Here is a 61,850-nt window from a genome sequence, read left to right on the forward strand (position 1 = left end):
TTCATCCTCTGTTGTCCCCTTCTCCTCCCACTTAAATCGTTCCCAGCATCAGGGTCTTTTCCAATGAGTCAGCTCTTCGCATCAGGTGGCCAAAGTATTGGAGTTTCAGCTTCAACATCAGTCCTTCCAATGAACACCCAGGACTGATCTCCTTTAGGATGGACTGGTTGGATCTCCCTGCAGTCCAAGGGACTCTCAAGAGTCTTCTCCAACACCACAGTTCAAAACCATCAATTCTTCGGTGCTCAGATTTCTTTATAGTCCAACTCTCACATCTATACATGACCACTGTAAAAACCATAGCCTTGACTAGACGGACCTTTGTTGGCAAAGTAATGTCTCTGCTTTTTAATATGCTGTCTAGGTTGGTCATAACTTTCCTTCCAAGGAGCAAGCATCTTTTAATTTCATGGCTGCAGTCACCATCTGCTGTGATATTGGAGCCCAGAAAAATAAAGTCAGCCACTGTTTCCACATCTATTTGCCATGAAGTAATGGGACTGGATGCCATGATCTCAGTTTTCTGAATGTTGAGCTTTAAGCCAACATTTTCACTCTCCTCTTTCACTTTCATCAAGAGGCTTTTTAGTTTCTCTTCACTTTCTGCCATAAGGGTGGTGTCATCTGCATATCTGAGGTTATTGATATTTCTCCCAGCAATCTTGATTCCAGCTTGTGCTTCCTCCAGCCCAGCGTTTCTCCTGTACTCTGCATATACGTTAAATAAGCAGGGTGACAATATACAGCCTTGACGAACTCCTTTTCCTATTTGGAACCAGTCTGTTGGTCCATGTCCAGTTCTAACTGTTGCTTCCTGACCTGCATACAGATTTCTCAAGAGGCAGGTCAGGTGGTCTGGTATTCCCATCTCTTGAAGAATTTCCCACAGTTTATTGTGATCCACAGAGTCAAAGGATTTAGCATAGTCAATAAAGCAGAAATAGATGTTTTTCTGGAACTCTCTTGCTTTTTCGATGATCCAGCAGATGTTGGCAATTTGATCTCTGGTTCCTCTGCTTTTTCTAAATATTCAGCATTATATGGAATTTAACTTTTGGTTGTGAATTTACTATAGAAGGAGGGTTAGGGAGATTTGAAATGACCATCAGAGTAACAAAGCTCTCATGTTGTGAATTGTCTACACTTGAATACAGAAGCCTGGCACATCTATATAAAAATCTATTCATTTATTCATCTATTTAATAACAGAAACCCTGAGTTTTAGCTGGACATATACTATTCATCTAATGATATTTCTCAGGTAAACATGTGGCTGGATATGGTGATATGATGAAATTCTTCCCCGTGAAAAAATGGCAGAAGTGGTGTAAAAGTGCTTTAAAAAGGAATTTTGCGCTCTCCATTTCCTCTCTTTGCCCATCCCTGCAGGCTGCAACATAGATGTAACCCTGGTGGGTGTGCTTTGTCCATGAGAATGAAGACAACTCACTCATTAGGAGCTGTGGGGACAGTGCTGAGCGAACCCAGGCTCATGAAGAACCTCAGCGGGCCAGAACCACCCTGCCGACACTTCACAGCTCACTTCTGAGTCTCTGCCTTACATCTCAGGGCCTTTTTTGTGTAGGAGTTTGGCCTGTACCCTCACATGAAAGGCAAGCCGGAAGCTTAGGAAATAGCCTGCAGTCCTTCCTTTCTCAGAGTCCTTTCATACTTCCTTTCTCAGCTCCCTCACCTCTAAACATACAAATACAGATCCAGCTCAGTCTCTCGTATGCCTGACCCTTCCTCATCAAGCCCACAATTGCGCTAGGAGACAGTCGCGAGCAGTCCTGAAGAGAGATCTTAGTTCCCTGCCCAGGAATTCAATCTGGGTTGGGTGTGTGGGCTTTGCTCAGCAATTGCAAGGACTGGCTCCACTATCCATGGAATTTTCCAGGCAATAATACTGGAGTAGGTTGCCATTTTCTACTCCAGGGGATCTTCTCAACCCAGGGATCGAACCCTTGTTTCTTGTGTCTCCTGCATTAGCAGGCAGATTCTTCACCACTGCGCCACCTGGGAAGCCTGGATGCAAATGAGGAATCCTAGCCACCAGATGACTAGAGGCTAGAAGCTAGAAGCAATGTGGCCCTGGCTCTTTACCCCATTTGCAAATAAGAATGTTTCAAGGAGGCAAAAACTGTAATAGGTACAAAGTTTATTATTAGAGACAGCATAACATCTGGGAGAGTACACAGAGAAATAGTTTATTTAAGACAGAAGCTAGGAAGAAATACACACCCAGAGAGAAAAGGTATGGGCATCCTCTCTAACGAGGAGGAGCACAGCAAGCCAGAAAGTAAGGAGAGATATACACCTGGAGAGGAACGCAGGCATCCTGAGTGAGAAGGAACAGAGTCATTCAGAAACCAGGCAGAGATACAAGCCCAGAGAGGAGTGCGGAGTCCTGAACCAAGACTGCAGTAGTCAGAAGGCAACTTCCCTCACTTATGTGGGACAGTTCTTCCGGGTCTTTGTTTACATTTGGCCAATTATCTAGTTTCTTTCTCCGTACCTCACTTATCCTTGGACCCTACCCAAGATGCATGAGCAACTGTTTGCTAAGATGGATAGTGGGTACCTGTGCACACTTGTTATGGAGTGGGGCTCTCTCCCTTTTCAACCCCCAAGGAGCCTTTCTGCACATGTGCAGGTAGGGAAGTTTTCCTTGATCTCGGAGTGGGCACTTTCTCTCTCTACTTCAGCAGTGCTCAGCTCTTGCCACTAGCTTTGTCCTTGGAGTGTCTGCGTGAGAATGAAGCTTGACTTTTACTCCACTTGACAAACACCGGCTGTCTGGCCCAGGAGCCCATCCATCTCCTACCTCAGTCTCGCAGTCTGGACTCCACCTGCCTTCCTTTAACTGGTCTCGCCCCTCTGCCTTGCACTGTCAACACCTCCAGGAGAGGATTCTTGACAAAACAGATTCGACTGTCAAGTCTCTACTTAAAAATTCTCAGCCCTCCAATGCAGGGGGCGCAGGTTCAATCACTTTTTGGGGAGCTAAGACCCCACATGCCTTGAGGCCCCAAACCCAAAAATGTCAAACAGAGACAATATTGTGACAAATTCAATAAAGACTTTAAAAATGGTCCACATAAAAAAAAAATCTTTAAAAACCCTCAAAACTATAGGGTCTCTGTTGAACAAACCATACACAGATCCCTAAAGTATAAAGTGAGAGGAAAACATGGCCCCATGATACCTTCTCTGTACAAGGAAAGCCAGAAGGATACTGAGACTAGATCAGGCTGTGCCTTGAAGTGACAGCCACTGCTATTTGCTAATTTCCCCAGAATTAAGGGACAGTTTGCCACCTCTCCCCACCCCCAGGGTTGTTAAAGAAAACTCTTAAGAGTCCCTTGGACTGCAAGGAGATCAAACCAGTCCATCCTAAAAGAAACCAGTCCTGAATATTCATTGGAAGGACTCATGCTGAAGCTGAAACTCCAGTACTTTGTGGCCACCTGATGGGAAGAACTGACTCATTTGAAAAGACCCTGACGCTGGGCAAGATTGAAGGCAGGAGGAGAAGGGGGTAATAGAGAATGAGATGGTTGGATGGCATCACCGACTCAATGGACACGAGTTTGAGCAAGCTCTGGGAGTTGGTGATGGACAGGGAGGCCTGGCGTTCTGCAGTCCTTGGGGTCTCAAAGAGTCGGACACAACTGAGTGACTGAACTGAAGATATAGTGGTTTGAGCAGCTAAAATTGCTTTGGAAAATGTAAAAGGTTCATTCTGTCATAGAGAGGTGATTGCTCACAGGGTAGAACACTTTCTGAGAAAATATGCCTCAGAAAAGGAGGGGAATGGTCTGCAACAATACTGTTCCCTACACCCTGTGTCTTGGACAGTGTTGAGTTCACAAGGTTAAATAAGTGAGAACAGGAGCTGGTAGAACGGACCTCGGTGACAAAACGGTCCAGGTTAAGGAGGGAGCACACAACAATCCTTTGGCCACCTGATGCGAAGAACTGACTCATTTGAAAAAGACTCTGATGCTGGGAGGGATTGGGGGCAGGAGGAGAAGGGGATGACAGAGGATGAAATGTTGGATGGCATCACCAACTCAATGGACATGAGTTTGGGTAAACCCTGGGAGTTGGTGATGGACAGGGAGGCCTGGCGTGCTGCAGCCCGTGGGGTTGCTAAGAGTCGGACCACTGAGGGACTGAACTGAACTGAACTAACACAATGTATTGTCTATCTGGTACTGGAAGACTTGGCAGCTTCTGTGAACACTGTATCTTGTTTCGCTTTGTTAAAATTTTTTGTTTGTATACATTTATCAATCTCTATGGTTCTAAAACAGTTTATCAATAAATGCTCTTAGAATTGCTGCTGCTGCTAAGTCGCTTCAGTCGTGTCCGACTCTGTGCGACCCCAGAGACGGCAGCCCACCAGGCTCCGCCGTCCCTGGGATTCTCCAGGCAAGAACCCTGGAGGGGGTTGCCATTTCCTTCTCCAATGCATGAAAGTGAAAAGTGAAAGTGAAGTCGCTCAGTCTTAGCCATATTTTATATAAACAATTTTGTTTCCTACACGTTCCTGCTCTATTCTTTTAATATTATGATGAAAAGATGCTGACACTCTTAAGCACATATTGGAGAGATCAAATGAGAGGACTGAGTAAAGTAGAACAACTAAGAAGCAAGCGATAGATGTTAGGATTTCAAAGACAAGTTAACTTTCAAGTTTAGGGGACTGACATAGAACTGCAAACTTTTTATATTTCCAATTCATGAACATTAAAAAAAAATCAATTAAATACTTTTAGTTTACAACTTACCCATTGTTTGGGCTTTCTTGGTGGCTCAGAGGTTAAAGTATCTGCCCGCAATGCGGGAGACCGGGGTTTGATCCCTGGGTCGGGAAGATCCCCTGGAGAAGGCAATGGCACCCCACTCCAGTATTTTTGCCTGGAGAATCCCATGGACAGAGGAGCCTGGTGGGCTACAGTCCATGGGGCCGCAGAGTCGGACACAACTGAGCGACTTCACTTTGCCCATTGTTTTATCTATTTTCCTCATTTCAGCACAAATTGGTGAAAATGACATCAGGCAAAATACTGGTTTCTAGTTTAATGAGCAGTGAATAGCAAATTTGTATTTTTAAATGATACCTTAAATAAATTCCTTATGGGTAGACGCCCTTTCCAAGCACCTGTTTACCTGGTCATCGTGAGATAAAGAACTCTTGTAATTTAGATACCTAATAAACAGCTGTGATATCAAGTTTGAAATACCTGCAACTTATAATTTACTTTGAAGCCTAATATATATACAGCCTTCCTGGACAATAATCCCTGGACTGCCTTGGTGGCTCAGATGGTAAAGTGTCTGCCTACAATGAGGGAGACTTGGCTTTGATCCCTGGGTTGGGAAGATCCCTTGGAGAAGGAAATGGCAACCCACTGCAGTATTCTTGCCTGGAAAATCCCACAGACGGAGGAGCCTGGTAGGCTACAGTCCATGGGGTCTCAAAGAGACTTCACTTTCTTTCACTTTAGACAATAATCATATCACATGTCAAAGGTTTCATATACATTAGCTCATCTGACCCATTTCTTTAAGCCACTTACATTTAGTTACTTCACTCACTGTTCTCAGGCATAACATCATGAGGAAATTTGAAATTCACCAAGTGTCAATTTTGTCTTTGTTCTGATACTCAGATCCCTTTCAGGTGGAAAATGCATATGATTTCTTTAAGCTCTATTTTAATAATGCCCTTCCCCCCTCACAAACATTTGAGCAATATGTCTCTTGCAAAATGCTAATTCCTTTTTTGTAGAAGTGTTCTTGGGACTGTTACAGTGTTCTTACCCTGGGTGTGCAAATGAACTGCAGAAATGTCTAACACCTTTGAAATTATGAAAACATAAACATGTACATTTTTCTAGGGAATGGGTCAAAAGATTTCATCAGATTATCAGTAAGATCCAGGTATGAAACAGGCTAAAAAAAAAAAAAAGCACACACACACACACACCACTGCTCAACTAGAGGATATAGAAGGAAATTATAATTTAACTGTAATCCTAAACCCAAATTGTTCACTAAATTAGTCCCTTTTTTGTCCTTTTGAAAATACCAATGCTAACCATTTGAATATTTAAATTATTTGAAATAATTTGGGTTCTCTGAGTTTTTCAGACTACAGGCAGATAGATACAAAAAATAAGTAAGATCATTCTTAAGTTTTACACACAGTAATCCTGCAAATGACATTATATTAAGCATTTGCTAAAATCTGTGTCGATTAATTGTGAAACTGAGACAAAGGAGCTTTCCTGTGATGAAGGGATTTCAACACTGCTCTGCTGCTTGTGTCACTATGTAAGCAAGGGTTTTGTACATTTAGCACAAACTCAATCAAGAGGTCAGAAGGCCTGGGGTTCTAGTGCCAGTTTTATTTGTAACTAACCATGTACAAATCACTTTCTATTAAAAAAAAAAAAGTTAACATCTATCCTTAATTCACAAACATATTAAGAAACCAAAATCCTTTCTAAGAAAAGCTCTTTGTAAACCAATATTTTACTACTAATTAGCTTATACCTAACTCAGAGGATGAGAATGACACATGAGAGAATGTCTCTTATCAACTGGTTGCACAGCTTAATTCTGTAGATGGATAACGTGGTTGTGAACAGCTTGTTTCTATTTCAATCTTAGAGAACAAAAAACTATCAACAAGAAGTTACTGGTGAAGAAAAGTGGGCCAAAAAATACAATTAAGATAGAGCTTTCCACGTTAGGAGCAGTGCTTGTTGACGTCCCTCTATGGAACAAAAACTAGCACCGTTTGCTGTTTTGAAGGAACATACGCTGCTGGAGTAAGAATCTTATTTCACTAAATAATATTAGACAGGAACCTCCTGCAGATTCTTCCAGTGGCCCATCGAAATGGCTAAGAAAACATTATTTGTGTGTTTGGCTTTTTTAAACCATTTTCTCTCTCCCTCCCTTTGCTTAGTTTCAAAATTCTGTTCTCCAGAATACACTCCTCAGTACTCTGCCTGGGTAAAAAGAAATGTCAGCACTTGGTCACTAGAGAATAAGTATAGACGAGGAATTAGTATGTTGCTGAACAACGATTCAAGATGATAAACTAAGTGAGTATAAAAAAATGTATAGACCACAAGCATTTGTACATATACACTATTTATCATGTTTATGTATTGTGACAACCGTATGTATTAACAGACCCTCAAAAAGTAAGTACCTATATGTTCTCGTATTTAACAGTATCAAATTTGTGCAACTTAAGTCTCTATTTCTACATCTTCCCTTATTATGGTGATATAAAACAAAAAAAACAAAAATCAGACTGGAGCATGGTTCACAGAGAAATATAGGAGAGAAACAAATAAATAAAATAACCAGGTACACCACTGCTTAGGGAAGTATTTTAGAGGAAACATATTCTCACTTTTGGCCCCAAATGTCATCATCCACTTATGTTATTTGTCAACTTTTAATATAAAAATAACTTCAAGCTGATAATCATTTACAGTGACTTACAAAACTGACAGAAAATTTCAATGCTACATAAAACAATTTTATACACAGCTTAAAATTTTAAAGTTCTCTCTGGCACTTGATTTTAGAGTTGATAGACACAATAACTACTACTGATCTCAATAAAATACTGTTTTTAGCTTATACACATCTTCAAAGCCATATCACCTCACAAAAATCACTTCCTGCCAAAGAATTCTCTAAGACAAACACCAAAACTATACAGCCAAAATGTTGTAGGAAAGCATATAAACGTTTTAAGACAAGGCATGACCAATGGATTAAAACTTTACATTACCCAATCACAGTCCAGTGAAAAAACAACTGCTCCTCTGATTCAGTGTAACATGTATCAGGTATAAATGAAAAAATACGGCAAGTTATCTATTGTTTTTGGTTTAGAAGGGTCTAAATAGTGGTACTACTAGAATGGATGCTTTTTAAGACAGAAAAATGGTCACATTTAGCAAGTACACATTTTATATTCCAAAAATAAAAAGGAAAATTTTTTGTAAGACAGTGGAATCCTGATTTTTTTTCCCTTACTTTTTGTGAGTGCTTAAGACCATTCTGTCCATTATCAAAATGAAATCACTCTTTGATAACCTTAATTATATGTCCAATTGTTTTTCTTTGCAGAAGAGAAGAAAACCAAACCAAATTTTAACAAACTATATTAAACTTAGAATACTAAAAACTATGTGAGAATTTGGGAAATCTACTACTTTCATTATTCAGAGGGAAGATATAAATCTTCGAAACCTGCCAACAATTTCTAGTCCAATTTTCTACACAAAAATGAAAAAGCTAACTTCCCCCCACAACACTAAACAGAATTTTAAAATGAACAGAAGACTAAATTAGATAATCAAAATATAAACCATGTAATTAATGAAAACAATTCACTAGTGCAACAAATTCTTGAACACGGAAAAAAACCAGCAAGCATTCTCATCAATTACATGGTTCATTTTTTTTTTGCATATTTTAATCTCCACTTTCAGCACAGTAAATTATTATATAGCTTATTTCATGGACTGTTTACATTTTGTAACATTACATTAGCAATTCAAACATTACCCTTTCTAAACCAAATATGCAATCCTAATCAAAGTTTTCTTTTTTCCCCAGAAAAGGAAAGGACATCTTTTTAAGATATATTCATAGCAATAGAAACATCTTAGTATTTCAAAATATTTACAAAGAACCCTGCTGATCCTGTGCATTTCGCTGAGGGGCTACCTGTACCCAGACTTCATCATCAGAAAAAGAACTTGAACTTCCTGACTCAGAGTCCAGTTCACTGAACCCATCTAAGTCCCATTCAGTACTAGACTCACTCCGTGCATCATCTTCCTCAGTGATGAAACTCTGACCAGGTTCAAGGCAGGAAGGATAAACACGAGCACAGAGGCAAATAAAGCCAGAGTCAAACTGCAGAAGCCCTAACATGGTCCCTATATTAATCCACTGGTCTTCCCTTGTATCATATTCATACACAGTTACCCGGTTTTTTTTCCATTGAGGGGTTGTGGAAGTGATGAGGAGCAACTTTTGGCCATGATTGACAATCTGGTAGTTGTGGGTCTCTGAGTCCAGGGGAATATTACTAATACGCCTCCATTCTCCCCTGGCTGGGTTATACACCTTCATGACTGGGATGTCACAGATGCAATAGATCTCATCATTGAAGACACAGGCTTCCTGAAAGTCACTCCGTTTAAGTGAAGCACAGTTCAGCCACATATTATGGCTAGGATCATAGCAGAGCATGCGCTTACTGTTCACAGCATAAAGATAGTTCTGAACCACTATGAGTTCAAAGGAATAGAAGGAATGTGGTACAGGAGCCACTAAGGCCCACTGGTTCCTCTGAACACTGTAGCACTCCACTTCCTTTAATTTCACTCCAGTAATGGGGTCACGCCCACCCAGGATGTAGATGTAGCCATTGAGATATGCCACATCCATGCCCTCCCGGCAGAGCAGGCGGTCAGCAAGTTGCTGCCAACTATTCTGGGCTGGTTTATACACCCAAAGATCCTTCCTGGGCTGGGCGGCTAGATAGATGTCATGGTCTGGAGAGACACAGACAGCTGAAGAGGTGACAGTCTTAGTGTGGGCCAAACTGGTCAAAGGCGATGGCATTGTGTAAATGTCCCCCGAGTACGGGTCATAGCACAGAAAGGGATCTCTGGGATGGCCAAAGAAGATCACCATCTCCTTGGCACACATACCCAGCCTCTGGGGTGGATTTTCTGCTATGGACACAACAGAGCTACTGCTGCTGCTCTCTGGCTTGGGCACCAGAGACTTGCTCAACATGTCACCATACCGCATCTGCAGGGCCCCTTCAACAAGGTCCAGACAGTACTTCTTCACAATGGGCTTGGTCAGCAGTTCTTCCAGGTAGCCCCGATCTTCGTCAGTGAAGTGGGTCCAGCGGACACACTTGAAGACTTCTGCAGCGCTGGGACCCCGCTCCTTGGGAGCCGCCTCCAACCACTGCACCGCCACGTGACACACAGTCCGCTCACTCTCGATGTCTAGACTGTCCAAGCGCAGGACAGCTAGCAGCTGGGCCAGGGTCAGATCTGCCAGGGACTCTTCCCGAATCGAACCCATTCGGCTGAGCTGCTTGAAGTTGTGGGCTATAAAGGACTGGGCCTGTGATCGCAGCTTGTGATGGTCGAAGGCGTCGGCGAACTTGAGGATGGCCGTGCAGTTGGTCAGGTCAAGGCGGCGGGCTAGGAAGGAGGCACAGGCTTCCCGCACGTACTCCAGCTGCAGCATGTCGGAGGCCGCGTAAAGGCGCTGCACGTTGGCCTCACTTAATGACACGCGACCGGTGTAGCAGTAATCGACCAGCACCTCGAAGGACTCGGCGTCCACGTCGTGCATGGTCACGTTCGTCTGATGGCTCTCGTACATGCCGCCGGTGAACATACTCTTGAAGTAGGGACACGCGGCCGCCAGCACGTTACGGTTGCAGGAAAAAAGGCGGCCCGTGCCGGGCCCGCTGCCGGGGGTGACCACCTCGATGGTCACATCGCAGAGCAGCCGCGCGTCGTAAAAGGACTTGAGCTGGGCCAGCAGGGCTGCAGAATGGCCCGTGTCCTTCAGCTCCTCCGGGCCCGTGAAAAAAGCCGAAACTGAGGGCTTGGAAATCCTCTTGGGACGCCTCCCGCCGCGGGGACTGGCGAGGCGGCGAGAGCGCGGAGCTTCTTCCCGGGACTGCATGGTGGAGAGGGCGGCGGGGAGCGAAGGACGAGAACCAGGCTCTGGCGCCTCCTCGCTCTCTTTTCGCTGACGCCGAGACCGCTGTGTCCCTGAAAAGACTGCCGCGCTGATTTAAGTCAGCCCTGCTCCGCGGTGCCGCCTCCCTTTATCGCGTAGACAGTGCCTGACTCACCCGGTTCCAGTTCCACGCCCTTTCTCCGCCTCAGCTCGCCCTCACAGGACCTACAAACTGGAACCAAGCGATCCGCCACCGCCGCGCTGGCAATACCGGTAGGTGCCCAGGAGAACTACGACTCCCAGGTTGCCTTTCGCGCCTCGAGGCATGCCGGGACCCCGCGGACTCTGCGGCTTAGGCTGCCTCACAGGAGCCGCTGTGCATGTTGGGATCAGTAGTTCCAGTAATATCGCGAGGCTTCTGGGGGTCTACTGGTTTAACTAACAGAATCAGCAAGCGTTTATTCCAGGTTTGATGGTTTAGAGCTGTGGGTTCGAAGTCTAGAGTGGAAGTCCCGTTTTAATATTCATTAGTCGTGCAACTTTTCTGTCAGAACTTTTCCCTGTCTGGAAATTGGGGATAATAGCATTTCATTGGATTCTGGGAGAATGGAATGATCTAAATTTCATAGGACATAGGATGCTTCAATAAATACTTGTTGATTAGATCAATAATTGTTTACACTGTGACTAAAACACAAATATTGAGTAACTGTTGGCTTTTCATTTAGAATTTATGAAAAATGAGGCATCCACTTATTCGAAACCATGAGCAGTTTCTACAAAGAAAACTTGCAGTGTTTACTGTGGCTTCTTTTCCAAGGTTCTGAAGAGTATTACAGTATTTTCAGTACTAAATGATATGTAGGTTGAGCAGGATATCTTAGACAAAGATGAGGTCCTGCTGCTGCTAAGTCGCTCCAGTCGTGTCCAACTCTGTGCAACCCCATAGACGGCAGCTAGAGAACAGCATTTCCGATGGTCTTACATGGGCAAATCAGGCACATTCACAGATACATTGACCTCTCACCTAATCAACACTTCATCAACTAGGGAGCAAAATTATTTTCATAACTTCTTAATAAGAGGGTTACTCATATTTCTTCTTTTGCATCTTTTCCAAAAATCAATGAAAGATTCTATAATTGTCTTTACTAAGAAGTTACAAAGAAGAGTTCTAAATTAAAATATTTAAACAAACATACCTTGTATTGTACAAAACCCCAAGATCCTCAAAACATGGTATTCATACATGCTTACACATTCCTTGAAATAATATGGTAGTTTATGCTGTACCAAAGTGTTCATATATGACAGATCAACATTTAAATATTCAAAATCAAGTGCTTAGATTTTTTTAAAGTTAAGTTAGGGGTTAAGGTTAGAGAACTTTTATTTAAAAACCAGTCTGCTCCTGCTGCTAGTTTGCCTGCCATGTGTTACCATAACCTAGTGAATTAAATCTTTAGTATTAGTACACAAATCAGTGAATAACACACAAAAGAATAACTCTTAGTCAAACTGTCTTTCTTTTCTGATTAACCGATGAGGGCCTAATGGAAGTACTCCAGGATAGAGACCTTAAACTAAGTGGGGCTCTGGGCCCCAATATCTCTTCTGTACCTTCCTTGTGTGTCTTTCAGGTACACCAGAGAGAACTAAGTTATTAGTAACCATGATTGCTTTCTCTCCTGCACTAACACCAGCTGGGAAAAAAAAACAATTAAAAAAAATTTTAATGTCTATAAAACATACTTTACATAAAGGTTACCATTTTAACAATTTTTAAATTTTTAATTGCTTTGGCATTAAGTATATTCACCTTGTTTTGCCACCATCACTACCATCCAACTGTTTATATCTTGCAAAACTGCAACTTTGTACCCATTCATAATGTCTCTGTCTTCCTTCCTAAAATCCCTGGTAACTACCATTCTACTTCAGGTCTCCGAATTTGACTACTCTGTGTGCTCAATAAGTAAAAATAAAATGGTTTTTTTTGGTAAAAACAACAACAACAACAAGATTACAGCTTTGCCCATCAAAAAGCAGTGAAAAACAAAATAAAAATGCAAGTCAGAGACTAGGAAAAACTATCTGTAATATATATTATATTCAATAAACATATGAAAAGCTGTTCAACCTTCAGTGTTGTTCATCATCAGATGAATGCAAATTAAAGTCAGAATGAGAAAACATTGCACACCCACTAGAATGACTAAACTTAAGATCAATAATATTAAAAATAAGGATCAACAATACTAACCAACAAAAACATTGTATGTAGGGCAATTATCCTTCAATTAAAAAATTTTTAAAAAATGTCGACAATTTAAATGTTGGTGATAATAGGGAGCCTTTGGAACCCTCATATATTACTACTATGACTATAAATTGATATATCCACTTTTAAAACCTGTTCAGTAGTTTCTTTGAATGTTAAATGCCCAACAATTTCACACCTATGCATCTGCCTAAGAGATATTAAAACACATCTACAGAGACTTGTGCAGGGGTTCCCCGGTGGCTCAGTGGTAAAGAATCCACCTGCCAGTGTGGGAGACATGAGTTCGATCCCTGCACATGCAGCAAAGCTACTAAGCCCGTGCGCCACAACTACCGAGCCTGTGCTCTAGAGTCCAGGAGCCGCAGCTACTCAAGTCCAAGTGCCCGAGAGCCCGCACTCTGCAGCAAGAGAAGTCTGAGCACCGCAGCTAGAGAGCGGCTTCCACTTGCTGAAACTAGAAAAGCCCACTCAGCACAAAGACCCAGCACAGCCAAAAAGAAATAAATGAAGTTATTTTTTTTAAAAAAAGACTTGTCCAAGGATGTTCATAGAAGCGTTATCCGTAATAGTCAAAACTTGGAATAATCCAAATATGCATCAATAGAATGAAAGAAATGAATTGTGCTATATTCATACAGTGCAATACTACTCAGAAATAAAAAGAAACAGTCTTTGATACCTGCAATTGTAAATTGAATATCAAAAATTTTGAACAGAAGAAACTAGATATACAGGGAGTATATGCTCTATGACCATTTATGTGAAGTTCCAGAACAGTGAAAATAAGTTCTGATGAATCAAAATCATGAAAGAGGCAGCCACTGTTGGGGGAGTGGGTGGAGGTAACAGATTGCTCGGTTGACAGGAAAGGAACACAAAGAAGCTTTCAGGGGTGATGGAAATGTTGTCTTCTTGATTGGGTCGGTAGTTACACAGGTGAATGCAACTGTCCAAAATAACTCATTTTTAAATAGTTATTACGAAATGAATACAGCCATGTAGCCTTCATTCAGGCCCGGAAATAGAACATCACCAGCAGCCCAGAAGCTCTACCCTTGTCAATGCGTTTCCTAATCACTGTTGCCCCCCAACACTGGAGACAAATGATTTTAAAAACAATTTCTTTGTAGTAGTTTGGTGATCCCAGGTCCCTTGACTCAATTTCAAACTATCTCTAAGGTTTGTTTATTTAATATTTATTTATCTGTCTGGGCCAGGTCTTAGTTGCAGGATGTGGGATCCAGTTCCTTGTTTGAGTGGGTGCACAGTTGCTCAGTCGTGTCCGACTCCTTGCAACCCTACGGACTGCATGCAGCCTGCCAAGTTCTTCTGTCCATGGCAAGAATACTGGAGTGGGTTGCCATTTCCTCCTCCAGGCGGGGTCTTCCCCACCCAGGAATCGAACCGGTGTCTCCTACATTGGCAGGCAGGGTCTTTACCACTGAGCCACCTGGGAAGCCCCTGTAGTGCCCTGACCAGCGTTCAAACCCCAGCTGCTTGCATTAGGAGTGCAGAGTCTTAGCCACCGAAACAGCAGGGAAGTTCCAAAATGTACTTGTTAAATAAAGTTTGGTACTCCTTGCTATTTTAAAGGTGTTGATTATACGAGGCAATGAACTTTGGCTTTCCAGACTGTTTTACAAGAACCCTGATTTATCTTTGGCTTAAAGGCCCAGCAAGAGATGCAGGAGACACTGGTTCGATCCCTGGGTCAGGAAGATCCCCTGGAGGAGGGCATGGTTAAAGGTCCATTCCTAATATTTTTCTACTTACAGTTAAAAATGTCAAGTTTACCTTTGTAGTTTGGGGGACTAAAGGTCTATCTGCATAATGTAGGATTGTGAATTGAACTGAATTGCATTGTCCAAAAATAAAGTATAGAACAACTGAAAGTATTCAGTAACTAACAGATGTCCTAGATCCCTGCTACTCCAAGTGGTGTCTGTGGGCCATCATGATTGTCGGTCATCACCTGGGAGCTTGTTGGAAATGCAGAATCGCAGGCCCCAAACCTACTGAATCAGCATCTTCCTTATGGCAAGTTTCCCAAGTGATTGGTAAAAACACCAAGGTTTGAGAAAACATTAAGGCAGACTAATGAAAAACATTAAGGTAGACTATCTTCATTTTGCCTTCTTTCACATGATGTTTTAATACTTCAGTTCAGTTCAGTTCAGTCGCTCAGTCGTGTCCGACTCTTTGTGACCCCATGAATCGCACCACGCCAGGCCTCCCTGTCCATCACCAACTCCCAGAGTTCACCCAAACTCATGTCCATCGAGTCGGTGATGCCATCCAGCCATCTCATCCTCTGTCATTCCCTTTTCCTCCTGCCCCCAATCCCTCCCAGCATCAGAGTCTTTTCCAATGAGTCAACTCTTCGCATGAGGTAGCCAAAATTGGAGCTTTAGCATCAGTCCTTCCAAAGAACACCAAGGACTGATCTCCTTTAGAATGGACTGGTTGGATCACCTTGCAGTCCAAGGGACTCTCAAGAGTCTTTTCCAACACCACAGTTCAAAAGCATCAATTCTTCGGCACTCAGCTTTCTTCACAGTCCAACTCTCACATCTATACATGACCACTGGAAAAACCGTAGCCTTGACTAGATGGACCTTTGTTGGCAAAGTAATGTCTATGCTTTTGAATATGCTGTCTAGGTTGGTTATAACTTTCCTTCCAAGGAGTAAGCGTCTTTTAATTTCATGGCTGCAATCACCATCTGCAGTGATTTTGGAGCCCAAAAAAATAAAGTCTGACACTGTTTCCACTGTGTCCCCATCTATTTCCCATGAAGTGATGGGACTGGATGCCATGATCTTAGTTTTCTCAATGTTGAGCTTTAAGCCAACTTTTTACTCTTTCACTTTCACCAAGAGGCTTTTTAGTTCCTCTTCACTTTCTGCCATAAGGGTGGTGTCATCTGCATATCTGAGGTTATTGATATTTACATTTCCTTAAATAAACGTTTCTCTGTTACGTAACATGCCTGACAACAAAAATCTGTTTCTAGACTTCCCTGATGGTACAGTGGATAAGAATCTGCCTGCTGATGCAGGGGACATGGGTTTGATCCCTAGTCCGAGAAGATCCCACATGCCATAGGGCAACTAAGCCCGTGCACCACATCTACTGAGCCCACAAGCCTAAAACCTGTGCTCTGCAACGAGAAGCCACTGCAATGAGAAGTCTGCACACCACAAGGGAGAGTAGCCCTGCCGTCCCCCGCCCCGTTCCCACTGCAATTAGAGAAAGCCTTTGCTCAGCACCAAAGACCCAGCACAGCCAAATAATACATAAATAAATACTTTTAAAAGAACGTCAGCCAATAAATTTAGAAAGAATGAAAGTCTGAGAACATCACCATTTGGTAACTCCAAATGTAACAGATGTCTCAGGCAAAGCAAGAATCATTCCTTGAGGTTAAATCAATGAGATTAAAGGTCATTGGGTGTATCAGTTACATATTTGGGTTGTAACAAATTACCCCATTAGTGGCTGAAACCGAGAAACCATAATGAACTCCGTGTCTGAGGGTCACGTCCTGGAGTAGGGCTCTCCTGAAATCATAGTTAAGACTGTCCACAGTCATTTCAGGACACAACTAGGGGTACACGGTCCACTCCCAAGCCCACTCGTGTGCCAGCTGGCAGGCTGTTGAGGACTGCTGGACCAAGGGACTCAGTTTTGCCAAACAATGAGGCTCATTCCCTAGGGCTGCTAATGACAGCATCTTGCTGCCAGCAGCACGAGTGACCCAAGAGAGAGGCAGAAACAGAGCCAGAAGCGAGGCTTTCTACAACCTCGTATCAGGAGTGACAATCCCACCACTTCCATCGTATTCTACCTGTTAGAAAAGAGTCAATAAACATGGTGCACATTCAAAGGGAGATTACACAAGTGTGTGCAATGCCAGGAACGGGGATCACTGGGGTCATTTCAGAAGCTGCCTTGCACAATGAGAAATCAAATGTTTTTCATGACAAAGTATTACCCTGCAGATTATATACTCATTATTAAAGAAAGCATGGAGAGCTTACTCCATTTCCATTACGATGGAGAGTCTGCCAGCTTCCAAACTTAGCATCACTAACAGCAGGGACTTCCTGATATGATACAGTATCACAATATCATCTATGAAGTAGTCTTACCAAACGTGTTTAACCTGAATTTAACTCATCTTTAGGAAAAGAAGTACGTCAAGGCTGTATATTGTCACCCGGCTTATTTAACTTATATGCAGAGTACATCCAGCTGGGCTGGAAGAAGCACAAGCTGGAATCAAGATTGCTGGGAGAAATATCAATAACCTCAGATATGCAGTTGACACCACCCTTATGGCAGAAAGTGAAGAGGAACTAAAAAGCCTCTTGACGAAAGTGAAAGAGGAGAGTGAAAAAGTTGGCTTAAAGCTCAACATTCAGAAAACTAAGATCATGGCATCTGGTCCCATCACTTCATGGGAAATAGATGGGGACACAGTGGAAACAGTGTCAGACTTTATTTTTGGGGGCTCCAAAATCACTGCAGATGGTGATTGCAGCCATGACATTAAAAGACGCTTACTCCTTGGAAGGAAAGCTATGACCAACCTAGATAGCATATTCAAAAGCAGAGATGTTACTTTGCCAACAAAGGTCCATCTAGTCAAGGCTATGGTTTCTCCAGTGGTCATGTATGGATGTGAGCGTTGGACTGTGAAGAAGGCTGAGCGCCGAAGAATTGGGCTACAGTCCGTGGCATCGCAGAGTTGGACATGACTGAGCAACTAACATTTCCAATTTTCAGTGTGATAACAGAGTTATAATTTTGTATGAGAATGCCCTTATTCTTAGGATGTGATAAAATATTTAGTAGTGTTATAAGATTAGACACTAACTTTTAAATAGTCCAGGGATTTCCCTAGTAGTCAACACTCCATGCTGCCGATGCAGGGGGCTTGGGCTTGATCCTGGGTTGAGGAACTGATTCCATATGCTGTGAAGTGCATCCAAAAGATAAAATTGTTTAAAAAAATAACAAACTTTTAAATAGTTCAACAACCGCTGTATGTGTATGAATCAGAGAAAGAGAAAAGACAAATATGACAAGATATTAACAATAGTTGAATCTAGACAATTCATTGAACTGGTTATTTAAAATTATGTGTAAAACTTTTCTGAGTACTTGATTTTCAAAATAAAAGCTTCAGAGAAAATTTTCCTCTCATCTTTATTTCCAAATAATTCAATTGGTCTTAAAACTCTATTTTAACCAGTCTTTCCTGGCATATAGTTCCTTTCTGAGGAACTGTCTACAATAACAACCACTTTCTTTTTTACTCAAAAAGCTTCCCGAGAACGATTACTAAATACAGTGTGCTACTTGGAATTAGGGCTGGTGACATATTTTGGTTCCCTGTTCAGCTGGAAGCTCTCTAAGGTAAGGACTAGGTTTTACATGTCACAGCACAAAACCGGCCCCAGTGAATTACTCACATCACACCACATTTGTGAATGCTTATGAAGTCAGAACAATAAGAAACAGAAGCCAGAGAGTCTGCTTTAAATATTGACTTGTAGTTTGCACAGTACAGAGTTCATTCAGCCCTCACAGAGCTCGACCATCTGTATACTAGTGCTCATCGTTATTGACTCATATTCTTCACAACTTTTATTTATTTTATTTAAAAGTAGTAGTTTAAGTCCTAACACTGACGTGAATAACAGTACGTTGTCTTTAAGAAAGTTTATAAGTTTATATCACTAGATTCTACCATGGGGAAAGTCCTGAAGTAATAGATTTTAAATGTATTTAAATTAATTTATGCTGCCAAGTCACTTCAGTCGTGTCCGACTCTGTGCGACCCCATAGACGGCAGCCCACCAGGCTTCCCCGTCCCTGGCATTCTCCAGGCAAGAACACTGGAGTGGGTTGCCATTGCCTTCTCCAATGCATGCAAGTGAAAAGTGAAAGTGAAGTCGCTCAGTCGTGTCCGACTCTAGCGACCCCATGGACTGCAGCCCACCAGGCTCCTCCGTCTATGGGATTTTCCAGGCAAAAGTACTTTATAGATGGTTTTAAAAAAAAAGGTATATACAGAGAACAAATGATCTGCTCTAAATCACACAGTCAATTCTCAATACTGTCTCTTTCTGAAGAGGCATACTTTGGTTCTACATGAAGAGTTGGACTGTACTTTACAGGAAACCTAAAATAAAACTCTTAGGTCAAGAAACGTGACTTGATTCATTAAAAAAATATTTTTGTGAGTACTGTGTATTTTTAGCTGCACTTTATCAACTTTCAAAAAGACTTCCTTGCTTGGGTCTACTTCTTGATGTAGGCTCATTTCATTTCTACAATAATAAATTATAAATCAGACTTTATTTCACTGATTTAAGGTTTTCATCCAAAAATTCAGTAATGGCTTCTTCATCCGCTGATTGAAGCAGTCTCTGAATTAGCTGATCCAAGCACTTCTCCCCACATAAAAATTCCTGGTAAAAGACAGTTACCATGAAAACTTGATTACTAGATAGAAACACAACAAAGAATTAAGCATTTATATATTTTGTTTCTTTAAAATCATTATTTAATAGCAACAAAGGATTACTAATCTACAATGTAATGAACACAATTGCTAACTTGGGAGGATTCCCTAGTTAATATTGACTTTTTATGTAAAAAGTGAATCTAAAAATTAAGTAAATGGAATTATACTCTTTCTTAAATAGTTTAAATTAGCATTTTTAAATTAGCCAATCTTCCAAATTCAAATTATTTAATCCAGAAGTGCTTTATAATAGTTCTGTTTTTTCTTAAATTAGGAACACATTGGCTTTAAAATCTGGAAGTCCTGTGTATTGAAAAATATTTATGCTGAAATATTTGGGGGACATTGTCTTGAGTCCTACAACTTGCTTTCTAGTGGTTCAGCGGCAACACAAGTGTATACATAGAGGAAGTGGAGGCGGAAGAGAAGGCAAGAATAGCAAAGTATTAACAAAGGTTCCATCCAGGTCTAGGAATATATATATGAGCTAATCGTTAAACATGTGTGCTTGAACTGTCAAAATTAAAAGTTGAAGGGAAAAAACCCTCATTTATTAAACCTCCAAATAATTCCACTGGGTGGAAACTGTTTCAGTTAAGACTTCCCAGCAGTCCTCCCTGAAGTAGAAATGAGTAAAATAATGACTTTGAGCACCTTTCTTGTGTTATAAAGTTTCTGTGTAACAGAGTTGTTGGAATTAGTGATTTAGCAGAGTCTCCTCTTTTGGAAATGCTCAAAATCCAGACATTCACTTAACAGAAATATTTTAATACTGACATTTGGAACACAGACCATTTAAAGTTTAGATGTAGGCATGAACTACTCTTATATTTAGTCTTTCCTGAGTAGTCTTGAAGTTCAATTTCAGATTAAGTATACACATTTATCTCTCAAATTAAACTGTAGGAGGAAAGATATGCCTTACTATCTTTGTATTCTACAAAACACTAGCATAGAGTAAAATGTCGATTAAACTTGATGAAATTTTAAAACTGATTTATATACCATTTTGAACATAATTCGAAAATTGCTTATAAAATTAGTGTGCCCTGTAAGCTCAAATTATTATGATTATTGCCAGTGTGATTTAATCATCTGAAAATTATGTTAAAAGGGTCATTACTCTTATTGATAATCACATCACATTTAGAGTTCAATTGGATTAACCAGAGTGCTAGTTAAGTCTCTGTGTCAAAGTGTCTTTGACTCTTTGCGACCCCGTGGACTGTAGCCCACCAGGCTCCTCCGTCCATGGGATTCTCCAGGCAAGAATACTGGAGTGGGTTGCCATTTCCTTCTCCAGGGGATGTTCCCAACCCAGGGACTGAACCCAGGCCTCCCGCATTGCGGGCACACACTTTAACCTCTGAGCCACCAGGGAAAAGATCAAAGATGAGGGAGCTGTAGTTTCCAGCTTTCAGAAGCTTACAATCTAGTGGGAAAGTTAGGTAACACATAAGCATAATACAGGGTAAGAAATTTTTTAAAAAAAGAAGAACATTTTGAATTAGATCTTAAAAAGAGAATAGTATTTCTCCAAATAGAGACAAACAGAGCACTTCAGTCAAAAGAATGAGTATGAAGAGAGGTATGGAAACAGTGCAATGAACACCCAGGGCAAGAGTAAATTTCCAGTGTAATTGGAATACAGGACAGGAGAGGCTGGTGGAAAGCAATCTGCACAGGGACTTTCAGAAACAGAATAAAAATACAAAATAATATATTACATGATGGTGGTGGTGTTTAGTCGCTAAGTCATGTCCGATTCTTTTCTGACCCCATGGACTATAGCTCTCCAGGTACCTCCGCCCATGGGATTTCTTAGGCAAGAATACTGGAGTGGGTTGCCATTTCTTGACCCACAGAATCTTCCTTGCCCAGGGATCAAACCCACATCTCTTGTATCTCCTGCTTGCATGGTAATTTACCACTGAGCCCCCAGGGAAGTGGCTCAGATATTACATGGTAATCTGAGCTTACAACTTAGGTAAGTTAAAAAGAAAATTATCTACAAGGGAATTCATAATAAACATATTTCTGGCTGACTTCAGAGAACCCAAGGGCAGGAATGTACAAGGCTACTGCCACCACCCTGGCTTAAAGCTCAACATTCAGAAAACTAAGATCATGGCATCTGGTCCCATCACTTCATGGGAAATAGATGGGGACACAGTGGAAACAGTGTCAGACTTTATTTTTCTGGGCTCCAAAATCACTGCAGATGGTGACTGCAGCCATGAAATTAAAAGACGCTTACTCCTTGGAAGGAAAGTTATGACCAACCTAGATAGCATATTCAAAAGCAGAGACATTACTTTGCCAAGAAAGGTCCATCTAGTCAAGGCTGTGGTTTCTCCAGTGGTCATGTATGGATGTGAGAGTTGGACTGTGAAGAAAGCTGAGCACCGATGAACTGATGCTTTTGAACTGTGGTGTTGGAGAAGACTCTTGAGAGTCCCTTGGACTGCAAGGAGATCCAACCAGTCCATTCTGAAGGAGATCAGTCATGGGTGTTCATTGGAAGGACTGATGCTGAAGCTGTAACTCCAGTATTTTGGCTACCTCACTCGAAGAGTTGACTCATTGGAAAAGACTGATCCTGGGAGGGACTGGGGGCAGGAGGAAAAGGGGACGACAGAGGATGAGATGGCTGGATGGCATCACTGACTCGATGGACGTGAGTCTGAGTGAACTCTGGGAGTTGGTGATGGACAGGGAGGCCTAACGTGCTGCGATTCATGGGGTTGCAAAGAGTCGGACATGACTGAGCGACTGAACTGAACTGAACTGCTACCACCCTGGGAATGAAGCTAAGCCTCAGGTATAAATTACGTGGGAATTCATACTGAGACAGGCCTGGGGGCTGGGACCCTTTGCTGCAGTGCTGCGATGCTGGCTGCACTGGACACACCTCTCAACAGAATACAAAGAAACTGTATGGGCCTAAAAATAACTTGCGTGCATAGGCAGCTGGGGCAAATTCTGGACCCAAAAGATACAAAGAGACCAAAAAACCCAACTGTGATTTTTTGAGGGGCTTGGAGCAAAAAAAAAAAGCTTGGTACTGTGCATAACACCATACCACCACCTAAGGGGTGGGCAAAACACCTAAGCCACCCCTACCCTCACCCCACATAAAAAATAAGCTCATCCCTGCATCCAGAAGAGAGTACTTTTGGGAACCTGTTATTTGTTCCTGCCCCAACTGCGCTGCAGCAGGGGCCTGAATGAAGCCTTACCTGAATTCCTAATCTGGTGGCTACTCAATTTCTATTGATTAGGGAAGGCCAAGAACCCCGATCACTAACAATACCATCAGGGTTCTCTGTATCCCGTTCTCCCAGTTTTGCTCCTTTCACTACATCAGCTGTGGCACGTCCCTGCTGGTCCAGTGGTTAAGAATCCCCGTCCCAAAGCAGGGGACACGGGTTCAATCCCTGCTGGGGGAACTACCATCCCACATGTCCCAGGGCAACTAAACCCATGTGCTCTGGAGCCCACAAGAAGATCCCGTGTGCTGCAACTATGGCTTGACACAGCCAAATAAATAAATGCCTGTTAAAAAAAATAAAATATCAATATATGAGCTTCCAGTGTTCCCTCACTGAAGACTGCTGCTCGCCATGGCTGGAAATACGGCTTCTAACCTCTTGTAAGCTTTACATATTTCAGCTTCATCCACCGAGAGAGAAGGAGCATATTTGTCTCAATTAAAAATCCTGGGAAGAAGCTCATTGGCTGGGGCTTGTCTGGACTTCCTTACCAAACAAACCAATTATTGTCTTGGGTCAAGATCATGATCTTGGAAGAATACAGCCACTCCATGAAGAGCTCTGTGCATGGAGAAGGGAGGAGGCCTGGCTGTAGAATGGCGGAGGAGGGCTGAGCAGAGACCCTCAGGCGCCGACTTTCTTTCCTTTCCACTCAGTCCTACAGCAGCTGCCCTGGGGCTAAGGCCTTTATCACTTTTCCTGCCTCATCTGTTGGGTTGGGCCAGAAGTTCATTTGGGTTTTTCCATAAGATGTTACGGAAAAACTGAACAAACTTTTGGGCAACCAATATAACTCTTCAGTTCCTAAATCATGCAGTCTGACTAGTTTCTTTCTCTGTCCTGTGTACAGATTTTAATTTTTTTTTTTTTCTGAAGGACAGGACCAGTACCATTTTATTTAGTGCTGTAGGAAATTTTAGGTTACTTCTTAAAAACAAAAGCAAAGAAATTCAAAATTCCCAAAGTGACAAGGCAGGAGATAAGAATTCTCTAATCCAAAAACTGCCAGGTGAGTTTCCAATCAGAGGGAGGAAGAGGTCACTTCAGTAGCTCACACAACAGATGCTGAGAGACCACAGGGTTGAGATCGGTGTAGAAACTGGAGGTTAAGCTCTCTGCTCGCCTCAGGCAACAGATCTTTCAGCCTGGAAAGCGACCATTTGTAAGTGAATAGGTCTAACAGAGAAGGGGCTAGGGGAGGGAAGATCCTGCCGAATTTTACGTCAAGTTGCTTCCGGCCTTCAGTCTGGCGGGTGGCTGAGGATCGTGGACCCTCCTCCCTCTGTGCCGCTCTGAGCCCCGCCGGCAGCAGAGCTGGAAGCCACACATGGGTGCCACTCACTGCCCACACAGCCTCCGCTCCGGGTCAGTGGCTGTGCATGTGGCGAAAGGCAGACTTTCCTGCTCCTGCATTTCGCTACCTGGGAAGGCTGACACACAGGAAATACTCTGACTTTCCTGTTTCAAACACACAGCAGGACGTCTGTCAAAGTCCAAGGCCCCCACTCCAGTGTTCTGGCCCAGAGAATTCCATGGACTGTATAGTCCATGGCCTCGCAAAGAACTGGACACAACTGAGTGATTTTCACAGTTGTCTTTATAGGGATGTAAATAAATCTCGTAGTGCTACAAAAATACAAGTCGTCTGAGAGGTTTACAGTGGTCCCCAGGACTGTATGTGGGAGGGTGTAAATAAAACAGCTATCAATAATGAAAAACGAATTAGTGCAATCAAGTTACAGTATCACCTCCAGATTAAAGGGCTCTGATATTAACTGATGTGGCAGCAAACGTGATCCTGAGAAGGAACCCTGCTGCCAGTTATCTTGCCTCTTCGATACCAGAACGAGCACAGAGGGAGTTCTGTTTAGTAACTGCTCTCACCTCAAGACCTGCCCACCCCCTTGGTCTGGGACATTCTCCCGCAGGAGAGATGTCAGGATTTGATGAGCTTCTGTCTCAACTAGGACCAAAAAAAATGAGTAATATGGAAAACATCCTAGTATCAGGTTACCAACACTGAAATTACCTTAAGAGTCTGAGTAGTTTAGTCACTAAGTCATGGACGTAGCGACCCCATGGACTGTAGCCCCACCAGGCTCCTCTGTCCATGGGATTCTCCAGGCAAGAATACTGCAGTGGGTTGCCATTCCCTTCTCCACAGATTTTAATGTTTTACCTCAACAATTTGTTTTCATACCATTTTCAAGCCTTTTCCCTTCACTAATATAGAGCATTTTCTTTCTTTCCCTTTAAGTTGGTTAGTGATTAGTAGAGCATACCAATATGACTGTCCTTGTTCTTTCTGAGGCTGGCATGCTAGTTTAGTAATAACATATTAGTATTTAGGCCAAAGTTATTGGAGAAGGAAATGGCAACCCACTCCAATATTCTTGCCTGGAGAATCCCAGGGACAGAGCAGCCTGGTGGGCTGCCATCTGTGGGGTCGCACAGAGTCGGACACGACTGAAGCGACACAGCAGCAGCAGCAGCAGCATATATTTTATAACTATAAAAACCAGTTAACCTCTGTTTCATGACTGAATGCACTGCTGAACACCTGTGTGCCCTTCTAAAAAATATTACTGGTCACAAAAATGTAGCTGTCTCATGGTAAACCATCACCACTGTAAGAAAAACAACTGAAAAATGATGTTGTAACTAGAACACCATGACCAAACGTGTTTGGGTATTATTACTGTGTGTTTCCTGAGGAAAGGGAAGTTGGTAAATATTTTCTCCTTTTCAACAGGCTATTATGTTCCTATGCAAGACGGCCTGAAATTGCTGAGAAGACAGAGGAAATGGCCTAAGAAACACAGAAATTTCTAAATATGTTAAAACCATAGATATTTCTTCTGTAAAATCAGGACTTTAATTCTGTGTATGAGACAGAATCAAGTGAAAGAAGCCCGAGGTATCACATGGTAGCCAGGACAAGGATCAAAACCTTCTACCTCCTGCCTTTTCCATGTAGTCCTTTATGGGAACCAGTTTATTTTCCCCTTCAGTGGAAGAAAAAAAAATTTTTTCCTGTGCTTTGTTGTTAATGGATTACTGTCAATGATCCTGGTGACATGGGATTTAGTTAGGTTAATGTTCAAATCAAACTGACAGGGTCTTTTTCCTGAAAGCATCATTGAACACCTGAATCTAATGATACACATTGTGGTAAACAGAATTCTAAGATGCCCCTTGGAGTCCACACCTTGGCAAAATCCCCTTCCTTTAGAGCAGGCAGAAGCTGTGATGATGATCACTCCAGTGATCAGATGACTGATTAGTGATGCTTTTCCAGGTGGGGCTGACCTAAACAGCCGATCCCTTAAAAAGGCCATTTCTGCAAGAGTTTCAGTGGGAAAGGGCCCATCGAGGGGACTAGACCGCAAGCAGCTGTGGGCGGCCTTTGGGAGCTGAGAGCGGCACACAGCTGATGACCAGCAAGAAGATGGGGGCTTCAATCCTACAACTCAAGGAAATAGAATGCTGCCAGCAACATGAGCTCAGAAGAGGACTCCAAGCTCTACAAAAGCAGGCCGGCTGGCCAGCACCTTGATTTCAGGTTTGTGAGACCTAGAGCAGAGAACTCAGCTCTGTCATTCCTGGATTTCTGACATACAGTAACTGAGATGATAAATAGGCATTCTTTTAAGGCAATAAATTTGCAGTTACTCATTATACGGCAATAGAAAATTGATAGACATATTGAAAATCCATTAATACACTGTGATTGCATAACAGAATTTTGAATTTAAAAGACAGCTTTTTCATATTGGCACAAAGAGTGTATTTCTTATCAGCAAACTAAGAAAAATGTTTGCAGATTTGGGATACTAACATAAACTCAGTAATATTTTAAAGGTAATATTTCAAAGATTACTCTAGAATTTGACTGTACTTTCTTCAAAAATCAAAGGCAAATGAAACATACTCAGTGTTGTTACCTTAATATTTCGAACTTCATATGCTATCCTGTGGTCAGTGACTCTATCCTGGGTGAAATTATATGTCCGGATTCTCTCTGACTGGGCTCGTGTTCCCACCTGTGCCATAACAAAAAGCAATTCATATTTTAACTTTATCATTATCTTTATCACAATGGAAAAAGGGCTTGCAAATTACTTTTCTATTTTAACAGTTTAATTATTTTCTAAATTCCAAGATACAAAGTGACCAGGAATAAGAATGGGCAGAACTTACTGTTGAAGACTACAGTTTTGTAAAGCTTAGTTATGGGATAAGAATGAATGTTTCTTTGGTACCTCAAACCCCAAATATTTAAAACCAAATTATCTTTCTATATCAGTCAGTTCTTCCTGTGGTTTCTGTAAATGACCCCACAATGTTTCTTTTGACCTAAGTAGGGAACTTGACATCCTATACACTTTGACAGACATTTCATGGGGGCTGACTATCTGGCAGGCTTTGATATAGACACTGAAAGGACCTTCAGCTTATCTCAATTCTCCCCAATTCCCAAGGATTCAAGGGTCTTTTATTATATCCTGCCCTTGCCATTTTTATTATCATTCTAGGGCTCATGACTTTCACTACATTCCTGTAAAAATTAATCTTCCATTTCCCTGTTTACATTGCATTGCCCTGCTTAGTTTTCCTAAAGCACAGTGTTTTGGGTTTTTTGGTCAATTTCCTTCTTTGGCTCCTTGACTACTAAGCACTCACAACTCAACTCAGCATTCAATTGTACTTCATAATGTGGCCAACTTTCCCAAAATTATTTCTGAAAATATGTGAACCTCAAAAATTCCACTTAGTATGCCATTTCATTATTATGTGCAAGTCTGTTAACCCAGCTAAAACATCACCTCAAGGGATGCGCTTCCTAGCACTTTCGTACCATCTTGACTTTCCTGGTCCCAACATGAAAAATATGTTATCTTCCTCCTTCAAAACCCATGCACCTGGAATCTTCTTCACGGCACACCGGTCTACCTTAGGTGGTGGTTATTCATAGTCTCGTCTGCTCACCTGCCCTCCATCCCTCACATACAAGGCGCACAATATCCTGTCTCACTCACTTTCACTTTTGATTTGACAATTTATTGTATTATTTATTTTTTATTGAAGCACAGTTGCTATGCAATATGTTACAACTATATCACTTTCACTTTTTAAGATTAAAAAAAAAAAAAAAGACATTCCTACAACTTACAAAGCAAACAGTACGACACTAAACTCTTAAGTATGGCTGAGTATCTGGGAAATTGTTGAAAGATTCCAAAGCCTAACCTAAGAAATACTAAATTATGGGTAATGTATTTTTAAAACATTCCCCAGGCCATCCATTCTGCAACCAGCCAGGTCTGGAAACCACTATCCCAAAGTATCATATTAGTGCCTAGGATCCCACCAAGATCAGTTATATCAGAATCTCAGCATCTGCAAAGCTCTTCAGGTGCCAAGTGGAGCCAGGGTTCAGAACCTGGCACAATGCCTCCCATAGAAAAGCTCCTGTATATACTGGCGGAAGAAAAACTCCTAAGCATTAGAAACATCTGCTAAAAAACTTCACATAGATGGACAAAGGGAGGCAAGAAGGTCTTTTCTGGTCTTTCAAACCAAACTACTGAAGTAGATACAACCCCCCAAATCTGCAAAACAGGCCGATTGCCAATACTTACTCTGAAAATTACTGTGTGATGCCAAAATGTCAAATGGCAAGTAAAACCCAATGTCTGGGACTTCCCTGGTGGTCCAGTGGCTAAGACTCTGCTCTCAACTCAGGGGACTCAGGTTCGATCCTTGGTCAGGGAACTAGTTCCCACGTGCCGGAACTAAGAACCAGTGCGGCCAAATAAATAAATAAATATTTTTTTAAAAACCCTAATGTCTTTCATTAAATGTGGCACAGCTGATAGTGTTTAAGACTGATATATTATTTATTCTGGCACTTTTACTATCTGCAAGTTAGTAAGGGAAATAAATGAAAAGGGCAAAAGTGTGAAAGACTAGGACACCTATGTGAAAAGAATAATTGATGTTTAGTTTTATACAATCTCATTATCCTAACAGGCCACAAAATCTCCCACATTTACTGAAGTATAATTACCTGTAAATAACACAGAAACACAGTTATTTCTGGGTTCCACTGTCTCTTCCAGTTTCTCTCAAAGACAAACTTTATTTTTTCAGAAGTTAAAATCATACAACACTTGGTTTACTTAAAACAATGACATTTATTCATTTTGCTTAAAACTTATCTATGTATATATTTGTATAAATAATATAAATGTATATAGTACAAAATTTTAAAAGTAGAAAAGAGTATAAACAAAAAATAAATCTCTTTTCTAGTCTTTGTTCCCAGACACATCAGAAGCAATCACTATTACCAGTTTTTTGCATGCCATATATTTTTGATTCTACATAAAATTATAATAAAAGCATAGGTTTTTAAATTAAAAACCTGTAAAGTCTCTTAATTTCTAGAGAATTGTCTTTTACACTGATTTCCTCTTAAAGATAACTATGATATAAACACAGAACACAACTGGGAAATAATTTTTAATTTATACGTATCTCCTCTCCTTATTTGCAAACTGGCATGTCTGAGTTTAGCCATAACCAACTGTATTAAATTATTGCTGTTTACAAATGAACATGTTTTCCAGCGCTCCAAGGTACTTCCATTAGATTAAGAATATTTACTCCATTTTCCTATACAAGATGATGGCTTTCTGTACAGAGCCATCAAGTTATTTCACCTAATAAATCTTACCTGCAGTTTTCTTGCACTTCGTTGCTGACACTTGTCTTTCTCAATAATCTGCTGGTAGAGTCTAGCTCTCAACACACGCAGAGCTATTTCTTTGTTTTTTATCTGTGACCGTTCTTGCTGGCATTCCACTACAAGTCCTGAAAAATAACAGGGATCAGAGGTAAAGAGTGCGTGCTCACGTGCTCAGTCGCTCAGATGCGTCTGATTCTTTGTGTGACCCCACGGACTGCAACCCACCCAGCTCCTCCGTCCATGGGATTTCCCAGGCAAGAATGCTGGAGCAGGTTGCCATTTCCTGCTCCAAGAGATCTTCCTGACTCAGGGATTAAACAGGTGTCTCCTGCATTGCTGGCAGATTCTTTACCACTGAGCCACCTGGGAAACCCTGAGGTGTCTATTATATCACAATAAAACTGATAAAGAAGATAGAACTGAGGAACGTTTTAAAGGGGGAAAGGTTAATCAGGAAAAGAATGAAAAACATTTTAGATGAAGTACACAGAAACTATACATGAGTTATGACGGTAATTGTTGTAGATGGCTCTCTAGATTCTGATATCTAAATAAGGTGTTTCAACTTATAATACAAATACACATTTATTGAAAAAAAATCTGCATTTATATAGACCCAGGTGGTTCTAACAAGAAGTGGTCCACTGGAGGAGGGAATGACAACACTCCAGTATTCTTGGCAAAAGGATGTGACACCAGAAGATGAGTCCCCCAGGTCAGAAGGTGTCCAATATGCTACTGGGGGAGAGCAGAGGGCAATTACTATAAGCTCCAGAAACACTGAAGAGACTGAACCAAAGGGGAAACGATGCTCAGTTGTGAATGTGTCTGGTGCTGAAAGTAAAGTCTGATGCTGTAAAGAACAATATTGCATAGGAACCTGGAATGTTAGGTCCATGAATCAAGGTAAGTTGGACATGGCCAAGCAGGAAATGGCAAGAGTGAACGTCGACATCTTAGGAATCAGTGAACTAAAATGGACAGGATGGGCGAATTTAATTCAGATGACCATTATAACTACTACTGTGGGCAAGAATCCCTTAGAAGAAATGGAGTCACCCTCATAGTCAGCAAAACAGTCTGAAATGCAGTACTTGAGTGTAATTAATCTTGAAATGACAATGGTTTCAGTTGATTTCCAAAGCAAATCATTCAATATCACAGTAATCCAAGTCTATAACCCAACCGCTAATGCCAAAGAAACTGAAGTTGAACAGTTCTATGAAGATCAACAAGACTTTATAGAACAACACCAAAAAAGTCTTTTTTATCATAGGGGACTGGAATGCAAAGTATGCAGTCAAGAGATACCTAGAATATAGAAAATTTGGCCTTGGAGGAGTACAAAATGAGGCAGGATCAACGCTAACAGAGTTTTGTAAAGAGAATACACTGGTCATAACAAACACCCTCTTGCAACAACACAAGAGACAACTCTACACACGGACATCACCAGATGGTCAATACCGAAATCAGATCGATTATATTCTTTGCAGCCGAAGATGAAGAAGCCCTATACAGTCAGCAAAAACAAGGACTGGAGCTGACTGTGGCTCAGATCATGAGCTCCTTATTGCCAAATTCAGACTTAAATTGAAGAAAAAGAAAACCACTAGGCCATTCAGGTATGACCTAAATCAAATCCCTTATGATTATGCATGGAGGTGACCAATACATTCAAGGGATTAGATCTGGCCGACAGAGTGCCTGAAGAACTATGGATGGAGGTTCATAACATTCTGCAGGAGGTGGTGATCAAAACTATCCCAAAGAAAAAGAAATACAAGAAGGCAAAGTAGTTGTCTGAGGAGGCTTTACAAATAGCTGAGAAAAGAATAGAAGTGAAAAGCAAGGGAGAAAGGGAAAGATACACCCAACTGAATGCAGAGTTCCAAAGAATAACAAGGAGAGATAAAAGCCTTCTTAAGCAAACAATGCAAAGAAATACAGGAAAACAATAGAATGGGAAACACTAGGAGAATTCTTCAAGAAAACTGGAGATATCAAAGGAACCTTTCATGCAAGGATCATCACAATAAAGGACAGAAAAGGTGGACCTAAAAGCAGCAGAAGAGATTAGAAAGAAGTGGCAAAAATACACAGAACTATATAAAAGAGATTTTAATGACCTGGAAAACCATGATGGTATGGTCACTCAGAGTCAGACATCCTGGAGTGTGAAGTCAATTGAGCCTTAGGAAACATTAGTATGAACAAAGCTAGTGGAGGAGATGGAATTACAGCTGAACTAGTTCAAATCCTAAAAGATGATGCTGTTAAAGTGCTGCACTCAATATGCCAGCAAAGTTGGAAAACTCAGCAGTGGCCACAGGACTGGAAAAGGTCAGTTTTCATTCTAATCCCAAAGAAGGGCAATGCCAAAGAATGCTCAAAGTACCACACAATTGCATTCATCTCACACGCTAGTAAAGTAATGCTCAAAATTCTCCAAGCCAGGCTTCAGCAATACGTGAACTGTGAACTTCCAGATGTTTAAGCTGGTTTTAGAAAAGGCAGAGGAACCAGGGATCAAATTGCCAACATTCCTTGGATCATAGGGAAAGTAAGGGAATTCCAGGAAAACATCTACTTCTGCTTCACTGACTATACTAAAGCCTTTGACTGTGTGGATCACAAGAAACTGTGGAAAATTCTTCAAGAGATGAGAATACTACACCACCTTACCTCTCTTCTGAGAAACCTGTATGCAGGTCAAGAAGCAACAGTTAGAACCGGACATGGAACAACGGGCTGGTTCGAAATTGGGAAAGGAATACGTCAAGCTGTATATTGTCACCCTGCTTATTTAACTTCTATGTGGAGTGCATCATGTGAAATGCTGGACTGGATGAATCACAAGCTGGAATCAAGATTTCTGGGAGAAATATCAACAACCTCAGATATAAAGATGACATCACCCTTATGGCAGAAAGTGAAGAGGAACTAAAGAGCCTCTTGATGAGGGTAAAAGAGGAGAGTGAAAAAGCTGGCTTAAAACTCAACATTCAAAAAACTAAGATCATGGCATCCAACCCCATCATTTCATGGCAAATAGAAGGGGAAAAATTGGAAACAGTGACAGACTTTATTTTCTTGGGCTCCAAAATCACTGCACAGTGACTATAGCCATGAAATTAAAAGACTCTTGCTCCTTGGAAGGAAAGCTATGACAAACCTAGACAGTGTATTAAAAAGCAGAGACATCACTTTGCCAACCAAGGTCTGTAGAGTCAAAGATTATGGTTTTTCCAGTAGTCATGTACAGATGTGAGAGTTGGACAAAAAAGACTGAGCACCGAAGAATTGATGCTTTTGAACTGTGGTGTTGAAAAAGACTCTTGAGAGTCTCATGGACTGCAAGGAGATCAAAGCAGTCTATCCTAAAGGAAATTAGTTCTGAATATTCATTGGAAGGACTGTTGTTGAAGCTGAAGATCCAGTACTTTGGCCACCTGCTGGGAAAAGCTGACTCACTGGAAAAGATCCTGATGCTGGGAAGGATTGAAGGTAGGAGGAGAAGGGGACGACAGAGGATGAGATGGTTGGATGGCATCACTGACACAATGGACATGAGTTTGAGCAAACTCTGGGAGATAGCGAAGGACAGGGAAGCCAAGCGGGCTGCAGTCCATGGGGTTTTAAAGAGTCAGACACTACTTAGTGACTAAACAACAAAATGCAGTTGAAACCCATGTTGTTTAAGGGTCAATTGTATACTCCACATAGGGAAGAATATGCATAATGTAAAAGAATATATATGTACCACGCAGCTTAAATAGAATATTGCTGAAAGTGAAAGTCCCTCAATCGTGTCTGACTCTTTGTGACCCCATGGACTATACAGTCCATGGAATTCTCCAGGCCAGAATACTGGAATGGGTAGCCTTTCCCTTTTCCAGGGGATCTTCCAAACCCAGGACTGAATCTAGGTCTCCCACACTGTAGGCAGATTCTTTACCAGCTGAGCCACAAAGAATATTTCTAAATGCCCTTTAAACCTCCCATTTGCCCCCTTCCAAGCCAGAAGCTATGTCATGCCTCCCAGAAGTAACCACTACCTAAAATTTTAAAATAACTGTTTCCTTGTATTTTTTTATATTTTAAGATATACGTATAGATCCTTAAGACTTTTATGAAGCACTATACTGAGGACTCCCAGAGACTGGGGCTGACCGTTTGGGGACTAGACTCAGAAAGTCTATATAACAACTACATTTTCAAGTCCCCTCCCTCAGTCTGTAAGAGGCAGAAGGTACAGTCTTCAGAGAATTAAATAAGGAAAGTTCCAGACTTGAGTCTTCAAAGGTACAAAGGAAGGCAAGTGTGAGGCACAAGACTGAAAAAGACGATTAAGTGGAAGTTTGCTTACTGAATGGGGAGACCCTGACTTTACTGTCAAGTGTGTCCTGGTAAACCTGCTTAGGAGAAAACTACCCAAGAGAAAAAGTTCTACAAATGCTGACATTTCAGGGGCCCTGATAAAAAAAAGCTGATTCACTCCCCGACTGTCGAAACTTATTACTGGGTAAGTGGCGCCCACGCACTGAGAGTTACTCACTCTTTTAAGAGTTTAAGAGTTACCTCACTCTTATATGTATATACACAGCCAAGGAGGGACTTTGTCCAAACAGAAGGGAATATGAACACACTGGAGACTTTGAACCCAAACGCATGACCCAGTCATGGGTTCAAAGGGGTCACCTTTTTTTTTTTTTTTCTTTCAGAAAATCTTTTATGTATTTATTTATTTAGGTATTTATCTGGCAGCTTTGGGTCTTACTTGCAGCACGAAGGATCTTTCATCATGGCATGCAGTATCTCTCAGTTGTGGCACGTGGGATCTAGTTCCCTGACTAGGGATTGAACTCGGGCCCTCTGCAGTGGGAGTGTGGAGTCTTAGCCACTGGACCACCAGGGAAGTCCCTCCAGTGTCATCTTTAAAGGGTTTGTGCAAGAACACAGACACTAACATAAAACTCTTTCTAAATGCCGAACAGTTTTATAAGATGTAAAAAAAAGAGTTAAAAGTACAAAGGCAAAAGGACTAGCTCACCTGTGGGGATGTGGACAAGTCTGACAGCACTATCGGTTGTATTAACATGCTGCCCTCCTGCGCCTTTGGCTCGAAATGTATCTATTCGCAAGTCCTTAGGGTCCACTTTCACATCGACCTAGAACCAAAAGTACAGCATGAGTAAATTCCATACTCAACAAATACTTAAATATTAAACTGATCCCAAGGTCTTTCAAATAAACTGTACTGTTTTAAATCACAGCCATTTGACTAAGAGGTGAAATAACTTATAACAAAGAAAGAACCATAAACACCCTATTCCAATAGATGGTATTTTAAACACTGATTTATGAGACCGCTGAGTTATGTAATCTTTCAAAAGTTTTATTATCTATCATCCTACAAAGCTATATTAGATACAAAATACATTGTTTTAAAAAGGCAGAAGACATGAATAGACATTTTTCCAAAGAAGACACTCAAGTGGCCAACAGGCATATGAAAAGATGCTCCACATCATTAATCATCAGAGAAATGCAAATCAAAACCACAGTGAGGCATCACCTTGCATCTGTCAGAATGGCTATCATCAGAAAGAAAGGCTATCATCTAACATCAGGACCATATGGAGAAAAGGAAACCCCTGTACACTGTTGGTGGGAATGTAAATTGGTGCATCACTGGGGAAAGTAGCATGGAGGTTTCCCAAAACACTAAACATAGAACTAACATATCCAGCAATTCCGCTCCTGGGTATATATCTGAAAATAAAAACCTTAACTCAAAGAGATATATTCACCCAATGTTCACAGCAGTACTGTTTATAACAGCCAAGATATGGAGCAACCATAGTTGCTTCCATAATTATCCATGAATGGATACATAAGCAACCATAAGTATTCATGAATGGATAAAGATGTGACACACACACACACACAAACACACACTGGAATATTGCTCGGCCAGAAAAAATGAAATTTTGCAATTTGCAATAACATAAATGAACTTGGAGGGTACTGTGCTTAGTGAAATAAGTCAAACAGAGAAAGACAAATATGTATAGTATCACTTATATAGGGAGTCTAAAAATTAAAACACACTAGTAAATATAACTGGAGAAGGCAATGGCAAGCCACTCCAGTACTCTTGCCTAGAAAATCCCATGGATGGAGGAGCCTGGTGGGCTACAGTCCATGGGGTCGCCACGAGTCGGTTGCGACTGAGCGACTTCACTTTCACTTTTCACTTTTACGCAATGGAGAAGGAAATGGCAACCCACTCCAGTGTTCTTGCCTGGAGAATCCCAGGGACGGCAGCCTGGTGGGCTGCTGTCTATGGGGTTGCACAGAGTCGGACACGACTGAAGCGACTTAGCAGCAGCAGCAGTGAATATAACTGCTTTTGAATCGGCCCTGGGATTTCTTTGGAAGGAATGATGCTAAAGCTCAAACTCCAGTACTTTGGCCACTTCATGTGAAGGGTTGACTCATTGGAAAGGACTCTGATGCTGGGAGGGATTGGGGGCAGGAGGAGAAGGGGACGACAGAGGATGAGATGGCTGGATGGCATCACTGACTCAATGGACGTGAGTCTCACTGAACTCTGGGAGTTGGTGATGGACAGGGAGGCCTGGAGTGCTGCGATTTATGGGGTCGCAAAGAGTCGGACACGACTGAGCGACTGATCTGATCTGATCTGATCTGGGGAAGGCAGTGGCAACCCACTCCAGTACTCATGCCTGGAAAATCCCATGGATGGAGGAGCCTGGTAGGCTGCAGTCCATGGGGTTGCGAAGAGTCAGACACGACTGAGCGACTTCACTTTCACTTTTCACTTTCCTGCATTGGAGAAGGAAATGGCAACCCACTCCAGTGTTCTTGCCTGGAGAATCCCAGGGACGGGGGAGCCTGGTGGGCTGCTGTCTATGGGGTTGCACAGAGTCGGACACGACTGACGTGACTTAGCAGCAGCAGCAGCAGTGAATATAACAAAAAAGAAATGGACTCAAACTAGTGGTTACCAGTGAGGAGAGGAAAAGGGGAAGAGAAGAATAGATGTAGGGGAGTAAGAAGTACAGACTACTATGTATAAAATAAATGAATTATAAGGATATATTGTACAGCACAGGGAAGAAAGCCAATATTTTATGATAACTATAAGTGGCTAACAACCTTTCAAAATAGTGAATCACTTTGTTGTACACCTGAAACATAGTAGTATAAATCAACTACACCTCAATTTTTTCAAAGAGAAAAACAATAGTGATTATATTTTATTGAATTTAAAAAATAAATCTGTAAGTCTATAATGAAGTCACAAACATACAAAATTCAATATATGAGTTTACAATGAGGTAAAATAAAAATGGAAAGAGAAAGAGAAGAAAGGAGGAGAGAAGGTAGTGGGGAGGAAAGTTCTTCACAGTGAAGAATGCCAGTTAATACATGCAGAAGGAATGATGAAATTAGAAAATCATCATTTTGAAACACCAAACTAAATAACTAATTCAGGCAAAGATCACTACTGGATGTTAAAGACCATGGAAGAAAAGTTGTTGGGAATAGGATATATTACTTATATTACTATATTATTATATTATTTGGATTATTCCCTTATTATCAAGGGAGAAATACACTTTCACAATCAGGATTTTTTTTGTGGTCACCAACTTCACTAAATGCTCACAGTGATCCTTGCTAAAAGTGGGGCAATCTGATATTCTATGACTTGTGATGAGACGCAACATGAATATAACAACACCTGCGAAGTATTCTTGCTCTAAATGTATAACCTGAATAGAATGGAATATTTAAATACAACTTTTCATAGAATGCAGGAGATAAAGGAACAAGTTAAAGAGCGTTATAAGGAAACAGACGAATCCAGAATGTGGAACATTCTACAAGACAAAAGGTCTAGACTCTTCAAAATGTCAATGTCATTTAAAAAAAAAAAAGGTTGGAAGACTGTTCCAGGCATAAAGAGTTAGAACAACAAACTGCAATAAGTGAAACTTGATAGCATCCTGGTTTAAGAAAATAGCTATAAAGATACTTTTTGATAACTGAGGAAACTATTAACTGGACTAAGCATTAGTTGTGACATTGTGATTTATGGTAAGAAATATATATTGTTCAGTTCTCAGCAGAGAGCTCCTACAACCCTTGGATATTTTCTCAAGTGATGAGAGTGACAAAGCTGTCCTTTGGTATTCGTAACAAGCCCTCTGAGCCACAGTTGACTTTATGTTAATAAGGTGACCTTTGGAAAACCCCAGATAACCACAGCTTGCGGACTTACGGCCAGAGGAACCAAACACAGGACTAGAGGGCTGGAGCTTTCAGCTCCACCCCAATCTCCAGGGACGGGAGAGGGGCTGGAGGTTGAATTAATCCCCAAAGTCGATTGATTTAACCAATCATGTCTATGTATGGAAGACTCCATAAAAGTCCCCCAAGCACAGAATTCAGAGCACTTCCACGTGATTGCTGCAAGGTAGGGTGGTGAGCCTAGAGAGGGTATGGAAGCGATACACCTCTTTGTGTTCTCTGAGTTTCTTCCATCTGGCCCTTCCTGAGCTATATTTTTGGTAATAAAGCAGTAGTCTAGTAAGTATGAGCTTCCCAGGTGGCTCAGTGGTAAAGAATCCTCTTGCCAATGCAGGAGACTCGAGTTCTATCCCTGGGTTGGGAAGATCCCCTGGAGAAAGGCACGGCAACCCACACCACAGTATTCTTGCCTGGAGAATTCCAAGGACAGAGGTCCGTGGGGTCACAGAGAGTTGGACACAACAGCATGCACGCACTAGTAAGGACACTGTTTTCCTGTGTTTTTGAGCCCCTTTAGTAAATTACTGAGACTAAGGAGGGGGTCACGGGACCCTCCAGATGCAGGAGCACAGGAGACAGCCTGGTCTCACGTCTGGCTCTGATGTGGCTGGGGCGGCTGTCCTATGGGGCTGAGTCCAGCTTGTGGAACTTCCCCAGGGAGACGGTGTCAGACGTGAGCTGAACTGTAGGACAGTCACTTGTCCACAGAGAATGGAGGGACTGCTTCGTGGGGGGAAAGAAGTTCACATGTTTGGGGTGCAGAAGCATTCTGTAAGTAGAATGCACAGGAGCTTTTCGTGGACAGTGAAACTGCGGTGGATCTTCACGGATAATGGAACGGGGTTCCTGCAGGGGGTTACCTCATCTGGGTGGGGGAGGACGATCACCGACATTGTCCCCGTGTGAATACGCTGCATCCGGGATGACAGCCCCACCTCGGGGATTCGCTGAACCCGGTGAATCCCACCTTCGTACTTCAAGTGCTTATAGACGTTATCACCAGAAATTCGGGCCGCTGCGTGATGTAGCCCACCTATGAAAAAAGATGTTCCAGAGTGATAATACATTCTACTTTGGAAGGGACCAGGACCTTAAATGGCCTCCATGAAAGGCCTCTGTGAGCACAGAGCCTGAGATGAGAACAGAAAGTAGATCCCAAAGACACTTCCCAGCCTAAGTATGTGCATATGTAATAGGGAACATGCCAAACGATTGCTTATGGTTATCTCTGGAGAATAGAACAGCAGCATGTTTTTCATCTTAAGTGTTTTTGTTGTAAAGTTTTTATATGATGAACAAATTTCACTTTTATAAAAATAGTATTATAAAAAAAAGAATACTGGGGCATTTTCTGCATTGAATCGATGCAATCTTAGGCTAATTTGGTGCCATATATGAGTGCTCAATAACACAGCAATATGATAATGATGAATAATTCTGTAGGTTCTCCCAAGCTTTCAAAATCTATTGAAATTTAATTCTTGCTTGTCTGTGAAGCGGGAAAATAAGCACAATGCCTAAGCTAGCTTCTTATTGAACATATTGTTTAAAAAAATATTTTTATTGTAAAATAATATACAGACGTAGAAAACCACATGAATCAAATGCATGGTTCAAGATTAAGAAAAAGAACTTTATTAGGCACCTGCAAAGCCCTCCCATAGGCCTGCCTTTCCTACAATCCCTTCCCTTTCTCAGGTAACCAGTATTTTTTATTTCCTTCTCTACTATAATTTTATTACCTAATGTGCTGCCCTAGGCACTACAGTATAGTCTTGTCCATTTAAAAAAGTTGATATGTCTTTCAAGCCTCTAGTCTATAAGTTCATCACCCATCTCAAGTTATCCATTGAGGAATCAGGGCTGTTGACATATAGAAATTTCCCACAGCTTGGTTTTGCTGACTGCATACTCTTGGCATGCTTCAATCTCTTTTCTGCCCTCTGTACTGGCTGCTACTGGGCAGCTGGATCCAGAAACTAGATTGAACTCTGGCAAGACAACAGGAGACAGACAATGTCTGGCTGTCTGTTTTTATGGTGTTGACAATGTTTGATGCTTCATGTACCACAGAGGTTGTAAAAGGGTGATAGTCCAATTCTATGGGCTTCCCTTGTGGCTCAGCTGGTAAAGAATCCACCTGCAGTGCTGGAGACCTGGGCCCGATCCCTGGGTTGGAAAGATCCTCTGGAGAAGGGAAAAGCTACCCACTCCAGTATTCTGGCCTGGAGAATTCCAGGGACTGTATAGTCCATGGGGTCACAAAGAGTTGGACATGACTGAGTGACTTTAAAAAAAAAAAAAAAAGACCTAGATTCAGCCATTTCTCCAAGAACCCCTGGTTCCTTTCAAAGGAAAATAACATTTCAATGTTTTCAATATTTGGGGACTAGGGATATTTACTAATACTGGGTTGGTCATTGTTTCCAAACCTTTTCAATGGACAGAGATAGGAAATACCTCATGAGTTTACAGAGATGTTGAGAAACAATTCCTTATCAAATTCTTGCATTTCTGCACATCTTGTAAACAAGGAACTGCCTGCCCTTTTGTTCCAGAATATATTTTTAAGGGTATTTGTTTAGTGAACAAACAAATAAAAAAGCTTTGGAGACAATGTCTCCCTCTAGAGCTAAGGACAAGTGCCTGCCAATGTAGGAGACGCGGATTCCATCCCTGGTCAGGAAGATCTCACATGCCGTGGGGCAGCTAAGCCTGTGCGCCACAGCTGCTGAGCCTGTGCTCTAGAGCCGGGGAGCCACAACTGCTGAGGCCCACACACCCTAGAGCCCGTGCTCTGCAACAAGAGAAGCCACCGCAACTACAGAGGAGCCCCTGCTCACCTCAACTAGAGGAAAAGCCCACGTGGCCCACCCAGCACAGCCGAGGAAAAGATTCCACCTTCCGATGCAGGGGACATGGGTTTGATCCCTAATCAGGGAACTAAGATCTTACATGCTGCAGGGCAACTAAGCCTGCGTGCATGGCAATGGAGACTCAGCAAAATAAAATACACTTGAGAACCCCAAGCTCAGGATTCTTCTCGTGTTTTTAAACCCACCATGGGGGCAGGTGTCATTGACCTTCTTCCAGTTGCCTTTTGGGATGTGGAGTTCATGAAACCAGCACAAAAATGCTGATATTCTGGTTGCTGCTACTACCATGAGTCATAAACCATCCTTTGTCCCTGACCCAAGAAACTGACTTGCTAAATTTCTGTCTTGCAAATAGGATAAAATCTCAGACAACTTGTTCTTGATAACTGATACTTCTAATATAAATTAAAGATCACAATGTCTTCTCTAACATTCCTGTATCACTTGCTTTCCATACTGAGAATCTTGGTTCCCAAAGACAGAGAGGATACCAGAATCAGAGTATCTCATAACTACTCTTCTATTTTATCCCATATTTCATAAACAACAGTCTCAGAATGCCAGTATTAGTTCTGCCACCAGTATGATTACTAAAAACATTATAAAACTTTTTGCATGTGTTCTTCCCATTCTCCTCCCCGTTTTGCAAATGACTGTACTCTATACTGTCAGATCTAACAGTCCTTATATACTGTACTTTTTCCTCTTAGTCCTCAGTTAGACCTAGTTCTATAGACAATCATGCATTTAATACTCCCCTTTAGGGAAAGTGAAAGTGTTAGTTGCTCAGTCGTGTCTCACTCTTTGCAACTCCATGGAGTGTAGCCTGCCAGGCTCCTCTGTCCATGGGATTCTCCAGGCAAGAATACTGGAGTGGATTGCCATTTTCTACTCCAGGGGATCTTCCCAACCCAGGGATAGAACTCAGGTTTCCTGCATTGCAGGCAGATTCTTACTGTCTGAGCCACCAGGAAAGCCTGGAAGAAAGGCTGGCAGTATATAAATTTCTGGCATGTACCGACTTTCTCAAGAGGACTCACTCTTGCCTGTATTCAAGGGGTTTTAGGTCTACAAATTGGCTCAAGTCTGGGAACTGACTAAGGGGCCATGACTTCTGGTTTTATGACACAGGTTAGACTTTTGTTCATTTGACCTAGAACTTTTCTGCTTATACAGATCAAATAAGAATTTAGCAGGCTTCCATTCTTTACTCCCAGGGACACATGTCAACCAGCCAATGCCCCGTCTGCGTAAGTCAGCCTATTCCGATTGCTCCTTTTACTCTGTTGGCCATTATGGTAACCACACCCATATTGCCTTTGGCCACTAAGTGCCAACACTGCTACCTTGAGATCCATTTACTCCAACTGCCCTTAGGTTTCTCAATTCATCTACTAGAGTTCCCACTGTAAGGTCCTGGCTGCGGGAAAAAGCTACCAGAGAGCTCTTCAGTGACGCCAGGGCTCCCTTCATAAATTTATTTCTCAACAGTTGTGGTGAAAGTATAATATCTGGACACATTAAATTAACCACCACGTTATTTTTATTTAGTTAGTTATTTTTTTATGCCTCGATGTGTGGCCTGCAGGATCTTAGTTCGTCAACCAGAGATGGAACCCATGCCCCCGGCACTGGGAGCACAGCATCTTAACCACTGGACCGCCAGGGAAGTCCCAACCACCACATTACTTTAATGACCTCTCCCTGAATTCAGCTGGTGAGCAGAAAATAACAAAACATAATTATAAACATTAATCGGTTGGGAGGGAAGAGAGAATATAATAAATTTCATTTGTTGTTGTTGTTTAGTCACCAAGTCGTGTCTGACTCTTTTGCGACCCCATGGACTGGTAGCCTGCCAGGCTCCTCTGTCCATGGTGGGACTTTCCAGGCAAGAATACTAGAGTGGGTTGCTATTTCCTTCTCCAGGGATCTTCCCAACCCAGGGATTGAACCTGAGTCTCCTGCATTGGTAAGTGGATTTTTTACCACTGAGTCACTCAGGGAAGCCCCCTTCAATTTGAAAGACATTTTTCTCAACTCCCTAGAACTCAGGAATACAGAATGACAGTGATAGACCTACACTACACGTCAAGAGCCACCACCCTGCAAAGACTAATCTTGTAATCACCTAGTACTGACTACTTGTGTAATGGCTGAGGGTTTTCCCTATCTGTCCCAAGATCACAAAACTAAAACACTTCAAGTCATTTGATACATGAATTTTTACATTTAAGTGTATTTTTTCCCAATCTTAGCTTCTAGTGCTATGTGAATCTCTGTGAGTTCCCTATATTTCAATTAAACATTCAGTTCAGTTCAGTTGCTCAGTCGTGTCCGACTCTTTGCAACCCCATGAATTGCAGCACACCAGGCCTCCTTGTCCATCAGCAACTCCCGGAGTTCACCCAAACCCATGTCCATCGAGTCGGTGATGACATCCAGCCATCTCATCCTCTGTCGTCCCCTTCTCCTCCTGTCCCCAATCCCTCCCAAGTATGTACATACACATACATATATATATATATACATATACATATATATATATATGCTGTGCTAAGTCTCTTTAGTCATGTCCAGCTCTTTGCAACCCTATGGACTGTAGCCAACCAGGCTCCCCTGTCCACGGGATTCTCCTGGCAAGAATATTGGAGTGGGTTGCCATGCTCTCCTCCAGGGGATCTTCCTGACCCAGGGATCAAGCCTGAATCTCTAAAGTCTCCTGTATTGGTAAGCAGGCTCTTTACCACCAGTGCCACCTGGGAAGCCCCATACATATACTTTAACATACATATTTTGTAAGATAGATACTTTTTCCCCGTCTCTATTTTATTCTCTATCCATATCTTTGTCTTCTCCTCATTATAGTAAATAAATTATATTTTATAATTTTAATGGATAAAGGTCTATTCTTAGGTTTTAATTTTAAAGGTATATGAATAGAGTATTAAATTTTTTCCTTTTTTTTTGGTGGCGGGTGAGACATGGATCTTAGTTCCCGCACTAGGGAGCGAACCTAGGCCCACAGCAATGAAAGCAGAGAGTCTTAACCATTGGACTGCCATGGAATTCCCCCAATTGTTTCATTTTTGATAAAAGGATTTTTACCTTGTTTTTCCCCTTCTATTTTGTATACATTAATCTGTTTCTTTTTTAAAAGACTTATTTATTTTATTCACGGCTGTGCTGGTCTTTGCTGCAGGGCACAGGCCTTCCCCGGCTGTAGGGAGCAGGGGCTTCTCTCTAGTTGTGGTGCTGGGCCTCTCACTGCTGTGGCTTCTCTTCCTGTGGAGATGGGCTCTAGGCATACCGGCTTCAGCAGCTGCGGCTGTGGGCTCAAGAGCACAGGCTCAGTCCTTGAGGTACACGGGTTGCTCCGTGGTACGTGGGATCTTCCCGGACCAGGTATTGAAACCATGTCTTAACCACTGAGCCACCAGGAAAGCTCAACTTTGTACTTTTTAAAATGTCTTTTATTTTATTTTGCTAGGGAGTCAGTGTATCTTAAAAAAAGACTTCCCAACCATTGTTTGTCTGCTCTGCGTCCCTGGAGCAGAAACTCTCCTCCTGATGTCAAGTGCATCTCCCTTTCATTGCTGAAAGTTGAATTCAAAATATGCATCTCAGAGATGACACTCTTCTTTTCTAATGCTGCTTCTGATTACATTCTCGAAACTCTCTCTCCTGCGTCCACAGTATATACTGTCCCCATTCTTTTTCCTGCTTACCTGACCCCTTTTTTTCTTTTGCCAGCTAGTCTATTTTTCTAAATGTGGCCATTCTCCATGGTTTGGTACCCTCTCTATAGACTCTCCCTCACTTATTCCCTCTCAGCATCAGACATCATCTCTGTTTTGTGCTGTGCTTAGTTGCTCAGTCGTGTCCGACACTTTGTGACCCCACAGACTATAGCCCACCAGGCTCCTCTGTCCATAGGGATTCTCCAGGCAAGAATCCTAGAGTGGGTTGCCACGTCCTCCTCCAGGGGATCTTCCCAACCCAGGAATCGAACCAGGGTCTCCTGCATTGCAGGCGGATTCTTTACCAGCTGAGCAACCAGGGAAGCCCCCATCTCTGTTCTAACAGCTATCAAATATCTCTCCTCAACTCTATTGTCTCACCAAAGCTCTGATTACACAACTTCAGCACTTACTGGATATTTTTAAAGGGATGTTCACTATAACAACACACACAATCATGCAAAAACCACTTTCACTGTTCTTCCCAAGTGAAGTCTGCCTTCCAATTTCTATTTCATTTGGAATGAATGAATATTGCAATCGTCTCAGCTAGAAAGATTAAGTCCCTGTGGCTCATTTCCTTTGTGTCAGAATAAACTAATGGGATGTAGTGTCGACTTAAATCTAACCCCAGGACTGCCATTCCTCATTGTGTGATCTTGGATTAGTTACTTACTCTCTGAGCCTAGATTTTCATCTGTGAAATAGGATTAACAATACCCATCTCACAGGGTTTTAAGGATCAAATAACCCACACTGCATGCCAGACACAGTTGGCAAGCAATAGCTTCTCTCATCAGTTACCAAATTTTGCCCATTCTTCCTCTGAAGGTCTCTCATATGTCTACTCCCAATTCTAACTCTTAGTCACACCTGGTTACTCTAATAACCTCTCAGCCACCTGCCTTAAATCTAGCCTCTTCAATCCATCTTTCACACTGTTGTCAAAATAATCTTAAAACTAATTTTTGGTTACCAAAGTGGAAAGAGAGGAAGAGATTTAGAAGATTTGGATTAACATACATACACTGCTGCTAAGCCCGTTCAGTCGTATCTGACTCTGTGCTACCCCAAGACAACAGCCCACTAGGCTCCTCTGTCCCTGGGATTCTCCAGGCAAGAATACTGGAGTGGGTTGCCATTTCCTTCTCCAATGCATGAAAGTGAAAAGTGAAAGTGAAGTCGCTCAGTCGTGCCCAACTCTTAGCAGCCCCATGGACTGCAGCCTACCAGGCTCCTCCATCCATGGGATTTTCCAGGCAAGAGAACTGGAGTGGGTGCCATTACTATACATAAAATGGGCTTCTCTTGTAGCTCAGCTGGTAAAGAATCTCCCTGCGATGCGGGAAACCTGGGTTTGACCCCTGGGTTGGGAAGACCCTCTGGAGAAGGGAAAGGCTACCCACCCCAGTATTCTGGCCTGGAGAATTCCATGGTCTGTATAGTCCATGAGGTCACAAAGAGTCGGACACATCTGAGTGACTTTCACTTTGTGGACATAAAACAGAAGACCAACAAGGACCTATGGTATAGCACAGAGAATTATATGTGTGTGTGTATGAATCACTGTGATATATATCAAAAATTGAAAAAATATTATAAACCAACTATACTTCAATAAAAAAGAAAAAATAATCTTCTTACAATATATATTTATCAAATGATATTCTTATTAATAAAGTGTTCAATAGCTCCCTAATAATCAAGGCTTGTTCAGCTTTCTTGTCTGCTGAAAATCTACTCTTTCAAACCTATTTCCTCTGACTTCTCATCACAAATATCCCGATTAACTGGCTTCCCCACTTCTACACACACTGCAAGATGTTCCCCACCATCATGCCATTGCTCAGACTACTCCTTCCCTCTGCTCTCCTGGTCTTCCTCTTTCCTGACCACTGGCTGTACTTCAAACCTGTCCTGAGCACACACTTCCTATGCTCGCCACTGGTGTTCATTTCCCTGGATTGTGTCACTTATGTGAACCTTCTTTCCCCACTTTGATCATTTGTGACTTATTACTCATGGGCCCTCTGTCTACCATGGTGTATCTCTGTGTAACCAAGCAGATTAAAAAACTTCCAGATGAATTAAAAGAATGGAACAAAACAGAATTATCAGCTGTTCTAATTTAACATACTCTGAGTATTTAAAACTTTAAAGACTTGCACTAGTTTCTTATTGTTTATGTTGTCTAAGTTTTTATCAGTCCAGCTTGAGTGGGAGCATTTTGAAACTAAAGATAAATGACTAACTTTTTCTGCATTCCCATAAACATCTAACACATTATAAGTACTTTAGAGTAAAAAGTTTAATACATCTTGGCTTTGTATAACAGAACAATGATTTCCCAGGCAAGGCATTTATCAACCCTCCACAGGAAAAGTTTTGCTAATTCATATATTCCTTCCTGAGAGGATGCTTCTCTTTCTCCCATTCTCTTCTTCTATAGCAAGAATTCTACTATAGTAAGCCACTGTAATTCATGAGTCCATGTCACAATATTTAGTAGATACAGACCATATGTTTTAAAAAACAGGACAACATGGTTCTAATCAAAAGCAGAGAAAAAATAATTTTCAGCATCGTCTATGGACAAAATCCTCAAACACACTTACCATAATCAGCTGGTGTATAATTCAGAAGTTCAAATCTCCAGTGTTTGTAGCTTGAATAATTCTGGTACATATCAAATATTTCTCGGGTAAATTGTTGGCAGATATCACCTAAAAGAAAATAAAAAAATATTCAGTCACTATACATTTTCCAAAGAAGACATACAGATGGACAATGGGCACATGAAAAGATGTTCAACATCACTAATTATTAGAGAAACGCAAATCAAAACTACAAAGGAGGTATCAATTCACACTGCTCAGAATGGCCACCATTACAAATCTATGAATAACAAACGCTGGAGAAGGTGTGGGGAGAAAGGAACCCTCCAGCATTGTTGGTGGGAATGGAAACTGGTAGAGTCACTATGGAAAACAGTATGGAGGTTCCCTAAAAAACTAAAAATAGACTTGCCATATGACTCAGCAATCCTACTCCTGGGCATATATCTGGAGAAAACTCTAATACAAAAAGACACATGCACCTCAGTGTTCACTGCAGCATTATTTACAATAGCCAAGACATGGAAACAACCTAAATGTCCACTGAGAGATGAATGGGTTAAGAAGGTCTGGCATCCATGTGCAATGGAACACTACTCAGCCTTGGAAAAGAACAAAGTAACGCCATCTGCGCGGCAATATGGATGGACCTGGAGATTATCTCACAAAATGAAGTGAGTCAGAAAAGGAAGAAAGACAAGTATCAGATGATATCACTTCTATGTGGAATCTAAACTATGACTCAAATGAACTTACTTATGAAACAGAAACAGACATCAAATTTATGTTTACCAAAGGGGATAGGGGATGCTGCTGCTGCTAAGTTGCTTCAGTTGTGTCCAATTCTGTGTGAGTGCACAGACGGCAGCCCATGGGATTTTCCAGGCAAGAGTACTGGAGTAGGTTGCCATTGCCTTCTCCAATGCATGGAAGTGAAAAGTGAAAGTGAAGTCACTCAGTCGTGTCTAACTCTAGCGACCCCATGGACTGCAGCCTACCAGGCTCCTCCATCCATGGGATTTTCCAGGCAAGAGTACTGGAGTGGGTTGCCGTTTCCTTCTTCAATGCATGGAAGTGAAAAGTGAAAGTGAAGTCGCTCAGTCATGTCCGACTCTTCATGACTCCATGGACTGCAGCCTACCAGGCTCCTCCGTCCATGGGATTTTCCAGGCAAGAGTACTGGAGTGGGTTGCCATTGCCTTCTCCAGGATAGGGAATGAGGAGGGATAAATGAGGAGTCTGGGATTAGCAGATATATAATACTATATACATAAAAGATCAACAACAACGTTCTACTGTATAGCACACTAGAATTGAATATATTCAATATCCTGTAATAAACCAAATTAAAAAAAATATGAAAAAGAATATATATATAGGTGTAACTGAATCACTGTATGCTAGAAACTAAGACAACACTATAAATCAACTATACTTCAATAAAAAAAAAATTTCTGCTTTTTCTAGGAGAAGAAATTCCAGGAAATTTTAGGAAAGTCCTCCTTAAGTATTGATACAAGGCCCCTTAGGAGTTGAGAAGTAACTGCTTCCAAAGGGAAACACATTTAACAAACTTTTAAAGTTATAGTGTGTCAAATCAAGGTAACCTTCAAGTATTTTTTAAGATCATTTACAATAAAATTATTTTATTGGACAAGGAAATGGCAACCCACTCCAGTGTTCTTGCCTGGAGAATCCCAGGGACGGGGGAGCCTGGTGGGCCGCCGTCTCTGGGGTCGCACAGAGTCGGACACGACTGAAGCGACTTAGAAGCAGCAGCAGCAGTAGTACGTATAATACATCTATTGTGTCATTTAGCCACAAACTACCAGGTATCGCTGTTTCCACAGGAGTGGAAACTAAGTGCTGCCCATCTGGGACGTTGTCTTCTGACTCATAACCCGCTGCTTCCTTTCTGAGATGCTGCTAGCTTTCTAGAATCACTGGAGCTAGAACCCATTTGTCATGTTCATCTTTCACTCCGACATCAGTCCCAGGAGACTCTTCAGTGACTCACTAGTTTCTGTCACCAAATAAATCATTCTCTTGGTAAGCTTGCAAAAAAAAAAAAAATTATTTTATTGACCTCCAGTCGTTCTTCCAGATGTCACTTCTAAAATAACATCATTTTTGTCATATTTCTCCTTTGGCAGTAGACTCTGGAAAAGCTGAAAAGGGAGAAAAATCAGTATTAGTGTGTATAGTTTCCAGGTATGCTGTTATTACTTGAACTTAGACAAGAGATTCGCAAATATTAATAAAATCAGTAATTAATAAAATCATAGATCATCCCAAAAGAGGTCTGGCTTTAATAAGCAGACCTAATTAGGCCTAAGATAAGCAATCAGTTTATGTCAAACAATGAAGTTACTTGTTGGGATAGTTTCTACAATGCTATCAGATTATCTCAATTTTCTAAAATGCAGAAGTTCAGATCAAAGTCCAGTGTTCCACTCAGTTTTCTTCAGATTCTGCTTCTAGTAGTCCTGAACAGTAGCTTCTTTCATGTAATGAAAGAAAGCTTTCAAAGTCTTCATTTGGAGAAAATGAGGACTTTTTATATATGATTACATGTTCTCTCCCACAATAAATGCCAGTGCCAGGCCATGCCCTGTCTTCTCAGCAGAGTTGCTGTTTAAAGAGTAGATTGAGGACTCCCAAGATAAGGCTCAAATATTTTCTCAGTGTAATAAGAAAAAGAGGGACTTTCTGATAAAGAAAGTAACCAATTTCCCTCTTAGGAAGAAAATGGAAGCAGTTTTCTTTTTATTATTACTAAAAAATTTCAAATCAAACTGAAATTACTCATGTATCATGGACTCTTCCTACTGACAGTTTTTGAAACAGCCCATCTCTGCTAGAAATGATATGCCCTGATGGAGAGAATATTAGACTAGGAGTCAGACGTCTGACTTCTGTTTTTGACTAGCTGTTTACATCAGGGATAAAAAATATTGATACCTCCACCACATCCTCCTCAACCCCTCAAAAAGCCCCTCCAGAGATTATTATCATACTAAGTGAAGTAAGCCAGACAGAGAAAGACAAATATCATACACTGTTGCTTATCTGTGGAATCTTAAAAAAAAAAAAAAAAGGATACAAATGAACTTATTTACAAAACAGAAATAGATGCACAGACATAGAAAACAAACTTAGGGTCATCAAAGGGAAAAGTGGGAGGGATAAATTAAGAGTTTGGGATTAACATATACAAATATATACTGCTATATATAAAATAAACAACAAGGACCTACTGTATAGAACAGGGAATTATACGGAAAATTTTGTAATAACCTATACTGAAAAAGAAGCTGAGAAAGAAGATATATGTGTGTATGTGTATACGTAACAGAATAACTGTACTGTACACCTGAAACGAACACAGCATTGTAAATCAACCGTACTTCAGTTAAAAACAAAAGCCCATCTACTGGGTTCCCAGAGTAGGGAAGACTGAAGGTAGGCGGACGGCAGACATGGCAAAGGGGAACATAAGACAAAGTGCTGGATCTTCCTTTTCTTTTAGACAATCCATCCGCTGAGCCAGAAGGGGCTAAAGACTTACATTAACCCATTGTCTCTACAGTCTTGGATTCATTCCATATTTAACCTAAGCAGCATGAGCTGCTCCCTTTTTCTAAGACTTAAAAACCCTGGACTCCTCCCCTTGTTGAAGTAGATTCAGCTTTGGAATACTTTTGTCTGGAGATAGGGAGCTTGTTCTTTTCTTTGCCATCACAATCTCTTCACCTCAATCTCATTCTGTCGTAAATTACAGCACTAAACCCAACATTATCAATCATTCTAAGAGAAAACTTAATAAAACTGGTGTTTAGAAAGTACTTTAAGCACCAAAACATAATTGAGCAAGAACAGTATTCCTTTATATTCACAGTATTATGTTTAGTTTACCTCTTAAAACATACCTCACTGTATAACATGTTGATTTTCTGAGCAATGGTTTGCCTCTCTTCCAATGCAAGTTCTTGTAGCTGTTTTTCATCTTGTTTATTTAGACCTACAAACCATCAAATAATAGTAAAAATGTTTAAATACTCACCAAGAAACTCTTAAATAGCTACCTAACATCAATCTACTAAATTTTATGTTGTGAAGGCAAGGGATTATAAAAAAGAACTATTACAACAATAGTTAGAGAATATCAATTAAGTATTTGCTGCTGCTGCTGCTAAGTCGCTTCAGTCATGTCCAATTCTGTGCGACCCCATAGACGGCAGTCCACCAGGCTCCCCCGTTCCTGGAATCCTCCAGGCAAGAACACTGGAGTGGGTTGTCATTTCCTTCTCCAATGCCTGAAAGTGAAAAGTGAAAGTGAAGTCGCTCAGTCATGTCCGACCCTTAGCAACCCCATGGACTGCAGCCTACCAGGCTCCTCCGTCCATGGGAGTTTCCAGGCAAGAGTACTGGAGTGGGGTGCCATTTCCTTCTCCAAAGTATATGCTACTGCTACTGCTGCTAAGTCGCTTCAGTCGTGTCCAACTCTGTGCAACCCCATAGATGGAAGCCCACCAGGCTCCCCTGTTCCTGAGATTCTCAAGGCAAGAACACTGGAGTGGGTTGCCATTTCCTTCTCCAATGCATGAAAGTGAAAAGTGAAAGTGAAGTCGCTCAGTCGTGTCCAACTCCTAGAGACCCCATGGACTGCAGCCTACCAGGCTCCTCCGTCCATGGGATTTTCCAGGCAAGAGTACTGGAGTGGGGTGCCATTGCCTTATGCTAAGTATGTCCAAAAAACTTGTGTGAAAATAAGTATAATCTTGCTCCAAAGAGCTGGTGATATGAATGTCTATAAGTAAATATAAAAATCAGTGATGACATCTTCCTGACCCAAATAAGCTAAGTTTTAGAGTAAACTGGGGTGACTACTTGTCTAAAGGTGGCAGTCATTGGTTAGCACACTGAGTAATCTAGCATGGCTAGAACCTCCATAAATTTTGAGCACTCTTAAAAATGCTCATCCTTAGTAAACATTTTTTTAAAACACCACATGGGTCAAAAACCCACATATCTTGGCAACCTCTGCTTTATGGAAAGAGTGGTTCTTTTCACATTTCAAAGCTGAAAATTAAATCCTGGAACTCTCACAAAACAAGCTGTCAATGAGATAGTGGCCGAACAGGGTGAATCCTGTAACCTTTGACCCCATTGCTTTAGATGCCTAGAGACTCCATTTGTCAGTGGTGATGTGTGCTAAATGAGGTAGACATTTTTGATACTAAATAATTAAAAAATTAGAAATGAAGACTCATAAAAGAGAGAAGGCTCTTTAAAATCCTTCTCTAGCCATGGAAGTCATTGGGGTCTGGTGGAATTCTATGCCTCATTCCGTTTTTCAACATTTAACGCTGGCTCTAGTTGCTGGGGACCCAAGGATGAATAAAACATGGTTCAGGCCTCAAGGGGCTCAGTCTGCTGGCAAAGATGGACACATTCACCTTGTTACAATAGGTAGTAAAAGCAGTGCCACTGAGGCCTAAGGGTAGTCTAACCCAGACTTTGACCCTTAAGGAAGATTCCCAAATAAGGTGCGAATCTCTTCCTTGTGTGTGTGTGTGTGATCTTAGCTCCCTGACCAGGGGTCAGGAGGGTGACGTCTCAACCCCTGGCGCACCAGGGAAGCCCCTGACCTCAATTTCTAACTATAAATGGCCTGCTGCAGAACTGTACTATCACTGCTGGCCTCGCCTTGTGCACATAAGCCTCAGACGGCAGCCAGGCTGCCATGACTCAATGTGTTGAGTCATGTGTCGGCTGAGTCAAACACCTCAATGTGTTGGCTGGGTCAAAGGTATACCAGAAACACCTGCTGATTTGCAATCATTCCTTGCTGAACTGTAAAATCCAACCTAATTCAATTTCACCAGATTCAATTCAATGTCAACAGAGTCAAGAGTCTATTATACCCTGTGACTGGTGCTGCAGGAAATAAAAATAAGACACAGGCCCTGTACTTGAGGCTCAGGGAAAGGGACTGAAGTTAAGACATTTACATAAGAGATTAGAATACAAAACAGAGAAAGGTAATCATACTTATTTTACAGAGGGGAGTGAAGCCAGAGTATGATATTCAAGCCATACTTTGTAAGAGGACTGAATTTCAAGAAGATGAAATTGGTGGGTTAAGAACATGAGCAAAGACATGGGATGGTCTGAGTATATTCAGGAAATGGCAAATTGGTCTATTTTGGTTGGAAGATAGAACATGCAAAGGGAAATAAGACTACACAGAGAGGTGGGGGTCACTCTGCAGGGACTCTTAAATGCCAAGCCAAACAATCTATATTTATAGGCAATGGGATTTACTGAAAATTCACAGTAGGAAAGTAGTATAGTTAAGGCTATACTTAAGCTGGGAACCTCTCATAGCTCAGTTGGGAAAGAATCCGCCTGCGATGCAGGAGACCCCAGTTTGATTCCTGGATCAGGCAGATCCGCTGGAGAAGGGATAGGCTACCCATTCTTGGGCTTCCCTTGTAGCTCAGCTGGTAAAGAATCTGCCTTCAATGTGGGAGACCTGGTTTCAATCCCTGGGTTGGGAAGATCCCCTGGAGAAGGAAAAGGCTACCCACTCCACTATTCTGGCCTGGAGAATTCCATGGACTGCATAGTCCATGGGGTCACTAAGAGTTGGACATGACTGAGCACTCACTCACTAGGCTGGAAAAGCTTGGAGATGAGACTACAAGTTAGGAATTTATTGTAAACATCTTTGATGAGCTATAACGAAGATATAAAGTAGTGGAAAGGATAGAAGACTCATGCAAGATATATTACAGAGGTAGACTGTATATTGGACTTCGAATCCTTGGGCAGTGAATAAGAGAAGCAGCTGTGCAATCTCATTGATTGGGTTCAAATCCCTGCTCCTCTCTGGACCAGATAAGTGACCTTTGGCACTTTAACCTCTCGGTTTCATCTATAAAGTGGGAATATTAATAAAAATTCCTACCTCATAAGGTCATTGTGAGCATTCAAATGAGATTAATATTTGCAAAATACTTAGCTTAGTGCCTGGCACATAATAAGACTCAGTAAATGTAGCTATTATCACTATTATTATAAAATAGCAGAATTGTAGTAGAAACTTTAGAAGCAATCTACTAATTGAATCTACTAATATTGCATGATACAAACATGGCTGACAGAGTTTGTGTCAGTTTAATTGGAAAACATTTAGTAAGCTTCTATTATGCGAAATAGGGTTCGATCCCTGAGTTGGGAAGATTCCCTGGAGAGGGAATGGCAACCCACTCCAGTATTCTTGCCTGGAAAATTCCATGGACAGAGAAGCCTGGTGGGCTACAGTCCATGGGGTTGCAAAGAGTCCGACATGACTGAGTGACTAACATGTATAATATGTGCAAGCAACTTTCCCAAATAATTACAAATTTGAGAGGAATTATGCAAAAGAGTGAAAAATAATACTCATTAAAAGAGGTGAGAAGGGCTTCCCTGGTGGTCCAGTGGTTAAGAATCCGCCTTGCAATTCAGGGGGCACGGGTTAATCCCTGGTCTGGGAAGATCCCACACGCTGCGGGGCAACTAAGCTTGTGCACAACCACTGAAGCCCGCAAGCCCTAGGGCTTGTGCTCCACAAAAAGAGAAGCCACTGCAATGAGAAGCCCGTGCACCGCAACGAGAGAGTAGTCCCGGAACTAGAGAAAGACTGCACACGGCAAGAAACACCCAGTGCAGCCAACAATACAACAAGTACATAAAAAATGATGATACGCAGAATAAAGCTTGATACACAGATGATACCCAGGATGATACACTGAATAAAGCTTATAAATTAAACTGAAAGCTAATAGCAAAGTACGTGTTAAATCCCAGGTTAATCCATTATACTTGTTTCTCAACTTCTATATATTCTGGAAACTGTTTATAAAAGAAAAATGTTAAGACAATAATATTAAGAGATACTAAAATTGAAAATTAACACCTCTCACATTATGTATGTAAAATTAACTCAAATAGATCAATGACCTAAATATAAGGGCTAAAAATATAAAACTCTTGGAATAAAACACATATCTGAATCTTCGTGACTGTGGGTTTCTTAGATATGGCACCAAAACACAAACAAGAGGAAAAAAAAAGATAAACCTCATAAAAATTAAAAATGGTGGTGCTTCAAGGGACAACCCACAAAATGGAAGAAAAATTTTGCAAATAATATTTCTGATACGGAACTTGTATCTGTAACATAAAGAACTCGTACAACTCAATAATAAAAAAGACAACTCAATTTAAAAAACGGGCAAAGGATTTAAACAGTCATTTATCCAAAGGTGACATACAATAGGCACATTCATCAGAGAAATGAAAGTCAAAATCACATTTCACACACTAGGATGGCTAGAATCACAAAGGTGGATCACAAAGGTTGGAGAGGATGTGGAGAAACCAGAACTCTCATACATGGGAGATGGAATGTAAAATGGTGCAGCCTCTTAGGAAAACCTGTCAGGCAGCTCCTCAAAAGATTAAACATGGAGTTACCATACGGCAATATATGTCCACACAAAAACTTACTGTACACAAGTATTCGTAACAGCATTGCTCATAATTACCAAAAAGTGGAAACAACTCAATAACCAACAACTCATGAATGGATATAAATAAAAGGTGAGATATCTATACAATGGGACATAATTCATCAATGAAAAGAAATGAAGCTCAGAAACATGCTACAATGAAATTGAACCTTAAACATATCCTAAGTGAAAGAAGCCAATCTTAGCTTATGAAAGAAGCTAACATATTGGATGATTCCATTTATATAAAATGCCTGAAATAAGTAACTGGGTAGAGACAGAAAGTAAGGCTGGTAGGGATGGCGGGATTGGGATGAGATGGCTAAAGGGTGCAGGGTTTCCTCCGAGGGTGATGAAACAATGCCCGTACTACATGAGCCTTCTGATGGGGTAGAAATTGTATTTTTGTGTCCATGGTATGTAGCATCCAGGACAGTGCTCAACAAAGATCTATCCAATAAATTAAAGCTTCTGAAAAGGTCAGTATTCAGTTTCCCAGACCTTAACAGCATCTTGGCAAGGACTGTGAGGACCTCAGTCTCATAGTAGGAGTTACTCTTTAGAAGCTGTCAGACACCCAGACTTACAGTACAGAGTCCTGTCCTTTCCAATTGTAGGGCTTATTACTCGTCGTTTTTTTAAGAGCTCGAGTTCAATATACCTTTAACTTAGAGAATCAATCCTGTACTTGTACACACACACATCTTTTACCTACTTTTACACATTGATTCTAATTCTTCAATGGCTTGTTCAGCCTCCTGAATTTCTTTGTAAATGACCGCAAGTGGGGCCAGCTCAGCATGCCGTCGAGTCAAGGACCTCCGGTCCCCTTCACTGGCAGAGATGTGATGCAAACAATGATCAAGTGTTTGGTACTCCTTATTCAGGTCCTCCATATATTTTTGTAGTGCTTTATGCTTCCAGAGCATGCTGGTATCTTGATGACAGTATCTCCTGGAGCAATTCTTATTTAACAGACGATGGACAGTGTGATTCCTGTTTCGCCTAAAGACCCACAGCCTTGTGTCAAGAGGGATCTGTGTAAGCTGATGAGAATGGCGATGGACATGACACTGGAGGTGACCATTAAGAGACAGATGTCTGAAAAGCCAAGCAAATAGGTGACGACGATTCATTTCAGCGTCTGAAACAAAATAAGCGCAAGTTGAAAAATATCAACTCCACAGAGAGAAAAACTGGGAGGAACCTCGAGCAATCTAGCTCAGTTCACTGCCTCAGCCAGCTCCACACACAGTCCCCAAATTCAATAACCCACAAAGGAAAACGATTCTTCAAATCTCTGAATCAAACAAAATAAATGAAGACAGCACTGTTTTCCACCCACTCACCATATATAATTAACTAAGGCAAATGAGTAAGAGTATAATGAATAAATATATCAATAGAATAGGTTGCATCACCTATTTCTTATAACAGATCCAGAATCTAAAATTGAGTGTGTGAATAAGCACAAGTACAAAATAACCATGCAAGCTTAGGTGTCTCATATGTTAACAGATTTCTAAATTTGAAGGAAATACTATTTCCTTGTCTAATACTTTAATTTTAGGTACCCAGATGCCCAAGAAGTCAGGTAACTTAATCATGATTATTCATTCTACCTGTTTCAGGCAGAGTTGAATGCAAGTTGCCTGTTCAGAGCTCAGCGTTTTTCATTCCCAACTATGCAATCTCCCTTCAAAGATGCTTCCCTTTTAGCTGAGATTTAAAGGATAAAAACTTTACATATTAATAGTAAAAATGTAGAAATTTGGCTTTTAAAAAAAGACAATGAAGCTAATTACACTAAATGAAAAAAGCATACTCAAAAACAATATATTATCAATTAGGTTTTCAAATTTTCTACAGCATATGGAATACATGGATTTATGGGGACATTTACTCACTTTTCACTTTCAAGCATTGGAGAGGGAAATGGCAACCCACTCCAGTATTCTTGCCTGGAGAATCCCAAGGACAGAGGAGCCTGGTGGGCTGCCGTCTATGGGGTTGCACAGAGTCGGACATGACTGAAGCGACTTAGCAGTAGCAGCAGCAGCAGCAACCCCTCATAATTGAGGGCAATTTTTATTTTGAAAAAAGAAAACTAGATAAAAATACACACCAAAATGTTAATACTATGGTCTCTAGTTGTGAGATTATAGATACTTTTTCTTTTTCCCCTACTTTTTAGTGTTTTCTGAATTTCCTATACATACAGCACATAGCATTTTTACAATCAAGGAAAAAATTACTTAAAAAATTTCAAGTTAGGTGAATTTGGCTGTGTCCAATAACTATCCGTTCTCCTTCCCTCTAACAGAGATAACCAAAAGAGCTAACAAATGTACACATTTGTGATTACTGAATAAGAAAGGGAGAAGATAAAGTGTTCTAAGAAAAATACTTTGCCCCTACAATCCTGAGGTTCAAATCTGAAGTAAGGGTCAAAACTGATCAGAATCAACCTTTATTATCTCCAGTGTTCCTACTATGCTGCTGCTGCTGCTGCTAAGTCGCTTCAGTCGTGTCCGACCCTGTGCGACCCCACAGACAGCAGCCCACCAGGCTCCTCTGTCCATGGGATCCTCCAGGCAAGAACACTGGAGTGGGTTGCCATTTCCTCCTCCAATGCATGAAAGTGAAAAGTCAAAGTGAAGTCGCTCAGTCGTGTCTGACTCCTAGCGACCCCATGGACTGCAGCCTACCAGGCTCCTCCATCCATGCGATTTTCCAGGCAGGAGTACTGGAGTGGGGTGCCATTGCCTTCTCCTCCTACTATGCTAGGTGTATTAATATATTAGTTCAGTTGATCATTGCAGGTCAGCTAACTTGGATATCATTATTTTCTAAGAAATAGAATGGTATCTAAAATATTCAAAATTTGCAGGGTTCTGCTAACAAAATGTAACTTAATCACACTCTAAAGAGGGCACCAGGGTCCAGTAGCCACAAATGTTAGTCCTCCAGCAGGAGTTACTACTCCTCTTCACATTGAGACAGGCTGGGGGCTGGGACCTGGGACCCTGTTGGTGCAGGGCTACCATGCTTGCCCCTGGACAAACATCTCCAGGAGCAACACAACACAAAGAAACTACAAGGGACTTAACCGCGTGCATGTGCAGTTGGGGCAAATTCTGGACACCTAGATACAAAGAGACCAAAAAGCCCACCTGCCACCTCCCAAGAGCCTGAAGAGCTGGGAGTACAAGCATGGTCCTCAGCATGACCCCTCAAAGGGAGGGACGAACCACCTAATCTACCCCTCCTTCCGACTCCTGGACACGAACAAGCTCGCCTGTCTCTCCCCACCCCCAGCAAGTGAGCAAGCAAGCAAACTTGTTCTGGCTCACCCCTGCTGTAGCAGGGGCCTCAATAAAGCCTTGTTTCAATATCCCGACTAGCCTCTGAACACTTTCTAGTGATTAAGGAGGCCAAGAACCCTGATGGGTAGCAACATCTAGTCTCCATCACAGGTGTGTCCATTTGAAAAAGGACAGAGTAAAAAACGGCAAAAAAGATTTTTGTTGAAACACTTCTAGCTAGAGTTCCTTTTTAGGAACAGTTAGTAGAAGGGGGAGGACAGAGGATGAAAGGGCTAGATGGCATCATCGACTCAATGGACAGGAGTCTGGGCAAACTCCCAGAGATAGTGAAGGGCAGGGAAGCCTGGTGAAGAGTCGGACACCATTGAGCGGCTGAACAAGTAAAATACCTCTCTAGGTCATGAACTTCAATGTTAAGTAAACCCTAAGACCTTCACCCTCTAGGGTTATCTATACTTGAGAATTTCAAGTCTTCTCCTTCACCCCTCACCCCCTCGCCCCCATACATGCAGTTAACAAGATTAATCTGAAATTCTAGGAACTCTCAGCCTCGGCAAATCAGAAGCGACACTAAGCCCGCACGAGGGTATCACGTGTAAGTTACACTGAGTTACTCGGTATCAAGAATGATCCCACAGGGAGGCACCAGGGGGAAAAAAAGCTAGAGAAAGAAAATAGACTTTTAAGATCAGAAAAGAGACATGAACTGTGAGTACTTAAAAAAAAATTAAGGACACTAGGTTTCCTTACTGAAGTCGGAACCTTCTGGGATCCACTACATTTCAGCCCATCGGTCACCGGATCCCTTTCACCTCCGGGTTCACCCAGTCTGGGTTAGAGCCCGACCCCGCCTCCTCGGGCGTCGCCACTCCTCTGCGGCAGAGGAGTTCTTGAGTGTGCGCAACATGAGCTATCAAAGGAAACAAGAGAGAAAACGGTACAGCAAGAAAACGTTCCCCGAGACGGCCGTGGGCTTGCTCATCTGGAGTCAGAACCCAAAGTGTGGCTTGCCAGGGGAGGGAGAGGGGACGGGCAACGCGGGCTCGGGTGTTGAATGAACCATGACTCCCGGGAGCGCTGGCCCGGGAGTCCTGGGAGTTGTAGTTTATGTCGGACAGGCGCCCCGCCCCCAACCCCCTAGGCCGAAGCTGCAGCTTCGGTTTTCCCAGTTTCAGGCAAGCTCAAAAGGGAAGTTCTCTACAGTTCTGATTAAGAGCTCTTGATATACAAAAATTTCCTTACCTGTGGAGCCACTAGAGCACGGATTCCTGATTTTTTTTTTTAATAAATGAGGATTCGAAAGTTTACAGGATTCTGAACGTTAATAGCTGTACTTCTCAGCTTTCCTTGCCTGAGAAAATACATAATGGCTAGTTGAGACTGTAAATGTATATCTTTAAAAAATTCATAGCAGTGCTCAGATAGCGAGTTGTGTTCCACTCTTTGTTTACCCCCATGGACTATAGGCCTCCAGACTCCCATGTCCATGGGATTCTCCAGGCAACAATACTGGAGTGGGTTGCCATTTCCTCCTCCAGGAGGTCTTCCCTACCCTGGTGGAGCCCTGGTCTCCCACATTGCAGGCAGATTCTTTACCACTGAAGCCCTAAAAGTCACAAGGAGGATCCAAAATATGGGAGACCATATATAGCCACAAGTTAGTGACTTTATATCTGTTGTATACGCATAAACAGAATTTGGGGGCTCAATTTAGGTTTGTAAACCATCAATTAAGTAAAGCATTAAAAAACATAAATAATAAACAATTCCAGCAAAATGCAAATATATTGCCTTACTTTAAATATTCAAGTAGTATACTTATTTATGTTGCAGATCATATTTACAAGTCATTTGAACTCTGTGCCTCAGTATTTCTTCCTGAAAAGCAGAGGCAACAAGAATTCAATATTACCGACTTCACAGGATATTTTCTTAGGTTATGAACATAAATATAAAAAGGGGAATTAGGCATAAACATAAATATCTAGCATTTATTGCTTATATCAAGGTACCCACTTCTACCAACTACATATTGGATACTATTCTAAATGGCTTAAGCCTTTTAATTAATTTAATCCTTACAACAACCCTAAAATAACCCATTTTGCAGAATAGAAAACTATGGCACAGAGAATTTTAGTAACTTGTCCAAGGAAAAGAACTAGTGAAAAAGCTTACCTGTCTTAATAATCTATGGCTCTTAAGCTCTGATACTAGCTCCCTCCTCCAGAAAAAAAAGAAAGGAAAGCATTCATTCATTCATTCAGTAAATACGGAGCGCTAGTTATGTGCTTCTCACTGTTCTAGACATGAGAATTTAGCAATGAATAGAAAAGACAAAAATCTTTGACCTCACAAATTCCAGAAACTGAAAGTCACTCAATCCTGTCTGACTCTTTGCGACCCCATGGACTTCTCCAGGCAAGAACACTGGAGAGGCTAGCTGTTTGCTTCTCCAGGGGATCTTCCCAACCCAGGGATCGAACTCAGGTCTCCTGCACTGCAAGCAAATTCTTTACCAGCTGAGCCACCAAGGAAGCCCCACAAATTCCAGAGAAACCACGTAAATCATTCTCCTAAATTATTCAACAAAAGCTTTTGACTTTTTATTTTGATATATTATTCAAATATATAACTTAAGTAGTATATATAAGGCTTTCTTCTTAAAAAATAAACCTTAGTACTATGGACTGAATTGTATCCCTTCCAAATTCAATATATTACAGCTAACACTGCTGACAAAGGTCTGTATCGTCAAAGCTACGGTTTCTCCAGCAGTCATG

General features: G+C 41.6%; 2 protein-coding genes across 4 annotated transcripts; both read right to left on the reverse strand.

Moving 5' to 3' along the window:
- Positions 1-6,006: 6,006 nt before the first annotated feature.
- On the reverse strand, positions 6,007-11,061 carry LOC109566672 (kelch repeat and BTB domain-containing protein 7). The gene has a single exon (XM_019971200.2). The coding sequence runs from the start codon at positions 10,765-10,767 to the stop codon at positions 8,725-8,727; it is 2,043 nt and encodes a 680-aa protein (XP_019826759.1). The 5' UTR covers positions 10,768-11,061; the 3' UTR covers positions 6,007-8,724.
- Positions 11,062-18,240: 7,179 nt separating this feature from the next.
- On the reverse strand, positions 18,241-60,746 carry MTRF1 (mitochondrial translation release factor 1). 3 transcript variants are annotated; one of them, XM_070800008.1, is made up of 11 exons: positions 60,310-60,746; positions 59,818-59,977; positions 56,457-56,885; positions 51,110-51,201; positions 49,267-49,348; positions 47,181-47,288; positions 38,810-38,982; positions 34,660-34,777; positions 29,595-29,731; positions 26,800-26,898; positions 18,241-19,527 (listed from the first exon to the last, which is right to left on the reverse strand). In XM_070800008.1, the coding sequence occupies exons 3-11, from the start codon at positions 56,875-56,877 to the stop codon at positions 19,414-19,416; spliced, it is 1,344 nt and encodes a 447-aa protein (XP_070656109.1). In that variant the 5' UTR covers positions 56,878-56,885; positions 59,818-59,977; positions 60,310-60,746; the 3' UTR covers positions 18,241-19,413. The 3 variants fall into 3 exon arrangements, with proteins under 3 accessions (XP_070656109.1, XP_019826761.1, XP_019826763.1); XM_019971202.2 differs by lacking the exon at positions 60,310-60,746 and having other exon boundaries at positions 59,818-60,198; XM_019971204.2 differs by lacking the exons at positions 59,818-59,977; positions 60,310-60,746 and adding an exon at positions 57,364-57,453.
- Between the last annotated feature and the right edge of the window lie 1,104 nt (positions 60,747-61,850).

The sequence above is a fragment of the Bos indicus genome, chromosome 12, assembly GCF_029378745.1.
Source record: "Bos indicus isolate NIAB-ARS_2022 breed Sahiwal x Tharparkar chromosome 12, NIAB-ARS_B.indTharparkar_mat_pri_1.0, whole genome shotgun sequence".
Taxonomy (NCBI): Eukaryota; Metazoa; Chordata; class Mammalia; order Artiodactyla; family Bovidae; genus Bos; species Bos indicus.

Bases quoted from the DNA above. Each gene is read 5' to 3' on its own strand.
- LOC109566672 (XM_019971200.2), bottom strand. From the start codon at position 10,767: ATGCAGTCCCGGGAAGAAGCTCCGCGCTCTCGCCGCCTCGCCAGTCCC.
- MTRF1 (XM_070800008.1), bottom strand. From the start codon at position 56,877: ATGAATCGTCGTCACCTATTTGCTTGGCTTTTCAGACATCTGTCTCTT. The intron at 49,349-51,109 runs GTATGTTTTAAG...CTCCCTTTTCAG, and splicing joins TCAACATGTTATACAGTGAG to CTTTTCCAGAGTCTACTGCC. The intron at 47,289-49,266 runs GTCAATAAAATA...ATTTTCTTTTAG, and splicing joins ATCTGGAAGAACGACTGGAG to GTGATATCTGCCAACAATTT.